Raw genomic sequence first — 72,089 nt, forward strand, 5'->3', positions numbered from 1 at the left:
GATGGTCGCCCAGCTGTGGTTTTGTGAATCCCAGTGGGGGCTTCATTTTGGAATTGAGGCACCTAAAGTGGCAGCTAAGGTAAGTTTCTAAGACCTTTTGTGAAGCTAGCCCTATAAGCCTATACAGACATCTGAGATTAAATTGCAAAATTATGCCTGTTTGGCAAATCACTTAAGCATGTACTTAAAGTTAAGCACCTGCTTAAGTATGTTGCTGAATAGGAATGAGAGTGCGCATATCCTTTAAGTTAAACACATACCCAAAGTTTAAGCACTTAAAGCATAACTCATATTTAGTTGTGAACATAATTAAAGTTGCAGTGTGACTTTTGCTTTCTTATTCTTAGATATACATGACTGTATTAACTGAAATAGCATGTACAAGTGGACGTGATGTCTAAAATTAGTGAAAAACAGCTCAGGATTTGCTGTATAGCTGTATAATTACAGCTTTTATTTGGGAAAAGGATTCAGCACCTTTAACTCACTGTTAACGTAGGCATTTGTGTGTTTTAGATAGTGGCAGATGAGCAACCACTATCTCCCAACCAGCCAATCTATGCCAACAGTTCCCAGTGGGAAGAGCGGCTGGATAATGACTCAGCCTCTCCAGCCAACAAAAGAAGCCAGAAAGCAGCCTTGACATCTCCCTCCCAAGAAAGCTGTTTTTATGTATTGCAGCCCCTATGTATATAAGGACTTGAGTGCATAACCCTTCCTCCTCCCCAAAATGGTAATAAACCAAACACTGACTTTCTCCAGTGACAATAGCAATAAAAAACACTGTCCTCTGGTAAAATTGTTCCTTTATGTGTGCATATTGTGCTGAGCATTTGTTTATGGCACTATAACACAATTTCAGGAACTATTTTTACCCTTGTTCAATAATTAATTATGATTGCCAGCTACATCAGTCATTATAGATATAGATGAACAAAAGAGTCACAAACATTTTACTGTAACAGTTCCAAATTATGGCCTCTTAAGCATGTGCCTTTTATGAGACAACTGTTTGACAAGCGAGCCAAAGAGACCAGCACTATTTTCACCCTTTTCTCCCCTCTCTGTTAATAAATGAGAGCACTGGTGTTAGACGAATGAGCCATTTAGTGATGTTTTAACTCAGCGCCCCAAGCTGAATGAGACAAATCTGGTGATCTGCATCTGAAAAAGGGGTTGCAGTTCGAGCTCTTCAAACCACGAGAGGGCGCTTACAGACACAGGTCTAAAGAATACTTTGTTGCTTACAGTTCATTAAGAGAAGGAGCAGCAGGCAGGATGAACAGTACAGCAGTCTGCAGTGGTTGCCTAGCTAGTTACAGCCTGGAAGGCAGTTTCTGGCATTTCGTGGTGCCCTGTGACACCTACATTATCATAAGGTCAGAGAATTCATTGAACTCTCGCAGCACTTTAGCTTCATTTGTGGCTAGTCAGACCAAGCCATTTTTTAAAAACCAACTTCTGCTATAGGTAAAATGATGGTACAAAGACCACTGTTTTAATAAGATGCTGTGCTACTGTGCCAGGATCAGAGAGGCGCTTGTAACAAACAAGCAGTTTGCCGTGCCAGCTAAAGAACAGCTCTGAGACGCTAACAGAAGCCAAGCTGCAAGCTGTTGTCTACTGGAACATTTTCCTGATGACTTCCCACTGTTGCTCTAGCACAGGCGCAGCTATGCCAGTGGTAGCAATGATGGGAACATTATTCAGCAGCCACCTGCATAGGAAACGTTCAGCACAGAACTAGATGACATGGTTGTGGCAACCCCACTGGAGCCTTGTCTACACTAGTCCTGCCACTGCTGGTGCAACCGCGGGATGTCAGTAGAAAAATGGTAGCATAGACGAGACCGAGGAGATTTAAATAAGCTGCTGCTGGAAGGTCATGAGGTAGCCTGGATGTTTTTACAGGACCCCTTGGTGGCTGGCAGACAGAACGTCTCAATTCCACTCCTGGGAGAGGCCCAAGATTCCAGTCTGACCATTGCTACTGCAGGGCAGAAGAGGAGAGGCCCTGTAAAGGGAACACAGGGTAGAGGCAGAGATCACTTTCCTCTGAGTCAAGGGCCAACAGCTGTCAGCACATACGTGGAGATAGGAGATGAAAAACTGGATTCAGCCGCTTCCCAGAGCAGTAGCAGCTGAGTCAAAACAAGCACAACCCACCCTTTTAAAAAAAACCACCACCACACACCCCATAATTCATGCTACATCAAAGCAGTGATTACCACAGCTTCCTGGCTGTCTAGTTCTGTTTATTTATGGTGCATTACACATCTTAATGCTATTCTCATGCAGTGGTTCAGCTGCCACTGTTCTGTATTTGGGTGGCAAATAAGTACATGGCTGCGACGTACAGTATGCTGTTCCCTGAGAACAAAAGGACAAATGAATGCACATCACCTTTCAGAAAGCAGCAGTTTCGGGCTGTTTATAGCACCTCCCAAAACTGCTCCTTTTCCCTTGACTTGAGCTGGGGGAGAGGGGACATAGCTGCCCCCAAGCTGGCTTTTTAAGCCTGGCTGGATTCATAAGACTCGTCACCTCATCGTTCTGCACTGTAATTGTTTCACACTGTGGTGAGCTGTAAGGTGGTTTTTGGCATCACTCTCTGAAGAGCACTAAACTTACTTGCATGTGTCTTGCTTTAAACTGACTTTGAACTCCTTCCATCAGCTCAGAGGTACATGCTGCCCACTACAAAATTACCCACTGTACCACATGGGCCCATTCGCCTTCTCTAAAGCAAGCGCAACAATGATTTTTGAAGGAAAATGCAGTAGCGAGAAGATTTATTTCTCCTTGCTATAAAACTTACCATCACTCCCCTCTAAGCTTGACTGCTCATTACCATTACTCTCCCTGCGAAATGCAAGGCATTTTGTTTATGCCATGGGAAAAATATATAATCTCTTTAAGTGCGTAGACAGTATCAACAGAAAACAAATAATATGGAACAAGGAAAGTGAAACAGAACAGGCAGAGGGAACAGAAACTATTGTACTTGCAGCCCTGCTGTGAGTGACATAGATGCTGCAACTGAACACCTCCTGCCGTACCCTGGTGAGTAGGAGTGACGCTTTTCAAAGGTTCTTTTTTAGGTACCTTAATATTCTACCCATCCTTCTGACAGGGCTGATTGCATCATTAGCAAGTCAGCGCTTCTGTTATAAGCCCTCTTTCTACCGTCAAGTTCCATGTTTGTGAATGGTGCCAGGTTGATAGAGGTGTAGCCTGGCCCCTCAACCCACAGCGAAGGTATAGCAGGGGCAGAGGACGTGCACGTTTACCCTACTCTTGCCTGCTAACAGATCTTGCCGCTGAACTGGAGTGATCAGCTTGAGGGGAGAAAGGGTCATTCGGTTTTATTCAATCCTTAGCCTTTCTGCTGAGCCACCTAGTAAGATCGTCAGTTAATGCCAAACAGGGACGGTGGTTTTTGAGCTCTGGACATCTGCCCACTGGGGACAAGACCAGGACCAACTCATTTCACGTAAGAGAACAAGCTGTCACCAGATGGCAGCAGCGTTCATTCACTGCCATGCAGGGTCACATGCAAACCAATGACCTATAGAGGAAAGATCCCATATCTCATGCTAAAGCCCTTAAGTCATCCAGTGCCTCATGACACCCTATTTTCAGAAGCTGTCTCAACCATAAAAATGTGGCATGGAAGACATGCACCTGGAATCACTTTTTGTCTTCAGATTACTCTGGTGATGTTTGTGCTTTTCATAGCGGTAGAAGGAAATGCAGGCATTTCAGTTATTTGCTACACACCATTACATTAAAAGAAAAAAAGACTTCAGACCAAATTTTGATCTCACACTTCTAGAAATCCAGCCTAACTTCACTGAAGTCAGTGAACTTACCCTGGATTTATACTGGCATACATGAAAGACAGTGTGTCTGGAGGGTATTATCTGCACCGAGGGTTTCCAACACAAAGATTCCCCCACCCCACCCAGGCATCTCTGCAAACTTTCCCTTACTGCCACAGACCGCACAGCATTCCAGCTGTGGAATCAGAGCACCACAACTGAGGGGAAAGAGCAGGAAGGGTGAGGCCAGGGAGTGGGGGTGGGGAGTGTGCATTGACTGCCTCCAACAAAGCCACTTGGAAAAGATGGCAGGGAATTAACGCAGTCTGGGACTGCAGTCTGCAGACCCTCCATGCTGGGGAAAGCCCTGCTCTAAAGGAGGCTGTGGGGGTCGTGACAACATAGCCGCGTGGCCCTAACAGAACTAAAAAAAATCAGTGAGTAGAAGGGAAGCTCCAGGAGCAGCTTTGTGAAACAGGGCCCTCGCCTCTTGCAGGGTCTGAAAGATTCATGCTGCTTGGAGACAAAACTGTTGCCCGTTCCTTTTAGGGAGTAATACTACCCTCAAGGAACTAGCCTATGGAAGCCTTTGCTGAGGTTTCCACCCTCCAGCCAAGTGCACTCTCAGGCTGAGGGCAGAATCTGAACCATAGTTTTCAAACTGACCCATGCAGGTCCTTATTTCATGGTGTGCATATAGAATTCGGGCTGCGGGTGAGGGAAGCAACAAAACGCACACAGCGTGATTTCATATGGAAGAAGCAATACTCCAGTTCTGTAATAACATTTGTAGAACAATGTGGTTTTCACATATGGGCTTAATGTATATGGGCAGCAGCCACAGCACTGACAGTTACATAGTAAGAGCTCCAAGGGAGCTGTTACAGGCTGCCAGGTCAATAATTGAGGGTTTTAAAGAAAGGTCTTAAATATGCATTTAGGCTAGAGACTGTAATGGTTCCAAAAGAGCTGTTAGTGTCTATTGGCTCAATAATCTAGTCACAACTGGCCGGTTTAAGGGCTGATCATCAGCCTGAACTTTGAATTTCCTGCCGTTTGTTCTTGGGTTTCAGCTTCAACGTTAGTGAAGTGCAGGGTCTTTGGTTTTGCAGCTGTCCCAACGTGATTGGGTTTAACAAACAAAGAAAATAAATAGCTTTTTTGTTCTTTTTTTTAAATTCAAGGTTGTACTGTATCTGAAGTTGAATGAAAAGGCTTTTTCTGCATCAGCCCTTCATGAACCCTAGTTAGACCTTAAGACAACAGGAAAACAGAATATAAACTTTAAAAAAAAATTACAATAGCAACCTACTTTGGCCAGCTGAGTTGTGCTCTCTCTTGTCCCATGAGTGAATCCCCACCACTCCTCAAGAGCAAGAAATAGCGCCTGAGTGTCCTTGATGGACAGCATCCATTTATAGAGCAAGCAGAATCAGGGGAGGCCCAGGAAAAAGCTACATGATGGTGATTAGAGAAAAGAACCACATTGCTTTACAGTGCAATATTTACATGTGTAGGAAAGTGCTGGATCCAGAAATATCATATCCTTTTTATCCTCTATGACAGATTACACACAGGCTTGGGAAGCTAGAAATAACTGTGCAGGCAATTCTCTCCATAGGTAAGGTATTTTCCTTTTTATTAGAGATTTATTTGTTTCATCAAGACCCCATTGTGTGATATTAATAATATCTCAAATCCAGACTTGCTACTTCACCTTTAAAATTGAGGAGACCTTGACTTGACTATGTATATATATATATCTTTCCCTATCTATCTTCATAAGTAGACAGATATAGATATGTGCTGAAGGAAGATGTTATTGTCCACAGTAAAAAAAATAGATACACGACTATTATATTCTAATCAACTCAGTGACTCACAGTAAGGGAAATCCAGAATTAGAGATACTATTTGGCTTTCTACTATCAGGCCCTGTTTTCCCCCACACACAATGTGATTAAGTCAATGGAAGTTAATCATATCCTGCAGGATGAGAATTAGACCCATACTTTGCTTTTATACATGATGGAATAACATAATCACCTTTCCAATTCATTTCTGACTACATTTGTTATAGTCCTGTGGCCAAATTCTCCTCCTAGTTGCTCCAATATGAATCCAAAGTCACTCCACTGAGAACTTTTTGCTTCTCAGGAAGCACGTGAAGCACTGGTAGATGGTGATTGTTACAGGCTAATTGAGGAAATTGTCGGTGTCTATTTTTAGAATTCTGACAGGTTCTCTCTGATTTGTGCCGTTGGGCGGTATCTGGGTTTTTGTGCTGTAATTTCAAAAACTTACTCATTTAAAGCAGAACAAAACCAAAATATTTCAAAATTTCCCACAAAATGAAACTCAGATGTTGGGGGGGTGAGGCCGGGAGTTTTGGATAGACTGAAAAATTTCATTTCAATTTTGTCTTTTTAAAATGCTTATACTATAAAAATTTTAAAAATTGAAAACTTGTTTTGAAACAGAAATTTTATTTGAATGCTTTGTTTTGGGGTTTATTCTCTTTCTGAAACCTTGTGTCATTGAAATGTTTCCACTAAACTGTTTGCTTCTGATGAATCAACATTTTCCAATGGACAAACATTCTGTGGGCAAATTTTCAACCAGCTATCCTGATTTGTCTTGACGGACAAAAAAGCAACCATTTCTATGCTGCAGTGCAGCGGCTTTGAGCTTCACTACTGGTGAAAAGTGGCCTTAATGACAATGTAGATAACCCCAGGAAGATCACCCTAGTATAGGGGAACCTTCTAGAGTCCTAGAGCCAGACTGTGTCTTCTATACTGCCATCATTTATATAGGGTCAGCGCTGGGGAAAAGGGGTATGGCTGGGGTGTCCTTATTTCCTACTAATGCCCATCTGGCATACTGGCTCATAGGGGGCTATTGATGGCCATTGCACATTGAAACAGCCTTCAGGCAATCTTGAGTTATGCACGATGCCCAATTGCCCAGGATCAAAGGAGCATGCTGCTGTCCAGTGGCTTAAGCACTGCAGTTTATGCACCTAGCATAAAAGGGCCCCAAACTTGATTGGGCCCTGGAGGCAGGCCTGGCCCTAGACCAAATGGTGCCCCAGGCAAGCAATGTCTTCAGCGCCCCCCTCCATTTGTTAAACTTTTGAATACTTTATTTTTTATTGCATTTGTAACCCATTTCATGACTTTGATGTACAATTTGCATGCATGATTTATCCCTGTCATATAAGACAATAAATTTGCATGCTAGAATCTGTAAATTTGCATGTATTCATGCCCTGAATAAGCAAATAAAAAAAATTCAACTGACTGGCCATGCTCCACCTTTGATACACCCACAAGGAATGACAACGATCTAGGAGGTTTGAGGAAAATGTAGTTCTCGAACAGTCTGAAAGATTCCATGAGATTCTACAGAGGTCTAGAACATTCTAGGTGGTTAGTGAAAAATGAATCCACATACAGAATACCTGAAACATTTGACTTCAAACATTCTAATTTTCCCTTTTTTCACTAACAACAAAAACAGCATCCCGAACCTAGTGCCCCCCTGCCCCCAACCCTGGCACCCCAGGTGGTTGCCTGGATCGCCTGCCCCTAAATCCGACTCTGCATTTGGGTGCTACTGTAATACCTTAAATAAATAATAGCCATCCATGAAGCAAACCTGATTTTTCAATGATTCATTATGTTAGTCAAAATCCATTTATACAACTAAGAACAGGCAGCAAATTAACCAACTCACCAGCTTATTGTTTTGATGCCCTGGGTTGTCTGTAAAGGTCTCTTGCCACCTGTAAAAGCAGTAAATATGTGCTCCTCTTTCACCCAAAGCCACTTGTAGAAGCTAACTATGCTGTTTTGTGTGAACTCTGAGTCCCCCCTTCATGCCCAGCCCTCAGCCAGCCTTACACAAACAAGAATTTCTTGGGTTTTATTTCCTTCCTCCGAAATTCTTTCCACTGATGGATAAGATGTGAAATAAGTGCATGGCACATGGATGGCTCATGTGAGAGCTGAGCTCTGGCAGTAGGCTCTAAACTGAGCTGGGAGACACCAAGGTGCCATTCCCACTCCTCCCAACTGTATAATTAAAGAGGACAGTGATTTTGCTGCAGGATTCACTGACCTCTTAGTTAAGCAGTGCCATTCCCTGCTGCACTGGAGCAATGATTTCTTTAGTCCCCGAACCCTGAACCATCCCTGCAGCCATGGCCTGAATCATGGACCTCTTCTCCACCAGATTAATTAATTACTTTGTGCAATTACCTTGCTGTGCAGTAAAGTCATTGGGCAGTTACTGAAAAAGATCAATCTGACTTTACAGGCTGTTCACTGCCACATGTGGTTTCTAAGGGATGAATTCCACTGCTGTTGAGAGCTTTGCATTGACTTCAGTTGGAGCAGGAACACAGCCTAAGTGACACACATGTTTAATGTTATATATTTGCACCTAAACAACCGCCCAGCTGAAATTATGTCTTTGTGCTACAAGGCTGGGCAACTTCTCTGAGATGCTTTGCTTCAGCTCAGCGCATTTCAGAAATTAAAAGAATATAAGAACATAAAATAATTTTCAAAAGATCCCAAGACCAAATCTGAACCTCAGTGCAAAATTTGAAAGCACTGGGTAAGCTTTGTTGGGATTCGGGAGGTAGATGTAAATCAGAAATGAAATCTTATTTTTGAAAAAATTAATAACTTTTTTATTAAATATTAAAGAACAAAGCTGGCGTACATTTCCTCCTGTATGAACACTAGGCGAAATCAAATATGTTTCGCTTCTCCCTTCAAGTCGGTTGTGAAAAAAATACCATTTTTAACATTAATTTCTTGTAATTAGAAACCAGGATTTCAAAATATTTATATAGAATAATCACAGCTGGCGTCTCATCTTGGGAACAAACTCGTCAAATAAATTAGCCATTGAAAGCTTTTTTCCCTTTGATGGGGAGGGAATTATGAACATAATCAGGAGAGAAAGTGTTGCCTAATGGTTATAAGGCACAAGGAGTTAGGACTCCTGTGTTGTATTCTCAGCTCTGCTCCTGATGTACTGGGTGATCTTGAGCAAATCACTTAATTCTCTACGCATCAGTGTGCCCATCTGTAAAACAAGCATAATAATACACCTCCGAGCGGAGCCTCCTTCTCACAAATATGCATGACACATGAGGTGTATGTGAGGGTGGATGGCACATGAGATGTGTCATGAGGGGCCAACGAGGGCAATCCATGGATCCATACAGGGAGGATGGGGTGCAGACTAGGTGGCTGGAGGGCGACAGTGGGCACACTGAGAGCAAGGGCCAGTAAGGACACACTTCAGCTCCCCTTCACACTCCATGGAGGTGCCACAGGAACAACAATAAAGCCTGAGGTCATATTAGCTTTCCCATGAAACTCCCCCTCCCCACTCTGGGAGTGGAGAGCACTGGCGTGATCAAGAGAAGGCAGAAGCACAGGGCCTCTGGAGGGTTGGATTACCAAGTTTGGTGGGGGAAGGGCCCTGGATGCTCATTGTCAAGGGGGCATCCTCACCCTGACAGAACCTGGCCAAGAACTCCCCAAGGCCAGGGGCAAGCTTGAACAGATTTCCTCCCCCAGAGGCTCCTCTCACAGTTTGTTCCATGGGATGGGGGTGCTCTGGCCTAGGTTACTATGAAGCTCCATTTGCAAAGCCCGTTGAGCTCCTCAGCTAGAAGGTACTGTGGAAAGACAACACATTATTTCATTTTAAAACAGGTTAAAAATCCAGGGTGCATACAGCACTAACGCTGTAATTGCTGGTTTGCCTTTATCAGCCTTGGTTCTTTTCGTAACCCTGCCATTTAAAGTTATTGTTCACACTGTTGCTAAGTTCCTTTGATAAGTTTCATAGCAAATACTGCTTCCTGAATACTCGTTATTCCAAGCCTATGGATGTTGGCTTCTTGCATAAAGGAAGGTCAGTTAAAAAATGAGAGTAACTCAACGGCTGCCACAAGCTCTGACAGGCATTCCTGAGCTGTGTTCTTTTGGCTGGCAAAGTGGAAAAACACTGGCAGCCTAACGGTAAAAAAAACACCCAAAACATATGGATGGTGCATGACAGCTACCATTTGGCTTGACCTGATCCTGCGATTAAGCAAAACGGAAATATAATTTGGAGAACAAGAAAAGAATCATTAAAATATTCAGGGCCTGGGAGGGAGAAATCTGTTTTTATTTTCCCTGGCATTTTGCCTGTCAAATTATGAGCTTATTAGTGGCTCTAAATGAGTTGCTTGTCTCTCAGAAAATATAGAAAGTGCTGGCTTCTTCTCCATTGCATAGACCGTAGGAGAGAGAAGTTGTTAACGAACCTGAAGGTTAAGGGATTGACAGCTCACAGAAACTAAACACCTTTATTTATTCACAGAGCAGAAGCTGGGTAAGCCAGAGAAATTCCAGCTTCCTTATATTACTGCTTACCTTCTGCAAATGTGCGAGGAGGAGGAGGAGGTGTGGAGGGGGATGCAGACTGTGCATGGTATTTCAGTTAAGGAAATCAGCCCAGACCAAAACTCCAGATCTTACCACTCGCGAACTATGGGGCAGTTTGGCTCCAGAACCAAACTTCGAGGGTGGGCTCTATTTTATTAATAGGCCAAACCAAAACCCCAATTCTGAACATGCTACCTGTAGCCAGGAGGTGTGGCCTCCCTCAGAGATTGACAATGAGGGAGAGCCAAACACTACCGGAAGCAGGTAGGCGGGGCTAGGAGTTTAAAACCCAGGCCTGCCCGCTCAGTCACCTCCTAGGGGCCGAGGGAGAAGAACACCTCTCCCTTAGTGCCTGAGCGTAGGGCTGCACCCGACTGCTACCCAGAGGAGAGGCTGCTGGATCTACCCACAACATGGGGCCCTGAGGACCTGGAGGAGCTGCCTGAGCCAGAGGAGTCCCCTGGATCTTGTAACCCAGAGGAGAAGCTGCCGGAGCTGCCCCCTGCCTGGGGCCCTGGAGGAGCTACCCGAGCTGCCAACACCTGGTGAGCCAGTGGGGACACACGGACCCTGGGACATAGAGGAACTGCCCTCCGCAGATGACCCCGAACAGTTGCCGGACCGGCCGTCAAGCAATGAGGAACCGGGGTACGGCTCAGAAGCCCAGGTACTCTAAGGAGACGGTGGGAGGAAGTATCCCAGGGAAAATGACTATGGTCCGGCTTAGCTTGTACTCGTTCTATGTCTGTGCATTTCGGTCGGAGCCCCGCTGACCCAGTGACGGGACACCCTGTCACTGACCGGGCCCTGGGGTGGGACACAGTGGAGATGGGTAGGCCTGCATCCCCCTCCCCCCTTCCTACCCCGACCTAGGGGTGAACGCCCGTTGAAGGCCAGAGCCTGTTCCTTGCTGCCTGCCATGCCCTGCCGAAGGGCTGGGTGCGGACTAGCTACTCGCCCTGCTGAGGGCTAGAGACTGCTTCCCCTCTGCCTGCTCTGCCCTGCCTAAGGGCTGGGCTTTGGACTCTTTCCTCTGCCCCCTGGGGTTAGAGACTGTTTTCCCCACTGCCAGCCTGCCCTGTTGTTTCCCGCTGCCTGCCCATCCTGGCTGAGGTCCGGGCCATAGAGTGTTTGCTCGCCTGGAAAGGGCTGGAGACTGAACCCTCATGGCAACGCCCGCCCTATCTAAGGGTTAGGGCTTCAGCACTGCCCACTCGCCCTACGCAGGGCTCGAGACGTCCCCTTTGCTGGCCTGCCTCACCTAAAGGTCGGGGTCCTGAACTGCATGCTTGCCCTATTAAAGGGCTAGAGACCATTACCCCTCAGGAGTGACCTGAACCCAAGGCTCTCCCTACTAAGGGCCAGAGGCAGCCCCTTTAATTTGGACTCCCTGAAGGGCGTAGGCCCCGGGAGGTATGGCCTCCCTCAGAGATTGCCAATGAGGGAGAGCCACCGGTGCCGCCCACTACAGGGGATCTCCTACACTACCCTAAGCTTTGAGGAAATTCAGATCTTGCACCTCAGGTGAGGGTCCAGTGACTCATACTGTGTTGTGTCCCAGGTCACTGAGTGCCTCTAATCTAGAGGCTAGATCGTGGCAGGGAGGCATGCAGCTGCATGGCTCCAGGAGCAGCAAAGAGACTGTCTCAGCCAGGCACAGTCTCTCCTGGAACTGCTCAGAGCACACAGTGGGTGTGCAATCTGCTCCATCCCTGGGGATAGGAACTGGGAACAGATTGCTCTCCCTGGTGTATCAGCTCTGCTGTGAGCAGGTGCAGAGGGTGGGTGGGGTCCTAGCCCTGCCCACTCCATTTCCAACATTTTGCTCCCTATGGAGCTAAGGGTTTGCTTATAGGAAGCCTATGTGCACAGTCGCTCATTGAAGCACATGGCAATGAGAACTGCTGAAGAGAAGAAGAGGTGCCGTTGCTGCTGTTTTAGCTCTGTGGTGTGGCTCACAGGGGCTGGTGTCCCAGGGCAATAGCTTCTGAGAAAAAAAAACCATTTCCTTCATGAAACCAGTGAAGAGCTGCACTGTAATCAAGCCACCAGCAGTCTCCCCTCCTCCCAAGACTGAGGGCCAGGTTGCCCCCTCCTATACAGTGAAGAGGGGAAGAAAATGGCACAAAATGAATCTCCTAGATTTTTCACCACATCATTCCATTGACAGGGGAGGGGATAGCATTTGCCTCTCCAAGAAACAAAGACTGGATTCAGTCCCCCAGGCACCTGCATAGCTCATTCCTCCCTGGCTTTGGCACTCTATTGAAGCAGCATCCCCCAGCATGGAGACACTCCTCTTAAATGTTAATATAGCTTCAGGTTCTATTAATTTTAACATGGATTCCCCCTGACTGTAACACAACAGTGCCCCCCATCCTTTCACCCAGCCTCTGTGCTTGACCAGCTGCTTCCCCATGAGCGGCTCCCCGGCCCTGCAGAGGTCCTTCTGAGGAATGTGAGTACATGGCAATGATACTGTTTAGGTGATACACCCTGTCCCTTATATGTGGAAAGGGGAAGAGCCATGCCTTGGAGCAGAACGGATCAGTTCTCTTATCCCTACAGCTGTTCAGGGAATGTCAGGTGAGAGGTGTGTGCATTAGAGTAGAAAAGCCCATCATCCTCTGAAAGCAGCAAGTGATGTCCGTGCTGCATTGCATGTGGTATATTTTCCTCCAGAGCAGTGGCTACAAGGAACCAAACCGACACTAAACAGATTCAACTGTAGGACACATTGAACGTGACCTGAGATTGCACCTGAAAGCACCTTATGCAGCAAGCTATCTAGCCCAATTTGAAATTGCTCTCTCTCTCTCTCTCTCTCACTCACACACACTCTACCCAACTCGACATTTTCTCTTTTTCCTTGAGTATATATCCTCTCAAGCTCACCTCCAAGAAAGCAGATGATGCTGCAAGAAAAACAAGAATAAAAATGGTATTAAGCATTTAAAACCTGCACCTGATCCCTGAAACCATATGTGACCTTTTACTGTTTATTCTAAAATACTCATCCCTGAAATGAAAGAAAAGAGCAGCTTATTTCTTTTAAAAAGAAAGAGCAAACATGAAAGATAAAAGAATAAAACTGAGTGAAAATTCACTGTTTTTCTGTATGGTTATTCAGGACCCAATCAGTGAAATCAATGGGAGATTTGACAAAGTAATAAATGTGTTTATTCTATAACCATTAATATTTTGTGGCGGTGCACAGAGGCCCCAAACGAGATCAGGCCCTATTGCGGTAAGCACTGTCCAAATACATGAGAAGAGATGGACCCTGCCCTGCTGACCCTACAATCTAAATAGAAAAGCCAGGCAAATGAAATACTGTGAGCCACATTCGATTTGTGCTGAAACTACAGCACATAGAGATTAAGACTGGGATTTTCAAAAGCCCGCTGCTGAATAGTTTTGGAAAGCCCATCTGGCAGGACTTGCCCCAAGTCATACAGCTAGTTTGTGGCAGAGGTGAGCTTTGCCTGAATCACAAGCCAGCGCTTTAGTTAGAATCCTATCCTTGCTGTCACATTGGGGTGCCTAGACTTTTGATTACACTGCTGGTACTGCATAAATAATAAAATAAACTGGGCTAAAAAAATTGACATAAACCACCAAGCTGCAATTTTTTTTCTATCTGACTCATGAAAAGAGAATGTTTGAAAAGGAGCAAGGGCAGAGCTGGAAATGGAGGGATATACATATTATTAAGCTTTTTTTTCTCCTTCACTTTCTTAGTTAGCTGCAGCATTTTTGCCAGTTTGGCATTTCTTTTGACAAGCTCTGTTAATAAAAAGCAGTGGCACAGCCAGTATCACCATAAGCAATGGGGTGAGCATGAAACCAGTGAGAAAGCTTCACTCTGTAAAAACCTCCCTGCAGAAATCTACCTTTCCTCGGCATTTATCAGCTCGTGTGCCTTATTGTCCAGTTAAAATGAAATCAAAAGGAGTTCTTTGTAGAAGCAGTAGGAAAAAGAAAAAGTAAAAAATATGTCATAGAGAGATTGAGTCCCAGTGTAGTTGCTGAGATTTTTATTTCTCACAAAACAAGATAAAATATCTGATCTTTTAAAAAAAATCTTGATTTCCTCAACATTTTTCCAGAAAATTCCCCATGTTTTCAGTGCAGGATGATTTTGTTCCACAAAATATTTATTATTTACTATGAAAGAGTCACAACATTTAAAGTCAATTGCTTTAAATGCGTACCATGGTTTGGGAAATAGGAATTGATTGAAAGGATATTATGGCCACATTCTATATGTAATAAACATATACATTAAGTGCCACATTTTCATGTTCAGCACCCATAACTGGATCACAGTTTTCAGAAGAGCTCAGCTCCCATTTAGGCACCTAAATAAACAGCCACATTTTCAAAGGATTCAAAATGCTGAGGTCTTTTGAAAATCTGGCCTGAAAGATTTTTATCCAGGGGGTGGAGAGCAGCATTGAGGTAAATCGGGGATGCTCAGCATTTTACAGGATCAAGTCCTTACAGAGAAATGCGTGGCCTACTGAGTCCGAAACTGCTGGGTTTTAATCCATACTAAGACACTATCTGTCTCTGTAGGCTCAGTCAGGTCACTTTAACCTCTCACCCTCAGTTTTCGTTTCTGTAAATAAGGTCTAGTGCTAGGTCCCTTCTTCACAGGGGAAGTCATGAGGAACAATTCATTTTTTGCAATGTGCTTTGAAAAGCACTAAATAAAATTATATATTAATATGCATTTCCAACAATGATATACTAAACCTAATCTCAAGAGTTAAGTGAAGTGATCATCTGAGGATAGTAATGCCCCCTCGTGATTTCTAAAGGCTTTTGCAATGTAGAGGGATGAATACCTTTTCATTCGTCATATGCACATTAGCCATTCTATTTTTACCACTGGGAATTATTAGCTAGTTAATTCCTTTTATTCAGGTGGGATTTAATATATTCAGCTTCAGTTCACCTCTTTCAGCTCACATGCAGTGACAGTCCACTCTGCGAGAGCGCCGAGAGCTGTCCTGTTAGATGATCGGTGTTTTCATTTACGGCCATTGGAGTAGATTCAAGGACTTTGAAGTTATTTCATGATTAACAAACATCTTGCATAAAATGACTCTCCCCCAAACCTTCTGTCTGTCTTCTGTGGTTTATATGATTGTGGTGCCTGAATGCTTCTCTCACAGGATTTGTCTTGACTAAGATAAAAAGTGGGTTTGGGGTTTTTTTAAACATCAGCTAGCACGTTCCAAACACCAGCTTTTTATCCTAGTCAAGACAGACACACAGTGAAGATCAGAAAGCACAGCTGTGAGGGAGGAAAAAGACCAGTGTGACTCTTCAGTCCATCCTCCTGCAAAGGCAGGGTATTCTCCCCTGATAGAGGTCACATTGATACCAGATATTAAAGTGATGCTACACTTGATCTTATCCAAAAGGCCAAGTAACTTATTTTACAATGCATTGGCTTATAGTGACCTGATCCACAACACATGCAGCTGCCTTGGGCATCAGCTGGAGTCCTTTGTACAGCTCAAGGACACAATATTGCCTTAAATAGGGGGTATACAGGGCACGTGTTGTTTTATTTCACAATATTGTATGTATCCTTCAATCAATTTTTTAAATTAATAATGTATTAAGTGGAGGTTAAAGAATTGTGTTTTATTTTCATCCAAGCATTCCTAAAGCTATTTATCAAGGCACAGTGGGGAAGAAGCATTAGCCAAAGGCACGGCAAAGCTGTTTGAATACTGCTGTCTTTTATACCCAACAAGAAAATTGAAAGAGGGGCACTGAAACAAAGTGCAGTCTCCCTGACATTTAACTGAGAAGTGGGAAATAAGCAAATAATTTTAATCACCAAATGTTAAGAGGCCTAGATAGTTATCGGAGGTTGTTTCCACATTGAATTTGGTTTTATTAATTCTTAGGGAGGTGACTAGTTTGGAATATAAAGGAGAAAATTGATGTTCCCTATCCCCTTTCAAAAACATACCATGGTTATTGGCTTTGCAGTGCTGCTGCATGAATCACAGTTGTGTGTCATCACATATATTCAGCTGTGCTGTCATTGTGCAGGATTTTGCTGAACCTTGGCATCAATATCCAAATCCGGATGAAAAGGGAAACCCAAACAAATTCATCTACATTCCTCATGACTCACTCTGCTCCTTATCACCAATCATCCCCCTTGTGCAGGAACACAGAAAAAAACAACCACCCCAAATTCTAAAAGCTGAGGCTATTTTACAAATCTGAAGCAATCAGAAGGTCTTTGACTCGGAAATGTATAATGCAATTGGTTAAATTTAAGTTCTTCTGCTTCCCCCAAATGAGTTTAGAATTCTAGCTTTAAACAGCAAGTCTGTCTGGCTTACATAAAAGCTGTTTTCTTGCTTTACTTTTTTATTTTTTTCTGTCAATCGACAGTACTTGCCTCCGGTGCCTCAACAGTAGCTATGACTGTGTCTTAATGAAAAAAGATGTATAAAATATTACCATAACCTCAGAGGCATGAGTGAAGCCCTTATTAGAATTCGGGACCTACAGCTGGAAGTTTCAGCTTGGGGTGGGAGATAAAGTTAACTATTGTTAGCTCACAAGTAGCTCAGACTTCCTGGCAACTGAAGTGAATTACTCAGCCCTTTATGCAGGGCTTCAGAAACAGTCCACTGTTTCACAACAAAAAAGGCATTCAGGCAGGGAAAGATGGTCTCCCCAGGCTCTAGAAAGCTAGCTTTAAGACAGTGAATCAACACTGGAGCCTCGCAAGTGAATAACCACTGTGGGAAAGGGTGGTGATGTCAGCCTGGAATGCATTTCCAATGTTTTTGTCCCACTTTTCATTGCTTTTGCTTGCTCTCTCTCTCTCTCTCTCTCTCTCTCTCTCTGTCCCCTTCCTGTTCTTTTGAGCCCATTATTTTAAAAGTTTAGCACGCCCATCAACTCCAACTGTTGCCATGGCAATGTTTTTCTACACTTTCCTTTGCTTAAAAAAAATTAGGGGGAAAACTAAAAGAGGAGAAAGTGAGAAGAGTAAAAGAAACAGCAGTGCCAGTTTGGGTCAGCTTGGATTTAGAGCCTGGGGTGGGGAGGGGAGAGAGGAGTGCTGGGGTGGGGGGGAGAGGGGACTGGTGATGCCAGCAGGTATTTGGGAGTCTTTTGAAAAACAAATTTGTAATCCTTCACACTCTACACTTTTGAAAGGATCTGCACTTCTGAAGGCCTACAGAAGAATCAGAGTAATGTTCTTAGCTAAGCTTTCAGAAAGAACACAGCCATGCTTTCGAAAATGTACCCAATTACATAGTTCATAAAAAGTTTTCAAAGGCTTTTCTGTGCTTGCCGGCCATGCCCCCCTATTCCCCTCCCCACCCAAAAAATGTGTGCAAAGGAGGAGGAAGCTTCTGAATGCTTTTGACCATGATAGCAAGTGACCATTAAGCAAGCTGACATACTTGACTGGATAGCCCACATTCTCAGGTTTACTGTGCAGTCAAAGTGCAGGCTTCAGTACTAAGTGCTGAGATGTGTCTGTATAAAACTGGCTGGACATAGTCAATGACAAGGGGGAAGAGGTATTCATTACCCATGTTCCTCCTATATGTGATACAGTGCTGCCTGCATCCCAGTCACTAGCTTGCTCTCCCTCCAAAAAGAAATGTCATGTTTTCTTCCTGCATTCTGGCAAATGCACAAAGCCTTTGCTAAGCCTGTCCCTAGGCAAAATTACAGTACGGCAGAGTTATATTTACAGTGAGCACTCAGCTAGTAGAGTGATTTAGCACACATGTCCATGCTGTATTGGGATTTTGGATACCAGCATAGGTTAAAGACTACAAATATACATGCTGCTTACACAAGTTTCCATATTCATCCTTTCTATCCTCTGCCCTAATTCGGACACCCTTTCTCCAACTGAGGCTACGTCTTCGCTAAATTTAAAAAAGTGCAATTTTCATAGAAATGTAGGACTGGAAGGGACCTCGAGAAGCCATGAAGTCCAGCCCCCTTCACTGCGACTGGACCATGTGAACCTAGACCAGCCTGACACATTTTTCTAACCTGTTTTTAAAAATCTTCGGAGATGGGAATGCCACAACCTCCTTTGGAAGCCTATTCCAGAGACTATCCTTATAGTTCAAAAGTTTTTCCTAATATTTAACCTAAATCTCCCTTGCTGCAGATTAATCCTATTATTTTACTATGTGCATTAGCTATCCTGCTGTTAGTACCCAGAGGAGACACAGCACTGTAGTTTCACAGCGAGGTACACTCAGCAAGGTCAATTGGAGGCAGGGGGTATAGTGCTGACCTTGCCCTGATACCTTGTGGTAGACACTACAAGTGCCATGTCACCACTTAGGATTTTACAGTGCGATTGCTATCGCTGCTTAGTTAGCTCGGGTTAAAAAAAAAAAAAAAAAAGACCCAAACACCTGTGTGTCAGTGAAGACAAAGCCAGAGAGGGTGAAAGAAAACACTGCCGCCTCCAGTATCATTGCCACTCACAGCACCAGCTGACAGGTCTTGCTTTCAGGTTGAAATTCACCCCTGAGCAAACTGTACACTCAAGGCCCTTTGACCACTCTGTGACAGACTAACAATATCCTTTAATACCCTGGACACACCGCATGGAATTAAGAGAGACTTGATTGAATTAAGCTAAACCTTATTGAATTAGGGTTAATACCTCTGGGGTACATTGTATTAAACATGCAATGTTGTAGGTGTTGTTGTGGCTTTGTGCGTACCATCTCCTGTAGGGAGGAGGGGATGCTAATGACCTTCCTCTGTTATCAACCCTTTAAAGTCATCCCCTGGAGGGATACACACATACTAGTTTTAAACAGATTCTCCAGAGATCAACAGACACAGAAAGGACTTTTGGATAAACAGCTTGAGCTTAAACTGACTCAAGGCCATGTGTGGCAGGTGTAAGAGACTAGGGGAGGCTAAGCCTTCCCAAACAGGATGTGGTGTGCTGGCCTGCTGCCTTTGGAGTGCGGGCCGTGGCCCTGCCCATACTCCACCTCTAGGCCCTACTTCCGCTCATCCTCTTCCCCATGGCCCTGCCCCTCTTCCCGCCCCCACTCTGCCTCCTTCCCCTGAGGTCCCATCCTTGCTGTACCTCTTCCCACCTGTTGCTCGCACCTATCCACCCTTTCTCCCGAGGCCCCCACTGCCCACCACTTGCTCCTCTCTACCCCCTCCTTCGAGGCACCCCTACCCACCGCTCACTCCTTTCCGCCCCCACTGGCATTCACCACTCGCACCTTTCCGAAAGGAGAGGGCGGAGAGGAGCGAGCGGCGGGCAGGGGAACAGCAGAGAGGGGATGAGCTGGGGTGGGCCTTGGGGCAGAGCAGGGATGGTGCCACAGTCCAGGTGCCGGTGCCTCCCCACACTTCTAGGGAGCTTTCAGCACTCACGCCCAACCTCCCCAAATGCAGGAGTCACGTGCTGTCCATACTCAAGGCCTTCTTCCTGATCCAGCAAATAAACAGGACCCCTGGTCCACAGAGGGTTCCAATCCTTTGGGTAGGGTTGGAAGGACTGGGCCTTCCAGAATCCATGTTATGATGAACTCTGGTAAGCTTATTAGCATGTGGATGGGTTCTTTTATTGCTTTTAAAATATTTTCTCTGTAATTGTTTTTACTTTCAGAGTAAAGGGGGCTTCCATAGAAAGAGTTGTGAGGTAACAGCAGCAATCCCTCAGTTATCAGTCTCTGAAGAGAAAGCAAGCCGGTCTGTTCAGGCAGACTCTCTTTGCTCAGAAATATACAGTGAACTGTGCAGCCTGGAAATAACTTAGTCAGAAGGGAGTGAGACATAGGTCTTCACCTAAGAGGCAACATCAGGGGAGCCAGAAGCCTAACAGTGAACCTTTTTGGACCACTGGGAAGAAATACAGGTGCAGGCTCTGAAGCAGAGTTTTTCATTCAATGGTAATTGTGCTCCTAAGCCCCTTAGGCCCTTTTCAATACCCCCCCCCTCCCCGTTAAAGGTGACCCACAAATGGGTTTTGTTTTAATTGGACTTGTACAATTTTCATTTCGTTATGGTGTATAAAGAAGGCCTGAAAACTCTGTTTGTTTGATGGACTTTTTTTTCCTCCTGGATTTTTGCTATAGAAGTATCAGGAACATCTGGTCTTTCCTGGGTTTGCTGGAGGATCTCCTGTGGATCTCAGGGCTCGTCTACACAACAGATGGAACCAACAACGGAGCAGTGCACACTAAGGAAGTATGAATAGCAGACACAGCAAAGTGCTGCTCTGGAACTCCTCTGTGTGGACACTGCAGGCGCAAACTAAAAGGTTTGTACTTCACATTTATGTAGTCCAGCAAGGGAGCATGGCTCCTAGCGAGGAATCAGAGCATTAAGCATCTGAACTACAAGCTTCATGAGACATCATGCCAACTCAGGAAGACCCAGCAATTAATGTTAAAGCTGAAACCAAACCATTTTGACATTTCTGAATTAATTTTTTTCCAAAAAATTTCTGTATTTTGACTTTTTGTCCCTATTCAGGACAAAGATAAATGCTGAAACATCAACATTTCCTGCAGGATGGCCATTCTGATTTTTGGTCAACTCTACTTAAACATAGTATCTGAACATCGGTCTTCCTCAGGGTGACATGTTTGTAACCGACTTCTACTGCATCCTCTAGCACTGCACTGTTCTCTTCCCAGTTAAGTGTCTCTACCATAACCTCTTTTTCCCTTAGCTAGGAACTGCTTTATCATATAAGGGCTCATATCATTAAGAAGTTCCTTTTACTTTAGATTCTATGTTTGGGAAGAAGTGATGCATCAGCTAAATTTGAACCAACTCAATGACCTTACCCAAAATGTTTCAATTGGATAAACCTTAGGAAATAAGCAGTGATGAAGGCAGAATGCCAAAACTAGATTTGCAAGGCTGCTGAATTGTGTCCGGAAAAGATCAGAGGAAATGAAAATGACTCTCTAAGGGCTGGTTTCTAACAGGTATATTTTAGAATAGTCTCTTCTAAAATCTCCTTGTCTTCACTTCTATCATGCACAGTTTGGCTGTGAATATTATTAATTACATTCTGGCAAAATAATGTTTGGGAAGGTAGTTATTTATACTAGGAGAAGAGATCTCAAATTACGGACAGGCTTCCTTCTGAGCATAGGGTAGAATTAAAATCTATAAATAATGATAGGTAGCGGATAGCTCACACTTCTGAAAAAGTAGAACTCGATACATTGGATATAGCAGCACTTACTGTGACCACATCTGTGGTGATGTGGAGATCATTCTGGCTCCAAGCATCGGGGTTACCCAGGCAGGTCCAAATCACAATCACCGACCTTCCCTTTAAGGGCTATGAACTTTTTAATTCAAAGACTGATGAGATCCAGCAGAAAATTCTTTACCTCTTCCTTAGCTGTAGCATATTCAGCATATTTCTCCCGGCAACAAATATGACAGTGCTGTCAAGAGCCCAGCAGAATCTCCCAAGGAGCTTTTTCCATCTGTCCCCACCTTTTGACAACCTTCTCTCTTTTTTTCAGGAATCCTGCAATGTGACCACCCAGACCAGTGAGCCTTGGAGATGTCAGCACGGAATATTGCATTGAATTCCAGTCATTTCCTACCACTCTCCCTCTTTTCCCATCCCTTTTCAAGGACCCTTCTGATGAGATACTGTTTTGAAACAAGAAGTGTCATGCTGCCTGGAATGGCTCACAACCGTGAATGCATACCTCAGAGAAGACCATCAAAAACAGGGCAGACACACCAAACTGGTGGTGTTTTCTATAATTAGATTTCACCAACCCAGTAACAAATGTGAAATACTGGATTACTATAAGTTTTGCCATGAGGTAGTTCCCTTAGACTCTCCAGTTTATCTTGCCACCCAAATAAACTGGACTTAATGATAACGGTCATTTACACCAAAAATCATGCCACATATAGATTGTTTCCACTCCCAAGAGATCAGTCACTTATCCCCAGATCAGTTGGAACTCTAGATTGATCATATACCAAAGATAACGCCTGAAGCCAATTCTGCAATAAACTATCTAAAGGTTTATTGAGTAGAAAAAAGGAATAAGAGTTATTTACAGGTTAAAACAAACAAACATTATACACAAATGAGTTACCATCTAAATCCGAAGCGTGACAGAGTTGCAGTATTGCCAACCCCAAATGTTCAAAAATCATGAGACAGGCTCACCCAAAATCATGAGATTGACTTTAAAATCATGAGATTATGTAAAAATAGATTTGGTGCTCTTTTTATTTGCCTTCTGCTTTTTGAGCCTTTAGGGTACACTGAGGTCACATTTTGAAGTTTTCTCCACAGCCCCCAGGGCTAGGAACTTACTTTTTCTTTGAGAATGAAGGTTGAAATCATCACATATCCACTTGACTTCAGGAGCTGAGGCTTTAAGAAAAACAGTAATTATTATGAGACTCATGACAGAATCATGAGAGTTGGCAACACTTGTAGTGATCTGTCTATTTAAAATGTCTTTCAGGGCAGACTCAATGGATCTCTGGCTTCAGGTGAGAGTCTCTGGCCCTTCAGAGTTAAAGGAGCCAAAAGATGCAGTTTTTTCTTCTCAGTAATTTTTATCTCCTTCCCCCAGAGTTCAAGATGATGGGATGAGTTCACATGCATGTCTCCTCTTCATGGATGAGGGGGGCAATCAACAAAGTCTTTTGTCCTCTGATGTTCCACAATGGTTTGTCTGGTGCCTATGGGCCTTCTTTTGTTGGGCAGAAGATAACACCTTCTATAGCAAACTAGTATTTCTGTGACCAAGTTGGTAATGTTTTTTCTCCTGACTGGAGGAGTTTACAGTTCCAGAGCAAACACTTTTACAGTTACAGAGCAAACACTTAAATATTATCTTATAACAAGGGATATAGATATTATAGGTGAGATTAATGCATGCAGCAACATACAAGCATTTCATAGAGTCTAAACACTACATACATTCTTATAAGATTAATGCCTACTTTGAGCAAAATTAACATACAGGTGATCTGGTTTGGTCCTCAGCTATGAAGTTATCAGTACTTGGCTAATGCCTGCAGCCTGGGCAAGAGCTAGCATTTATTCTGCCAGCGTCACACCCCCCTCCAATGAGATACTGTTGAAGTGGACTCCCTTGTACTACTCAGAGCAGAGGAGGAGGTGTCCCTGCAGTTCCTGGAACGGGGAGTGGAGGAGGGGTGCTATTCCCATTATTTTCTTATTACAAAGAAGAAAGGGGCTTGGTGTCCTATTCTGGATCTTCAACATCTCAAAAATCCATCAGTCATTTTTCAAGTTCATAATGATGACTGGCCTCCATAGTCCCTTTGTTAGATGCCTAAGACTAGATCCATCTCAACCTTCAGGATGCCTATTTTCATCTATCCTTATTTCTGAATCCCTGCAAGTACCTGACATTTCTAGTAGGTCCTTCTGCCCTTTGGTCATTCCACTTCACCAAGGGTGTTCATCAGGTGCTTGGCTATTGTGGCAGCTCATTTAAGGAGACTGTGGATCCAGATGCATCCATATCTTGACAACTGTCTGAACCAAGGAGATCACCTAGCAGGTAACTGAGTGGATTCAAATGACCTTAAAACTCTTTGCCACACTGGACATCAAAGTAAGTTAACAAAGAAAAATCCATACTGACTCTGATTCAAAACAGAGTTCATAGGAGTCATGTTAGATTCCCCGAGAGAGTGAGCTTACATTTCACAAGAAAGATTCCACTGTATAGTGAACCTCATCAACTAACTTCAAGATCACCCAAAGAAACCAATAAGAGCATGCCTTAGACTTTTGGCACACATGGCCTCATGCACCTACATGACACAATTAGCCAGACTTCACTTGCACTCCATGCAAGGGTGGTTCAAATCAGTCAGTATATCTACCCAGGAAACACTGCATGGACATTCTGGCCATGGTCCTCCAAGAAGTCCTCTCCCTCTTAGTTGAGGAGAAAGATCCACTTCAAGTGTGTCAAGGAGTACCCTTCTCTGTTCCTCTTCCTACCAAGATTTTGGTCATAGATGCCTCCATTCAAAGACGGGCAGGGGTCATTTGGATAACCATCAGACTCAGAGCCTGTGGTTCTGTCAGGAAGTTCACAGGCATATATGCATCCAGGAACCATCCACCTAGCACACAAAGCTTTTCTATCTCTACAACAGGGATCCACCGCCAGTGCTGACAGACACCAAAGCTATGCATTATGTCAACTGACAAGGAGGAGCCAGGACATCTCCGCTCTGTCAACAGATCATTTATCTTTGGACTTGGTGTATTTGCCATCAGAACACTCCACTGGTTCTGCATCTCCCAAGCACTCAGAACTAGCTAGCAGTCATTTCGACAGACAGTTCTCAGACAACCAAAAGTGGTTGATCAAGGACCAAGTTTTGCAGAGGATCTGTCACAAGTGGGATACCCATCAATGGATCTATTTGCCACAGACCAGAACAACAAATGCCAACTATTCTGCTCCTGAGGGGGCTCCAGTCAGGGTGCCTTGTCAGATGCCTTGCTCATCTCCTGGATAGTAGGACTAATGTGTATCTTTCCCCATGATACCAATCGTCTTGAAACTGAATCCAGGTGCTGGACTGATGGACATGATAGCCTGAGGACGGGCCAGATAGCTCTGGAATTTGGATGTGGGGAACCTCTCCACACAACCTCCCCCGGCCCCAACATCTCACCTGCTCTAACTCATATAGTCTCACAGAACAACTATCAGATCCTACACTGACCTGGACCAAGATTCATTGCGTCTGATGGTCTGCTGGTAGCATGACATCCACTATAATATGGATAGTGAACTGGATAGAGCATAGGGCTCAACGAGTAGTGATCAATGGCTCCATGTCTAGCTGGCAACCGGTCACAAGCGGAGTTCCCCAGGGGTCGGTCCTGGGGCCGGTTTTGTTCAACATCTTTATTAATGATCTGGAGGATGGGGTAGATTGCACCCTCAGCAAGTTTGCGGACGACACTAAGCTGGGGGGAGTGGTAGATACCCTGCAAGGTAGGGATAGGATACAGAGTGACCTAAACAAACTGGAGGATTGGGCCAAAAGAAATCTAATGAGGTTCAACAAAGAAAAGTGCAGAGTCCTCCACTTAGGAAGAAAGAATCCCATGCACAGCTATAGACTGGGGACCGACGAGCTGGGCAGCAGCTCTGCAGAAAAGGACCTGGGGGTAACAGTGGATAAAAAGCTGGATATGAGTCAGCAGTGTGCCCTGGTTGTCAAGAAGGCCAATGGCATATTGGGCTGCATTAGGAGGGGCATTGCTAGCAGGTCACGGGAAGTGATTATTCCCCTCTATTCGGCATTGGTGAGGCCGCATTTAGAATATTGTGTCCAGTTTTGGGCCCCCCAATACAAAAAGGATGTGGACAAGTTGGAGAGAGTCCAGCGGAGGGCAACAAAAATGATTAGGGGGCTGGAGCACAGGACTTATGAGGAGAGGCTGAGGGAACTGGGCTTGTTTAGTCTGCAAAAGAGAAGAATGAGGGGGGATTTGATAGCGGCCTTTAACTACCTGAAAGGGGGTTCTAGGGAGGATGGGGCTAGGCTGTTCTCGGTGGTGGCAGATGACAGAACAAGGAGCAATGGTCTCAAGTTGCAGGCGGGGGAGGTCTAGGTTGGACATTAGGAAAAAGTTTTTTACTAGGAGGGTGGTGAAGCACTGGAATGGGTTACCTAGGGAGGTGGTGGAATCTCCATCCTTAGAGGTTTTTAAGCTGCGGCTTGACAAAGCCCTGGTTGGGATGATATAGCAGAGGTTAGTCCTGCTTTGAGCAGGGGGTTGGACTAGATGACCTCCTGAGGTCCCTTCCAACTCTAATATTCTATGATTCTATGAAAGAAAATGTTCTGAACTTCAGTCGAGCAGCATTTTCCAAATCAGGAATATCTCACCTAGGCTGACTTATAAACCTAAGTGGAAGAGATTTTTTATTTTGGGATCTCAACCCCAGCTGTCTTCCTTGACAGCACCCATTACAGCAATATTATACCATTTATGAGCCCTGAAAAAAAATCTGGACTTTCTTTTAGTTCCATAAAGATTCATATATCAGCAATATCTGTTCACCCTCTTCCTATCTAGGATCATATAGTATTTTCACATCCTTCAATGGCAAGATTCTCTAGGGGTCTAACCCACGTTTTTCCCCCAGTTCAGGAGCCCTCTCCCTCTTGGGACCACAATATAGTATTAACAGGACTGATGGATCCCCACAGTGAGATCATATCAAACTTGTTCCCTATACCACATATTGATCAAAGGGTAAGAAAGATTCAGAACAAAGGGTAAGATCAAAGAGTAAGATTCAGATCAAAGGGTAAGAGAGATTCAGGCCTTCATCCTAAATTCCTGAGCAAAGTTGTATCAGAGTTCCATGTGAATGAATCCACTGACCTGCCAGTGTTCTTCCCCAAGTCTCACTCAACCTCAGAGGATGCTAAACTTCATACACGTGATGTAGTAAGGGGATTATCATAATACTTTAACAGAATAAAAGCCTTTCAGGAACACACCAAGACTGTTCATGGTTTTTGCTGACAGGGTTAAGGGCCAGGCCATATCCTCACAGAGATTATCAAAAAAGGTCTCCAACTGTATAGGAACAAGTTAAATCCCCCTTGCCACTTTAGAACTAATTCCACTACAGCTCAGGCAGGCTAAGCTGCATATTTGAAGAATGTCCCTATTTATGAATTTTGTAGGGCAGCTACATGGAGCTCAGGCCACACTTTCACATTATTCTTTAGTGGAGGCTCATTTTGATAGGGCTGTCCTACAATCCTTGGTTAAGTAAGCAGGACTGGTAGCACTCACCTCTAAGCAAACAGAAAACTGCTGATTAGTCCCCAAAAGTGGCATATGTGGACAAATACTTGAAGATTCACCCTCCTTCCTTGCTACTGTGGAGTCCTACTCTTCTGAGAGACTGTCTTGGCAAAGGAACTGAGGGACAGCTCCACCTTTTATGTCCTTGGTGGGAGGGTTGGAGGAGATGGAGGGCATAGGTGCAACCAACACAGACACAGCTGGCCGAAAGAATTCAATCTTGCATTCTTTGGGCATGTGCATACCAAGAGCATAATCCATGTGGGTGACACATCTCGAAGAACCACAGTTACTGGAAGGAAGTAGCTGTTCTTTTTGTGTGGTTGGTTTTTGTTTTGTTTGTTTCATTTGTTTTTGTTCCAGTTTACATCTGGAGAGATCTTTCAAAACAATTCTTGCTGACTATAGATATCTGGCCTCTATTATACATGGTTAATTTTGACAGAATTTCAACAGGGTTACAGGAATAATAATTTTACATGAAAATAGAAACAGAGTCATCCAGTGTGTTAGTATACTATTTGTGGTGTTTTTTACACGCGTATTACCACAATTAGAATTTTATATTTGTATTATTTTCTCTCTTTTTTTTTTCTTTCCTTTGTTTTTATTTCTGCTTGTTATGTTGTGAGGCTTTTTCCAGAGTTTTATTATATAACATATGCATTTTATACATCAGTTTTTACAAACATTCAATTTTATATATTTGTTACATCTTTCTTTCTTTTGGGGGAGTGTTTGTTTTTATGAAAATAATAAAATATTTGAACATAAAAGAATTTCAATAGAGAGGCTATGTCTACACTACCATTTTTGTTGGTATAACTTATGTCACTCAGGGATGTGAAAAAAACACACCCTGAGCAACGTAAGTTACACAACAGAAGCCCAATATGGACAGTGTTATGTCAGTAGGTTTGCTGCTCCCGTTGACATAGCTACAACCCCTCATTGGGGGTAGTTTAATTATTTCGATGAGAAAGCACTCTCCCGTCAGCATAGAGTGGCTGCTACACGAGAAATCTTACAACGGCACAGCTGCATCGGTAGAGCTGTGCCACTGTAAGCGCTCTAGTGTAGACATGGCCCTATTCTCCATGTTTCAGTGAAGACAGATGATATAGGAATGGCATAAACTAGGAAGCATCTCTCTGTCTGTCTCTCTTTCCAATTTTCAAGTCAATAAAGTTCTCAGCCATTTGAGGAAGCTTCACGAGGAACATGGAAACATCAGGGCCAAAATTTCAATCTTGTGAGCTTTAAATTAGGCACTTCAATCCATGCTTAGGCCCCTAAACAAAATGGGCTGGTTCTCAGAAGTGCTCAGCCCACAATTCCTACTGAAGTCATTAAGAGCTTTTGATGATCAGCATCTCAAAAAAAATCAGACCACTTTCAGGCCTGGAGGCTCAGACTTGATCTCAGAAAGAAAGATAACTTAGAGCCAACATTCAAATCTGCTTATTCCTGTGACAGCTTCAACATCCACCCTCTAGACTGCTTCAGAGACCAAGTCTCTCTTAGATACCCAGTCTAAATATGCCTCTTTTCATACTGGGAAAGAAAGGAGAACTGTCTCTTCCCTGAGAAATACCATCTCTGTTCCATTTCTCCAATTTCTCTCAATAGTGCAAGTATCTGAATGTTATTTTCCCACTAGAGGAGCAAAGAACTGCAAGAAGGAGAAAACATATAGGAATGACAACCCCTGACAGAAGTAACCAAGGGGGTATATCTAACAGAAAACTCAGAAACATTTTCATGAGCCAAGACCATAAAATGTCAGAGTTGGGGACTTTTTCAGGTGCCCAGATGGTGACAAGAACCATCTAGATGGATGGAAGGATCTTGAATTGAAGAATTAAATATAAATTCGGATAACGGATTACTGCTTCTGTAAGTAATAACTAACTTTAGAATTTACAATTTCCAACACAGTCTGCTTGACATGGTGGACTCTTTTCTCTCTGTTCTTTTTAAATGTTCCATTTAGTTATTCCTGCAGGAATATAGAAAAAATTTCCATTTAGAGAATGCTCAATGCACTGAGCAATGTGTATAACCTGAAGCAATAAAATACACCCACCCTCTAAGCTAACATAATTAGCACTGCCTATTAACTAGGCCAATAAGGCAAGCAAGCAAAATAGGAGACGGAATATCATATGAAACAAGTAATAACTTGGGGAACATGGTCATAGGTGAGAGAGAAAAAAAAGAAAAGAAAAACAGTGGAAATAATTTTATATTCCCAAAAATCAAATCTTAGAGAGTCGGTATTATCATTTTTGGCTAATTGTGTTAAAAGCCTAGAGAAGAATACTGCCAGCAAGATGGGATTTGGACCTTAAGAAGTCAAGCTTGGGGCTTGCCAATACATTTCCTGGAGGTCCTGCAGGCTAGTCCAAGAATGAGGAATGTATGCAGTGGGGGACAGGTAGGGAAAGAAAGAGAGATGGGGTAATTTGGGGAGGGTCTATTAACATGGGTAGGGAGCAGGACAGAGATGCAGAAGAGGTTTGAAAGTAGCAGGAGCGTAATGCTAAATTCCTCAAAGTCCATGAAGCAGGAAAACACCCCACATGACAGCAGAGCAGCGGCAATGCAAGGAAAATCAAATACCCATTCATCATTATGGCAGGGAAGTAGCTAGTTAATTGAATAAAGAGTTTGAAAACCCCCTGTGAAACACCCTGAGCTCAGCTGGTAATTATTTTCAAGCACCTGACCTACTACAGCCACTATTAACTTCTAACTGAGCCGTAGTCATACAATCAAACATTCAGAATGTTACTCCTGTTTAAACAGCTTCCAGTGAAGATGACACAGCCCTATTAAAGCCATTTGCATATTCCCCACAGAACTGAGAGGACTCGTTCAAGTCTTTATCCTCAATCGTGGCTGCCAACTTCCTCTTTACAGTTCTCATCCCTTCTTTTCCCTGGGAACCTGATAAATGAAACATTAGCCCCGCAGATTTATTCTTTCCTGTTAGAAGAAACTCATTTTGGCAGAGATGGTAAATAGCTGGTGTATATGCAGCCTCTTTCATAAACAGCTTTTATTTATTTATTTATTTATAATCCTGACCATGCGTTATTGCCTCAGTTTGGGAGAGAAAAGAAGTCTTTGTTCTCCCATTAGCTGTCCCTTTTCAGACAGCACAGGCAGATTTTAATACTTTCAACTGCAGAAATCAGCAAAAGGAATTGAAATTGGACCTCCAACATCGGCAACTAGGGGAGTCCTCCATGTTGGTAGCAGCCCTCAGTTCCCAAGGTCTTAGCCTCCCCTTTTTTAAAGGCCCCACATTACACTCCCTTTCCTTCAGAGCTCACTGATGTTATTCCATGTGTTATTGGGGTTGGGGGATGCTCAGGCATCTATTACACTTCCCTTCTTCCTGCACCTCAGTTTAACTCTTTGCTGAAACACATGCCAGAATTCTATCTTTTCAGAAAGCATTACACAGAGTTAAACCTCAGGTCTATGAACATAAAACCCTGATAAATAGATGTTAATAGTTTCTAGTCAACTTAAAAGAGAAAGTTTGCAGAGTTTACATTTGCATAATAAAACAAACATTTAGTGCACACAAAAGACATTGCAAATAGTATAAAATTGTAAATAGCATTTGGAATACTATAAAAAAAAATTAACAAAAGCTATTAGGCAGTAAATATACTGGTGTTTCTTATATAGACTTCCCCACTTTTGTTTCTGTTACCTATAGTCAAATATAAGGTTTCAACATTAGAGAGAGAAGGTCGGTATCACGGTCAAGCTAATATCTTTTATTGGACAACTTCCGTTGGTGAGAGAGACAAACTTTCAAGCCACACAGAGCTCTGCTTCAGGTCCAGGAAAGGTAATGTACTCCAAGCATCACAGCTAAATGTAAGGTGGAACAGATAATTTAGCCTAAGTAGTTAGCACATATTCTAAGGGATCACTCAAGGTAGAGTAGTCAGTTAAAACCTCTGCAATCATAGGAAAAAAACAGGCCTATCATCTGTGGGTGAACACTTTTCACAGAACGATCACTCTTTATTTGACAGTGGCATACTGTGGGTCTCCAGCACCCAGGGGCCAAGCCTGCATTTGGGTCCCGCCCACAGGCATCAGATGCCTCCCACCTCCCGGGCAGGGCAGGAGGGGTCCCTGGCTCCCACAACATGGCGCCACCCCCCAGCTGCCCTGGGTGGGGGGGGGTCTGTACCTGCGGTGAGGGGGGAAGCACGCCACTTACCTCCTCCTGCACAGAGCAGGGGAGCCCGTGCTGACCAGGCTTTGCCCCCTCATCCCCCTGCACTTATCTGCCACATAGCGCCCACCTCTCCCACTACAGCCCCGCAGCCTGACGCCGGCTCAGACAGGGCAGCCTGACCCTCCCAACCTGGGAGGGTGGGGGGGGGGTGGGGAGGGTGCTGGGCTGGCTCTTCATGATGCACAGGGGGCCAGGGACGCAGGAGGCGCTAAGAGATGGATGGCGGTCCTAAGAGCTTCCTGCGCCTGCCCCTCAGCACATCCTGCACCCCCTGCCTACACTGCATGTTATGAAGGGCCGGCCCAGTGCCCTCTGTATGCTGGCATCCGGGGCCTGGCCTAACCCACCCTCCCTCAGTACTCCACTGTTATTTGACCTCAGTCCTCGTCCTCAAAGGAAACCTGCACAACACTTTCAAAAGACAAGTCTGGGAGCTTAAATTCATAAGTCTGCGAGACTCTAAAAATCAAAGGCTGATCAGAGAGACACTGGATTTATGGTTTATTACAACAATCTGTAACCCACTAACATCCCCTCACACACATTATTTGTGCTGTGACTATAGAGGTGTTAATGGGCCTTGAATGGTTCCTTAGAAGGTGCCCTAAGTACTTAGGCTAAACAATCTGTTCCATTTTGCATTTAGGTGTGATGCTCTGAGTACCTTTCCCAGACCTAAAGGAGAGTGCTGTGTGGCTTGAAAGCTTGTCTCTCACCAACAGAAGTTGGTCCAATAAAAGATATTACCTCACCCACCTTGTCTCTCTAATATCCTGGGACTTACACGGCTACAACTACACTGCGTACAGGTTTCAACATAACATTTTCTATACTTCAGCACACACATCAAGACACATTCCCCTCTGATCTCTCAGAGGTGATTTCTCAGTCTTTACAATGTGACCATGGTATACACTGTGTGTGAGGCAGCGTCTCAGTCCTTTCAAACATGTCAGAATTCTGTCAGCAAAGAAACAGGCTGGGGATCATATTAGCTAGCAGCAGTCCAGGTCTTAAGTTAACAGCCAACTGGTCCTCTCAGTTGCTGGTGAAACAGAAGTCTGCGGCCTGTATCCAAATTGGTACAGGGCTTTGGATCAGCACACACACTAGCTGTTCCTGGATCTCTTTAAGGGTCTCTTCTCCCCAGAAGCCCATCTCAGTCAGGCAAGAATTCACAAACCCTCACTTCATTATGTGCTGCCTCATTTTCACTCTTTAATGGAGATGCTTGTATGCTGCCATATAAAGCATGCAAACTACACATTCATCTACCAAAGTGGGTCACTGAATAATGGCATGGTCCCTCACTGTACAGGAACTAAGAGCTCTAGGCTATTGCCTCTCACTCAGGTTTTATACCCGTGTAACTCTATTGATTTAAATGGCAGTCATCATCATTTGCACCACTGTGAAGCAGAATCAGGCTCTCCACAGCACTCCCCAGCTCCTGCCATCCCAGGGGCCAGACTATTCAAACTGGAATTCCTCCCCTCCGACCCCCCATAGTAATGTAATGCACTGCCACTAGACTACCCAGGCACTGGGGCCAGGAATCCAGTACATTTCTAAATGTACCTGGAACCCACTATAGGACCACAAAGACTAATACTGCACCAGGGAATTAGATCTAGCTGTAGAGCAGGACTATCCAGTACTATACTTTATCATGCTACTCTCTGATTGACATCTTTAGATGCTACAGTGGTAAACAGTGCAGTTATGCTGGAGCTGAGTGATGGAAGGTCATTAATAAATATTTGCAGTGAGTTTTGTTACACTTTGCTGATTTAGAGCATGTCCAGCCGGGCACTGTAAGACAACTAGAAGGTGATATTCCATGAATGTTTTATGAGAGACATAGGTGCTAATATTATAGGGAAGGGCCACACCACAATGTAATCTGTGGTGAAGGCTGACAAGGACCAGTTGATATTTTCCAGTCAACATAGGGACAAACAGACCATTTACCTTCTCATTTATAAGAAGATTTGTAACTACTGAAATGCACCATCAATAAACTGAACAAGGAAAATTTTCATTGGCTGACAAGAGAAAATAGGCCTGCCTCAGAAATCTTAGGGCTGATTTACCACTGCGTCACTCCAGAGTAATACTGGTGTAATTTAACTGAAATCAGTGGAATTACCCTGGTATAAAATTGGAGTAAAACACAGTAGTAAATCAGTCTTTCATAAAATACAAGAATAGATAGATAAGAGATTCTTAACACCTAACATAATTGGAATATCACAATGTAAAGGACAAGAATAAACAAATTTCTGGTCTCTCCTGGGAGATATCAAAGCAAAGATCATCATCTGAAAAACTGATAAACTAGTTAATGCTTATGTATTCTGTAATAAAATGGAGTTTCCTACATGAAATCCTCACTGCATGCTTAGAGTTCCTGGGAGTATTTTAAACAGATCTGCTCACAAAGGTTTCCTGAAATCAGAATCCTTGTGTGTGCTTCAAACAAGTTTGGGTCCCTTAAGACTATTTCGCTACTCCTTCCTCTATGCCATGTCATTGCCTGTATTAACACTGTAATTCTTTATGAAGCATCAGGCTTTCCTGCTGGGGAAAGGAGTAATTCAAACAACGCAGCTCACAAAGGCTAATGAAATTAGAGCCTTTATAAGTGTTTCAAAAAAGGCCAAGGTTACCATATAATGTCAACATAAAGTTTCACTTGTAGATGTCTTCTGACATGAGCATTCCGAGGTGGAGACAGCTGTGGACCCTCATTTTTTTCGGTGGTTGTGCATGACACACAAAATACATTGATATATCCAGGCCACCACCACCTTCTTTGTGACAATCTGGCTTAGCTCTGGCCTAGCTGACATGTAGGCCATTTGGCCCCTCACAGGAGTGAAGCTAACACTTGGAATGAACAATTGTGACTGTGAGCTTCTGGAATCATCAGCACCAGCAGGTGGGGTCTGGTTAAGAAGCCACATATACCCTAATACAAAGAAAAACAAAATTTGGGAAGGTTACCACATATGAAGTCCTCTTTTAAATGACCACATGTATAGAAGATCCACACTCTGTGAGATTCTGGAGTCCACCAACTTGTCTGTTCCATTGTTGGCTAGGCTGTGATCTGACTATTGCCAGACCAATTGCTAACTCTGGGCTGTATGGTCCATTTTCCACCCTGTGTGAGAATATTTTCAGCAGCTGCCTTTTGTATAAGAAGAGTGGTGAACATGGATGGATAAAGAACCAGGAGGGAATTATAGCTATTGTTCCACATGGGCTTTTGACATTTAGATGCTTAACCAAAATACCAAAGGCTCCCTTCTCCTCAATGACCCTGTTATTGTCTTTGCCTGCCCCTCCCTCTTTACAACCCTTAATTCCTCCAGGTCCGTGTCCCTATCACTCTCCTATAGACCTCTATTTCTCTTCCCATCATTTTGCAATACTTAAGTGGTACACACTAGGGCTCTCCAATGGACTACGCACCCCATAATGTGTGATATTTGAAGTCAGTGCCATCCAGGCTGGAGGCTGCCAGAGTTTCTGGAAATTGCAGCACAGAAGGAAAAGTGGTTCCTGAAGGTTATGGGCTGGGAAGGAGCCAGAGCCCATAGGAGTTTCTGGGGAAGGAAGCTGGTGTAGCCTAGCTGAAGAGGACCAGGGAGGCAGGAAGATGCTGAACTATCAAGAGGAAGGCGAGATGAGGTGAGGGTCCTTCTCCATATTTAACCTGAAATAAGGTTGGATTCCATCTGATGGCTGGGAGAAGGTAACGGCCAGTTTTGCCTCCTGAATGGGCTTCCCCATCCTTAGTTACAATCCTATAATAAGCCACTATGAATTCCAGTAAAATAAGCACCTGCAGGTTTCAATTTTATCACCCTAAATAACTGCATCATCTTTATTCCAATTTAGAGAACGCATTCCGGCTGTGTGTACTAACCCAGATTCAGTAAAAAATGGAACAGTTACTTAATTTAACAGAAAGGTTTTTCTACATCAGTGTATTTTAGGTATCATCCTTACAATGGTTTTTGTTAACTAGAGCATTGGATGGAACAAATCAATAAATAACCTTGCATCCTGCTGTAGCCTGAAAGTTGTCATCCTCTCCTAAAAACATGTACACAATCAAAAAGGTCCCCCAGTATAGAACCTAAGATAGGAACTGAAGTGCTGGCCTGTCTCCAAATCTATTTTGGAATAGACTTGATATATAGGGGAATTAGGCCCCAAGTCACTGAGGTGCTTAAGCAAAGTCTAATGTTAAGCACATGAGTAGTCCCATTGAAGCCACTAGAACTATTCACATGCTTAAAGTTGGGCAAGTGTTGAACTGAGGCCTTACACAGTGAACTTCCAATAAGACTAATGTAAGGGTACGTCTACACGGACGGTGGCAAAGTCGCCGCCGTCAGATCAATCTATCTGGATCGATTGAGCAGTCAGTGAATACCCGCTCAATCGATCCAGACGTTGACGCTGTTAATCCACCCCCTCAAGTGGCGTAGCAGTGAAGTGCAGTGAAGACGGCGCGCAGAAGGGAAGCGCAGCAGTCAACGGGAGTTACGCAAGCTACTCTGCATAGCTTGAGTAACTCCTGTCACCTGCCGCCGAATCACCAGGTAAGTGTAAACCAAGCCTTAGTACACATTCTCCCCATGTACTGAGTGTAGCACACAACAGCTGGGAAAGGGAGACCTTCTACCTCTACCGAACATTTTTTCCTTGCTCTTTTTCCATAAATGGGAAATGGAAAAATCACACACATCAGGTTAAACATGGAGGGGAAAAGAGGTACAGTCTGTCTCCCCATGGAAAAGCATAGCTTCTGAATCACAGGGAGATGGATGGCGTAAAGGATTTGAAATATGGTGTGATGGGTCTCTTGTCCAAAAATGAGCCAGGTCCATAACAGATAATACTCATTGTCTTGTTATGAGGTGTTCTATGAAGGATGGGTTGGTGATCTCTGTGCTTAGGAAATAGGGATCTCTTTTAATTTATATATGAGGTCAGACTCAATGATCTAACATTCTCTTCTGGACATAAACTCTATGTCACGAAAACCGCCATCAAAACTCGATCCACTTTGGCAGAATAAGCAGACTGAAGCAATCTGCTTCCTCATACGGTCAGTCATCCACATCCTCAACTTTAGGAATAACTCCCATTGGACGGGGTCTTTCTGGACAGTTTCTTCTAGATGTGGACAGCCCTTTTGTCCTGCCCATGCTATATATGTGGGCACTAGGAGGACAAGGCTTTTAATGATCATTGTCCTGTTGTCAGCCCTTTCTTTTCGCCTGTACTCTAGGGCATGACCCTCAATTCTTTTAAAGTGCACAATTTTCAACGTCATCTCTTCAGCAGTCAGGAGAGTGGATTTTTTTTAGGATCATAGGACTGGAAGGGACTCCTGGCTCATCAAGTCCAGTTATTACAGACAACCCCTTCATATAAACCTAGTCATAAACTTATCAAGCTCCATCTTAAAACTAGTTTAGTTGTTTGCCCCTTGCTATTCCTACTGGGAGGCCGCTCTGATGGTTAGAAACTTTCTTCTTATTTCTAGTCCAAATTTATTTGTGTGCAGTTTATAACCATTTGTTCTTGTGCCAACGTTGTCCTTCAGCTTAAATAACTCTTCTCCCTCCCTAGTATTTACCCCATGCTGAATTTATAGAGTGTAGTCGTATTCCCTCTCAGTCTTCCTTTTGCTAGGTTAAACAAGCCAAGCTTTTTTAGTCTGCTCTGCTAAGATAGGCCCTCCATTTCTAACTGATGAGGAAGTTTGAGAGGTTTTGGCAACAGGGAGCTGGTGTCAGGACAGGACACTTGTCACTGAGAGAAGAGAAAGAGTTAAGCAGCTGACAGGGTATTTACGGGGGATGCAGTTTTTATTGTGAGGCTAAGGAAGATTTAGCAGCTAGAAAAGGGTTGAAAGGGATGTCTTAGGCCACAGGTCTAAGTGTTTTTTTTGGCAGAACTATTCAAAATGATTGGTAGGAGAAGTGATGGCATGTATGGCAGCGTCTAATATATATATTAAAATTCATATTAAAAATATAATTGTGTTAGGGATGGCCAAGGAACCACAGGAGGACCCATAAATCCATATTATTCAGGGTATAAAAAGGGCAAACCATGTTATTTGAGTGCGATCATCAGCTACTACTTCTTTGAGCTTCTTCTTCTTTGGGACTTCTTTTGGTGTTTGTTAGGATCTTTTGTTCTTAGTTCATACTTAGTATTATTTGTAGTTTTAATCTTAGTCTTATAGCTCTTAGCTCTAGCACTGCCCAGCTCTCCACCCCTCCACTCAAGAGGTGAGGAACCGGACATCTCTCTCAACCAGGTCGTCAGGAAAGGGTGTGAGTATATTAATCCAAAGCATACAGTATAGAGATATATATTATATGTGCCTTAAAACATGACTGTAATTCTAATCATTATCCATTTGATTATTCATTTCCTTTTGATTAGTCATTTGTCTATCATACTATGCTATCTCAATAAAAGCCTGTAAAATAATACATATTCGCTTAGCAGGGTGAGAATTCCTGTCCCCTCCCAAAAAGCAGTGGCCCCCTTCCCTGCAGCTCTTATCTTCTGCTCCTCCGGGGCATAGCTCACAGCTCAAGGGCGCCAGCAGCTGGCATGCAGGGAGGGGGCCCAGCCGCATCATGTAACCAAGTGGGACCAGCAAACTCTGGCAGAAATTTGGGGGGGGTCATATGACCCCCTCCTCACACATCACCTCTGGCTGAAGTATCAAGCACATCAGCATCCTAACCATTCTCAAGGTGTTTTTTGTAGGCACCTTGGCAAAGGAGAGCTTACAGTTTAAAGAGCAGTTTTTTAATATTTGTTCTCTCCTTGTTATTCAATGTATGACCCCATGCCTTCTTCATTGCACACTATTCAACTCCTGCTCTGAAGACAGAATTATTATTTTTCTTATTCTCATTCTCAGAAACAGCTGAATCCTTTTTGGGTGACATTTTCCAGAAATTCAGCCAGAGGCCGACAACCAGAATGGAAAATTTCAGCCCAAACAGTTAAAATTTAGCAAAGTTGAAGCAACCTTGATAGGAGGCAGAGCTACCAGCCCTGCCTCTATTAACTTTTCTTCCTTTTTTGTGAATGTGAATTTAGTGCTCATTAATAATGATGAACTAATGCAAGGCTGAATTCTCCCATGTCTCCTCAGAGCAAAAACAGCATGGGCAACGAGAATCCCAGGCTCCTCAATGCACCTTAACCTTGGAGGAACACCCACACCCCACTAGAGGGAAGATGGCTGTTGGATCTCCATTCACATGCTAAATCTGACACTAAAGGTGCCATTTGTGATGTAGACACTTGTTCACTGGAAACTGGACTGAAACTTCCAGTCCATGTAGGCCATGAATATCTGTGAGATGGTAACAGCTTTCAGTTGCTATTCTGGATTTGAATCCAGATTTAACTAATCCATGTATCGTTCAACTGTAGCCTTCACGAAGCTGATGTTTTCATACTGCTCCTATTCAACATGAAAGTGGTGCACTCAAAGTAAGGTATTAATTGTTCTTTAATAAGATATAATCATAAAACATGCAATTTAGTCCAATTTTCATATAGGAATCAAACTGTGTTAAACTAAAGCTTTAATCCTCTCGGCCCTTCCGGTAACAAGTGCTACAGCCTATGAAGGATAACCGACCCATAACAAATAAATTAATAAGCTTCAGTAATTATATTTGGGTCATTTTATTTTAAACCATGAAATCAAAAGCTCTGTTCACATTAGTGCAGGAATTGCTGTAACTGGCCATCGGGGCTCCCTTAATAGACCATCTGTGAATGTAACAAACTGGCACATGTTGGAAATAAAGAGACCGTGCACATTTTAAGAGTGCAGCATTTTTTTCATTATCATAAGACCCTGTCTCTAGTCACACCCCTCTCAAAGCCTAATTCTTCCTTCTGCCATGAACTTGCTCCACTGCAGCCAGAAATCACTGAGAATGCCTCAGATCAGAGTTTTTAATCTATCCTGACAACTCAAGTAGATTTTATGGGAATGGTCCACAAATTGATCAAGTTTGCTAACCTATGTGCTGGCTCTACTAGTAATACGTGGAGCCCCCTGACCCCCATGAAGGCAGCTGCTAGTGGTATTTGGAAGAATCTGTGGGAATAAGTTTTGGTTCTTTTATGCTGCTAGGAACCTCCTGCATATTTCTCAATATGTGCATCACATTTGTGTGACAACAAGGTGCCTTTATAGTCCATCTACACTGCAGCTGGGAGCACATCTCCCAGCCCACATAGACAGAAGGGTGCTAGATCCGCTTGAGCTAGCATGCCAAAAAAAGCAGAGTGGTCATAGGCCAGCCACCTGCGTATGGACCTAAAGGGTCGGGCAGGCTTGTTACTTTTCAGAGTAGAAGATCACCTTAACCCTCAAGTCGCAATTCTGCCCTCAGTTATGAGGATGGAATTCCCCCTTATTTCAATACAAGTTGCACTTAACTGAGGAGCAGATTGGGCCCTCAGAACCTTGCAGACTTTAAAGCATTTGTTTGCATAAAATTAATCTGAATTTATATTTTCTTACCCTCCAAGCATTTTCGCCGTAGTTGTTTTATAACTTCAATGTTCTGATACGATTTTTAGCACAAGTGATTGTTTTGCCTTTATAAAGTTAACTGTATCTTAATAAAGATTTTGGCTGGGAATAATGTTCAATTACAAAGAAAGCCACTGAGAGGAAATCCAAACTAGAAATGCAAGCAGCTACCATCTACTAATCTTTATCACTGCACAGAAACCTGAAGTTTAACTTTACTGTCAGTCATTCTCCTTATCATATTAAACAAACCATACAGGCAAGGAAACAAATCAAAACAAACACTTCATGCTGAACTGAAAGAAGCACTCACTACCGGTATGTTATTCGCTGGTAACTCTCCTTAAGCATCTTTTTCCTGTCTGTTCATTCCTTCCCGTACATTATTTAATTCAATGACTTCAAGTCCATTGAAGATTTGGTAGCTCACCCAGGAGGGGTCAGTCTAAGGATGAGAATTAACATTCTGACTTTGGTGCTCCTTCATTTGACAACCTGGAAAGGCAGCAAGCAGTCACCACTGTGAGACAGCACTAATTGGTCACTAAACAGGTTCATTAGCCATGCACCCGTCTTCTCTGGCTCGTCTTTGACATGGGAAGATGTCAGACCTTTGTAGGACAAAAGGACATACAGAGGAATGCAAAGGACTAAAATATCATCCCGTACTCTGGAGCTCTTCCAGGACATCAAGGACGTGTGGTCACCTTAACCTCAAGTCCTTTTTTGGTCCTGCTGCACTTTAAGAACCCTGTTCTGACTCAAAGAGGATATCAAGTTTATCTAAAGGAGCCTTGAGGATTTACATTTGAAAGCCATCCAACCCAAGTTCAACCAATCTAGCCCCTCCCTGACTTAAAAAAAAAAAAGGAGGTGTTCGCCTACAATACACTGTCTATGCTGCTTCTCATATTAGTCCTCGGGGTGGTATCCTGCCATAAGCAGCCAAGACAATGCTTTCTGAAGGTATGTACCCTGAATTTTGGACAGTGCACTCAGCATATCTAGCAGACACCCCCAAAGGGTACATGCAGACTATTTTAAAAGACTATGTTTGCGCTCTATGACTGTAGTTACCCAAGTACACCTCAGAGTGTTTCACAATACTGTTCTGGGAGAGTGCTACCATTCATGTAAGACCAATTTAAACAATGCAGCTAGGCACTGTGAGAGGGTGGGTCAATGGACCCGGGGAAGATGAGAGTACCATGGCAGAGTGTTCTCAGTCCAAAAATTAGAAGCCTAACAAGTGGAGTCCTCATAGGATTCTACATTTTGGGGAGACTCCAGAGCTGAGTTTGGGTAGCTCTCACCATCACTCAAACATGGAATCGAGGCATTTTATACTTTAGGATAACTAAATAATCATTTTCCTCACCCCCATGAAACAAGGACAGCAGCGGAGAAGTGAATGCAGCCATGTGGAAGCACTAGAATCTAACCTATCCAAAACATGGCTGCTAACTCATCTTACTCTCACATTGTTCCTTCCATGTCATCACCCTCTTCAGTTCTCTTCACTGACTTCCTGTCATTTACCAAAAATTCCACACCTCCACTGCTGAGGCGCTACAAAATGTTATCCCCACGAACGTCTCGTTCTTCTTTCCTTTCCTCTCCCTCTCACTGCCTTGTGCTCGCTCCCTTTATCCCTGGCTCCTGCCTCAACTTTGCAGCTTTGCACTCTCTTTGATACCAATTCTCTGTATTCAAACGAGGGGTGAGGGAGCCCAAGGCTGAATGTCTGCACTGCGATTTTATAACTCTGCAACCAGCTGTGGGTGTTTGGCTGCACCGTAGATGTTACTCACAGAGAATGCCATAAACACTAGCAGTAATAACCTCCAGAGTCTTCAGTTAAAAAACAGTTGGAAGCACACAGAAGGTAGCGTACATTGTTTACCACTCAGACTGCCCCATGAAGAGATGTCAGCTTCTTAGGAGTCTACTTTATGGGAAAGTCCTGCTGGCTGGCTGAAAATAATTCATTCAGCCAACGAAAGGAAAGCATTCTAGTTCTCTGTGCTCCCTAAAGGCCGTGTTTCACCCGCGCTTGTGATCCTTTTATACATCTCAGATTTTTATGCAATTAGAAAGAGAGAGTCACAGGTGACTCTTCTGGCATTTATTAGCAATGTAAACATCACTCCTCTAGGCCTACCAAAAAGTGTGAACCCCTGGGACATTTTCAGCCCCACAGGAGTGAAATACACAGTCCACAAAACAAGCAGATGTGTAAGGAATTAGGACCCAGTCCAGTGCCCATTTAATTCAATGGGTGTTTTTCCCTGTACTTCAGTGGGTGCTGGATTGGAGCCCATGTCAGCAAAAAGAGCAAGAAGGAAAAAAAAGTAAGTATATTTGCAAAGCACCATGTGAATTAAAGCTAAGCCTGATCAGCTTTAACTTGTATCCTGAGACTGGGGCCCGCTAAAACCCTTCCACTCACATAATCTGCCTATCTCCAGGATTTGGATATGCACAATTAGATAATCCTGGTAATCAAGAGTGTAGATATCAGCGTTATTATTTTATTGTCATAAATATTTAGAAAGATACATTTTCCGCTTTGGCACAATTTTAGTGGTCAAATTCCCATATTCATTTTAAAAACTGTCAGCACATTACATACACAAAATATGACCAAAGAACAGGGAAATGGAGAAGTCTAAAAATTGCTCAGAAAATAAGCCCACAAAGAAAAATACAATGAGAATTTACTGTGTACATGACTTCAATTCTTAGCATGAAACAGAAAAATCACAGACGAACCACCAGGAAGTTACTCATTTTATAAAGAGACAAAAATGAGGATAATGTATTTACTGAAAGCTTAATCCAAGCTCACATGAGGCATCATGCACCAGAAACCTTTGCACTAGAAGCAGCAAAAGATGTGCAAAGGATTCAGGGGCATATCTGAGATAGAGAGGCTCCAGCTGTACTTGCCTGAGCAGAAACAAGGACAACCCTTTTGCACAGAAAGGAATGACTGAGCAATAACTCTGCAGCTAGACAAGGGCAGCCGAGGACCAGCATGCTAGTGAGTGATCACAGCAGTTGCTGTACTATTCTGGTGCCACCTTAGAAATGTGGTATCTGTCTGAGCCCTACTTAGTCTATTATGTCACTACTAAAGCCAAAGAAAACTGTTGACAACTCACACACACGACTGAGGAACATGGTGGTACCTATTTAGTTGGCTTGATATAGCAGAGGGCTTCATCTCGTTATTTTATAATAATACCAAAGCAACAACAGTTATTGTAATCTGTGCAAGTTATTTCACAAAGAGCAAGAGAAAATACTTGAGTTTTGTTTACATCAGGAGGACACAATCACATCACCAGCTGTTCCTGCCACAAGAATCACGATATTGTAAACAAGATGGCTGCTGCTAGCAACCATTCCTCCACAAAATTCTTGCCCATCCTTTTGCTGACAGCATTATTGGGGCTTTGGGGAGGAGGGGAGAGTATAAAAATCACACACATCCCTGCATAACTGTTGGTGCCAAACGAATTTGACCCCTCATCTTTGGTGACAAGACGTGGTGATCCACCTCCGAGGCTGAATAAGCCACTGCAGAAGGAATTGTTGTGAAAACAAGTGGTCATGCTATCAAAAAGCCATTGAGGTTCAGGGACAGCAGCTATTGACAGACGTCTGTCGAGTCAGAGCCACAATAACCTTCTCATCAGTCAAGGGAGTTTCAAAACATCGTCTCCATTTCCACTTGACATCTCTATTTATTTATCAGTTGAATTACTCTGAGGCTATTATTTAAAGATAATATTTTATGGTTTAAGAGGAAGGTGTAACTGTTTACCTACTAGTTACTAGATAGCGACCTCTGTCACGTCACAAGGTTAATAAACTTTTGTAACCCTTGCCCTCTTCAAAAACTGGGGCCTGGAACTATAGTTAAATCTCTTACCAGCACTCCTGTCAATTGCACTTTTATTACAATTATAAATAGTATTAAAAATATAATGAACTTGTAAGTTTCAGTATTCACACTGGAAACTGGTTTCTAAGAGTTCCTTCTGTCAGGATACAGGAAAATAGCACATGATGAAACATGCCATCACAGCTTGAAACTGGAGTTACAGCTTTTGAATACTCACAATGAATTGCTCATGAACAATCTACAGAGCAAGAATTATTCACAAATAACAACAAGTAACAAAATCAGGAAACCCGTAAGTTTCTGATGGATAATTTGTGGGAAAATAAAAAAGTGGGGGGGCAGATTCACCAAGCACATCATTTGCTACAAATTATACTCAGCTCTTATTACTGGTAGAGCCTACAAAGCTCCTCTCATTTTGTATTTTTTCCGGAGAATGGCTCAAGCCACAAAATATGAATCTGGATCCAGATTTCAATCACCACAAAATTTAGGGTTTTTTAAATTAGGGTTGTTTGAATTGGTTTGGCCCATATGAAGACAGGGACCATTTGCAAAATTGGGATCCAGGTTTGCTTTTCAGATTCCCGCAGTGTTTTATAGGGGCTTGCCCATGCACTACTGAAGTCAATAGGACCATTGTCAGTGACTTCAAAGGGTACAGGATCAGGGTGTTATTATCCACTATCATATCTCTGTAGCATATGATTCTGGCCACTGGCTAAAACAGGATACATGACTAGAGAGACTGCAGGTCTGATTCTGTATGGCAATTCCTATGGCTGGGTTTTCGTTTGTGCCCAGCTATAATTTTTCCAAGAGGATTTATTTCTGGAATCCTGATGCCAGAAGATATACATTTTGTCTCCAAAGTATACCCTCAGTCTTGCTGTGATTGAGACCTCTGTTTCTTTTTTGACAGAAGTGTGTTTCAGGGAGCAAACTCTTTCCTCCCTGTCTAGGTCATAGCAGAAAACTCGCACCCAAAGAGAATATTTTATTGTCTTTGTAGGCTTCTTCAGTGGCTCATTTTTCCATGTCAAGAATTTTTACTCTGCACCCCATTTGACAGGATCATACTAATGATGCTTCTGTAATTCTCTCACTTCCACAGGGGGTCTTGTAACACCCTCCCAGATAAAGCAAGGTTCCTTTTAATATTTAATTTTAGGAGTTAGGAGATCAAGGTCCTTCATAAATGTCAGGATATGCACTGGGTTTTTGTTCTTTAAGACAAAAAATGTTTACATTCCTGGCTCTCACCTACTTTTCCGGGATTATCAAGGTTTCTGTCAGACGGAAAATCACATTGAACCAAAATCTTACTCTGCTCCTCTATGCTCCCCACAGAATTATCTAAAGTTTGTGGTGTTTTCTCACAGGAGCCTGCTTGTGATTTCACTTACAGAGGTTTTATTCCATCGATTCTAATGGAGTTACTTCTGACTTACTCCAGGGTGAGATAAGAACCATGTCTATGGCCTCCACAAATGCTAGAGTGGCCTACAACTTGTCAGTTGTGCTGTGCAGTGTTGTTATCATTCCTCTGAAAGTATGTTTACATTGTGATTAAAAACCTGCAGGTGGCCTGTGGGAGCCGACTCTGGGGTTAATTGTGGTGTAGACATTCGGGTTCGGGCTGGAGCTGGAACTCTAGACCCTGCAAGGGGGGAGGGTCTCAGAGCTCAGGCTGCAGCCTGAGCCTGAGCCTGAACGTCTACACTGCAATTCAACATTCCCCTTAGCCTGAGCCTCACCAGTCTGAGTCAGTTGGCACGGGCCAGCCTCAGGTGTCTAATTGCAATGTAGACACACCCTGAGAAAGTCCTCACTTCAACTGGGAGTCCCAGAGCAAGATGGTAGCGTTGTGCTGTAAAGCAGTCGTGGCACAAAAAATTCACTGGTATCATTTAAAGTGTTTTTAGCTGGCATCTGAAAATAAAGACAAAGCCACAAGGAGTCCCTCTGCACCTACATCAGAGGGAACGAAGTATGGAGTGGAACACTAGCTCAAGAATGGAATTTTTAAAAGCAGTTTGATATGCACTAAGTTGCTTCATGTCCATGTCTCTTGGTGCCTTCCGCTACCCCATATTTTGTGGTTCTTGTCCACTCAGTCTTAGGGGAATGCAGCATGGGCTGTTATTATTGGTATGTTTTTCTACTGGATATGGTTTCCTCAGGCTTTAAGAATAAAAACTAATAATTCTGGTTTTGGCTCAAACCTCTTCCTACTGTAGGGTAGGCTGGATTGGAGATTTCCAACTTGGCCTTCCCAACATGGCTCCCATTCAGATGTTTTACTGACATAAACCTCACATAAGCAATTGGTTTCTTTATGATGAAGAAAACAGTTCCAGAGCCAGAAGCTAAAGCGGTAGAACCAGAGACAGATGAGATGCTTGGAACAGCTTCTACTGTATGCATCAATCTTATGGATCTAATTACAATGAATCATGCCACAATAAGCTTGACTCATTTCATGAACACACTGGCTAAAAGTTCACTTTTGCAGCCTACAGCAGTGTATTTCCAGAAACCAAAACATTACAAGAAGCTAGAGAACGTGAAACATACTATACGGGGAGGAGAGTATATGTATATTGTATACAAATTAGAAAAGTTGCAAATAATTGCATTTTTCAGGCAAACTGTTGCCTTAAGTTAAAATAAATGCTGTGGTTAAATATTAAAAATTAAACAGGAACATGCTATTATTAAAATCTGTATGCTTAATATTTGAGCCTACTACTGTGGTTTCTTTTCACTGTTGATTTACAAGATATATGGTTAATTTTACAATGCAGGAATGGTCTCTAAAACAATGCAAGAATTTTACTAGTAATATAATATGTTCCTAATATTAGTATAATAAAATATTTTACTTGCAAATCAGTTTATAAATGTTTTCCTAAAGCAAGCAAGTATAATGTAACTGCAAATTGTATTACAACTTGAGATAGAATATCTCCTAATAATCACTCCTCATGGCATCCACTAACTAAACAACTATTACATTTCACCAGATTATCTGGCAAAATAACAATCACAGTTGTTCCAAAGAGAAATAATCTAGCCAATAAAATTCATTTAGATAAAATATATCAAATGTATCTTTAAAGATGTGTTCAAACCAAGGGACTGATGCAAAGCCCATGGAAGTTATCTGGAGTTTTACCACTGATTTCAGTTTGGCTTTGAATCCATCCCGGATACTAACTATCAGGAGCGTTGGGAAGTTTGAATCCCAACTTTGCAGGTCAGGCCTCTCTCTGCTTAACTTGTAATGGTGAAATCTATACGTGTGCAAAGGAAAGGGCAGGCACCCATAGTCTCTCATGACATGATCCGCACAAGAAAATGGTTAGTTATATTTATTAATTATTTGTATTATCATAGCATCTAGGAGCCCCAGTCATAGAAAAGGACTCCTCTGTGCTAGGCACTATATAATCAGAAGAAAAAGACAGTCTTTGTCCCCAAAGAGCTTACAATCTAAATATAAGACAAGAGACAACAGATGGATACAGACAGACAAGCAAGTGCAAGGAAACAACGAGACAACATTGGTCAGCATGCAAGAGAAAACAGGGTAAGTTCCCCTATAACCTGGTTTTGCTTTATGGAAGACAGAAGGGCATCTGTATGGTATTTCTACCCAGCACCTATGTTGATTCACAGAACCCCTCCAAAATCACCCTCCAGACCTCCACCTAACTCAGATAATTACCCTCCTTGAGGGCAGCCAGAATTTAGTTAACATTGATAGAAATTCGGTGGCCCTTTTACCATTGCACTAAACACAATATAAAACCTCGCAAGCAGTTTAGTCTAGGGATCACTACCACCCATTATTGACTTTGTATCAAACTAATGGCTTTGTACATTATTAGCATTACTTGTATTAACATAGCTAATGGATATTAATACAATATGAAAAAGTGCTCATTAAAACATTGTACAATGCATTTGGTTAGTGATTTGCAGTTTTAAAAGCATAACTTCTTAACTAATGTGTTTCATGCACATATTGTATTTATAATTGCAAAATTACATGTACTCATTTTAATAAATTATGCTTTCAAAAGAAATGTGTTCAAGATTATCAGAGCAAACATATATTCGCACATTTTCAGGAACTGTGTTTCCTTTGGCTTTGTTTGGTTTCTTGTATTTATATTTTTGTAGGGCAACGAAAATTTAATGTTATCCAATGATAGGGCAGTAGATAAGGACCAGGGAATCTTGGTATCTATTCCCTCCTTTGCCACTGGTTTCTTGCATCATCTTGGGGAAATCAATGTCCCTCATCTGTAAAATGACCACACAAAAAAATATCACTTAAGTATTCATAGATTCACAGATTCCAAGGCCAAAATGGACCATTTTGATCATCTAGTCTGATCTCCGGGATAAACACAGGCCATAGAACTTCCCCAAAACAATTCCTAAAAATAATCCTGATTTTAAAATTGTCAGTGATGGAGAATCCACCATGACCTTTGTAAATTGTCCCAATGGTTAATTACCCTTAGCGTTAACAACGGATGCCTTATTTCCAGTCTGAAGCTTGACAGTTGCAAAGCTTGATCCATGTTTGCAAAGTGCTTTGAGAATCTCAGATGAAAGGTGCAGCAGAAATAAAAAGTTTATTATTTTTTGTAATGATTTTTGGCATGGGGAGAAAGTTAAGTTTTTCTTTTTCTCTTACATTTCTGAATTTTTAACAGTCATTTTAACTCTCTTTCCTCCCCTTTCATTTCACACCATTCTACTGTATGTGCAAAGAAAAATAACACACTTTGGACAGAATAATTTGACCTGGGAAAGCTGGCTGTTTAGAAACCAGAGATTCTGAAATGTTATTCAAAGAACTGGCTCCTTGCACAGAATAAGTCTGACAACATGACCAATATGGACTCCAGTCTCTCAACTGCACCTACCATGGTCCTTATTTCCTACAGAGTCAGCTAAGCTAACCGCTGCTGCATCTAGTAGTTCTGATCCCTGTGAATTGTCTTTGAGCTTAAAAAAAAAAAAAAAGAACATGCAAATAAATGGTACTGCAAATGCACACATCAACAGTGGGACAAGACAGAACCAGTCAAGTAAACATCTAAGAGAGACATCCTACCTCTCTTTTGGCCAGGAATAAACTCACCCAAGTCTCACTGAATTTATTAGGCCCTCTCTAACTCCCTTAATAATAGCTGAAGCAGTTTCCAGTGAGCTCTGCCCTGCCATAGCCATTGCATGGATGATAGATTTTTTCACATATCTAGCCTCCGAAGCAGCCCTTCAAAGAAAGAACCAATATATTTCCCATGTGTGAAATTCACCCTTATGCAGAAGGCTAATACAAGGCCTATCAACCACATAAGTCCTACATTAGCCCTATTTTGAGGACTTGGAACATATATAATTCATAGGCCTTGCACTAGCCTTCTCCATAGTAGTAAATTGCACCAAACCGGCAGAGCAGCAGGGGATCAAGGTGATGATGTAATAACCAGAGGTGATGCAGTGGACTATTGGACTTGCCTCTCCCCTCTGAAGGCTCAATTTAGATCACTGGTGCTTTGATTCTGGTGGCCTCAATCTAGTTCCCTCTCACCATTCACCAGACAATCGCAAACCTTGTTGTCATGTTTGTCAATTGCTGGTCTACTGGAACAGTAGAAAAAAGGTGTGTTTGGCAGCTATCTGATTAGGCAGCAAAGGAAACAAAGGGAATGGACAACACTGAGGATTCTTAGCACTTTGTCTGGACTGCCCTTACTCACATCAGGTAGATGCGTGCACATTGAAAAGAAAACCAAAGAGGGCTAGATCTTGCATTACACTTGGCTCCCTTTCTACTGCACAAAAAACGCAAAGGAAATGGATTCTTACTGTAACTCACCAATGCAGAATTCCCCTGTTGGAAAGCAAAGAGACATAGCTCCTGCAGGAGGAAGCAGGGGAGAGGGGGAGGAAGAGCTCTGCTGTTGATCCTCCATGGGCATATGATCTCTGTGGTTTCCAATGACATAGCTTAGAGCAGCCCTTGACACTGTTTTAACTCACACTGAGGCTCTGAGCCATAACCAGCTTCCTGACAGCAGTCCCTCCATCCCTGCACTGAGCACAGTTCAGACACAGATTTATGATAATAACAAATCTGATTCCCGAATACAGCTGGGGGTGAAGATCCACGTCTCAGAATAGGAGAATCTACTAGAAACTATGTGACTTTTAACGTGCTGTCCAGAGAAGCCCATCTGAGATAACCAAGACCACCCAAAGCAAAGAAGTGTCCAAAGACAGTTGCAGAGGCCAGTTCAGCAAGGGTTTGGATTTGAAAACACTCGCTTAACCTTGCTTCTTTAACAGTCTTCTGACATTTCTCTTTTTTTGTTTACTTCTGAACCCATGCCCAAGCTGTGCATTTGTTTCTCTGTGTTTTAAACCAACAAGATCACCTGGGACTACTAGCTTTTGCCCAACAGCAATCCTTCTTTAGTCCATTTCCAGCAAAATCCCTGCGGCTCCATTTCAGGTTTCTTTCAGAGTTACTGAACCCTTTCTTAAGGGACATCTGTCCAAAAAATGTAAAGTCTTGTGGCTGTGGCCCTTTGACCAAACATCTTCATAAGTGCAGGACTCAGGAGAAACCCCTGGCTCTTCTTTTAATCCTCCATCTCTTAAAAGACTGGGAGCTTTTCTTTAAAATGCCTCAGTTTGCAGTTTAGAATGAAACTTGCTGAGAAGGTCATGAATAGAACACGCTCCTGAATTGTCTAGTGGCAGACGAGGGACGTTTACCGCTATATATCATTAGCACAGGGACCCCTGAGAAGGAGGCTTCCCTTGCTTTCACATCCTGTAAGCAACTTTTCAGGTTCCTATGGAAAAAAAAAATCTCCATGGTGCCTTATTGAGTTCACTTGAAATTCCAAAATTAATGAGGCTTTTGTCTCCCTCTTAACCTCAAAGAACTACTGTTACCTCTAAAAGAGAGAGAGAATCTGATAAAAGTTCTGTGCTCTGACAGCCTTTTTGTACTTTTACAGAGGAGATGATTGACACAGCTGGACCCTTATTCTTCACATTGTAAAGTGCTGAGACACAGAGTCAGTTGAACTCTCGTTCTCCGTCAGCCACCTCACAGAAACACTTCCATGTGCTGCCCACCATTTACACTATCACTGGGAAAGAACCAACCTGACTTAGGAGGAGTTTTAATGCCAGGAAGGTGCTGAATATCTAACAAACTATAATCATCATCAGAGGGTGTAGAACACCATCTTCTTAAAAAGGGAACCCTGTAATTCTTCTAACAGGGAGCAAGCAGGCAGTGCTCAGTCTAGAAGAGAGGGTCTGAATTTAAAAGGACTGTAAATAAGCAGCATCTAGAAATGGTGAAACTGCAGCCCAAGTACCTGTTGTGTCTTATATTGGGGTATCATCCAAAGGCTCATCCACTCCTCACAATGGAAGCCTGAATAGGTCTTTTCAACCACTAAACAGCAATACAAAACATCATTTTCATTCCTGTTAGGCAAAATGCATAATAAAAGGCTTTCCTCATCCAGCACTAAGCAAAGTAAAAGATCCCCAAGACTATCTGTATGTCAAGGAAATGGCCTTTCTTCAAGTGGAGCCAACAGGACAAGGTAGAGGTGTTTTACAAAAGTTTCCAATAGACAGCACAAGAAAAATTCCTTGGGTGAAATCCAAATTCCAGCTTTCACTGACTTCCAACTTCCCTAGGTAATAAAACCTCTTGGCCTGAGGAGGGTCCTGCTTAATCCGTGATGCTCCAGTTCTTCCACTACCCCCTGGTTAGAGAAAAGATTGAAAGCAACCAGGTTAGCAGGTGACTGTAATACTCTTCCTAGTAATATTGGCATCTTCGGCAGGCTCATTTGGCTATTTAAGGAGGGGTTTTAATAACATACTTTTTAGCATATCTCATGTGGAGGGTTCATTCACCCCCTAAATTAAAAAGGATTGGATTAAAAGCCGTTCTAAAACCTCACATTTTTGCCACTTCAGTCAAATGGCCTCCCATGGGAACAGTTAACTTTCTTTTTTTTTTACAGCTGTCCTAGGTCCAATCTCTGTAGGACATTTTTGTTGGGTTTTTTTTTTCCCCATCAGAGAGATAACCCCTACCCTTCTTTCTGCTACCAGCTACTTCCATGTACATCTAGCCATAGATAAACCATCTCATTCTTTGGTCCTGCATCCTTTCAAGGGACAGAATGTGTTCTCCACAAATTGTGTAGATGGAGGGGCAGATTTCTCCAACTATTTCACCAACAAACAAGCTGGAATGGCAATGCATAGGATCTCCCTCCCCCAGACAAATATTTTTCTGTGGGTTTTAGGAAATGTGCTTTTCCCAACTAAAAGATCCATCCTTATGGGACTAAGGAAGGCACTAAGTTAGAATTTCCCTCACCTTTCCAAAGTACAATTTCCCCCCCATCCAATTAGGGTATCTAGGGTTTGGCTAAGCTTCTAATGTGTCATTACAGAGTTTTCTATCATATTTCAATGCTGCTTTAGTCCTAAACCCCACAAAGAACTTTAACTCTACAGAGCAAATCTATGAGGACCACATGAAAGACATCAAGCTCATGACCTGATCCTGAGATAACCTAGCAAAAATTTATCGGAGTAAAGGTTACATTTCAGTGTTCCTGTCTGCTCCCAGCCTCAGATTCACAACAGGGCAAACCTTTTTGGCAGAAATCAAGTTGATTTACTGTCTGCATTTGCTTTCATTCTAAAGCCAGCGGTCACCTTCATGTAAGCCCTGTTTACGATTAACTCACAGCTGTTCCATCCTGGGATGTAATCTTGTCAAATTTCACAAGCTAAACAGGACTGGGAATGGCCAGTGTTTCGATAGGAGACCGTCACAGGAAACCCAAGTTGCTGCAGGGTGTGGTGTTGATGCTTCAGTAGATGGCACTCTTTCCCCTCAGTCAGTACAGAGCCAGTGCTTAAGTTTTTCTTCAGATGCACTGTAATGCTGGAGGTCTTTCCAAGGAGACGTAAAAATCAAGGTCCTGACTATTTATTCATGGTCATTATAGATTGCATAGCACTTTCACAAGAGTAAGGTCTTATCTGCAGTGTCCTGGTCAAATTCCAGTTTTGATGGTTACATTCTGTCCATTTATATTTCCCCACAGTTTCAAATGAACCCAGTATTCTTTTTCATTTTCTTTCTTTAACTCTTGTCACGTAGTGTTGCCAGACAACTGCTGTGGTCCATTCCAGAGGTGGCTACATGTCAGCAGTGGTGATGTGCTATCCTGTATATAAAATAGGCCATCTGTAAAGCACTTTGGGATCCTTTAGGTTGCAACATATAAAGTCAATATATTATTATTTCTAGGACACTATTCTGTCAGCAGAATTGTAATAGAGACTAAAATTCGTTGCTACAGCTTCAGCTCACTTTCATTACACCCTGGATTTTGTAATTGAAATAGAAAAGGTAATCCTGACATGCTTTAGGTCTTTGTCTTTGATTGATTAACAGGTGATGATTCTGGAAACTGCTTCCATCGCTTAGATGGGGAACATATCTCAGAAGTGCCTACTAGTTCTCTCCCAAATCAAGTGCTCTCTTCTTCACAGATAAATCTTCCAAATCCCTTGATTTCCTTGGTCATTCCTATAGACTTCTCTACATTACAGTGAGATTGAAGGAGGCAAGCAGAGGATCTGCAGCCTCCTCACTTCTTGGTTATCTAAGATGGATTTCTCCCGAGACCCCATTAGAAGGCACATATTCTTAAAGGGCAGATTTCCATTCTTCAACGGTGTGGTTACTAACCCTTGCATAGATTTGCCAGGTAATTTGGATGCTGTCCTACATGGAATGACACTAGTCCTATAGTCTCATCTTTTACAGCACTCCTGGGGTTTCTAGAAGTCTCTGTTTGCCTTCAAGTCTTCTTTAGGCCAATTTGCAGGCTGACATCAGAAGACTGCTGTTCTTTCTCTTGCTCTCTTCATCTAATAATTTTTAAAGCCATCTATTTCACTTTGCATTTGACATGAAGGCAAGCAAGTACATTTTAAAAATCACCTGTTGAGTAAGAAATAAAAGCTTTGAGCCATTAAATTCATACACATTTTCCTTAGACTTTGCCAAGTAATGTCTAGGCTTGGAAGGATTAAATTTATAGAAGCAAAATGTCCATTTCACAGCACACATACAAACTGACAAACAATATTTCCAGAGATGATCATAGAAATTTATGGATAGGCAAAGTAAGAAAAATTCTGGTTGAGAACTTATTAGAGTTTGATTTTGAAGGATGGGTTTTTTTTGTAAGGATGTTTACATTATATATTTTTACATGTGATGTTGACCCCTTCCTCCCGTTATTTCACACAATGAAAATTTAAATTGATAAAAATAAAAAAGTTTACAAATAAACATCAATATTATCCATCCAAATTATAAAAAAAAAAAAAAAATCAAATTCTGCCAAGCCTAGTTATGTGCAATCTGACTGTCCTTGACCATACCTGATTGTTGACTATCAGAGCAGTGTAAGATATCCCTCAGACAGAGTCTGATTACATTATACAGAGAGATTACATTAAATGCTTCCTGCATTTTTGGCTGGGACAGCTGTTATCCGTGAAGATATAATCAAAGGTTCCACTGAGGTATCTGCCTTCCCCATTCTATTTATGAGTAAGATCATATGCAAATTCTTTATAAGATCTCCTGGCACCTCACATTTACAGTTTTCTGTTGCCATTATTTGCATGCCATGTAAGCCTGTGAGCGTACTCCACAGTGACCTACATTCCAAAACAAAATCTATTTAAACACAAGGCCACTGACAGTATCAGTCATAATGATTTTATATGGGACTTTAAAAAGATAGGCTTATTTAGTGCAGAAAAATTAATTAGTCAGAATAGTGTATTTATATAATATATTACTGGAAAATCCCATGTGTGTGCATGCACACACAAACACATTCACACACGTCTTGATTTTTATTTTTAGATGCTTTTATAAAACAAGCCATCCCAGCTGTGAAACAAGTCCTCTCATTTGGTGTTCACTGCTTAAACATTTGCAGTTAATTAACTGATATTACTATATCACTGACTAGCAAAATAAAATGGCAAAGCTCCCACTCGCATTCTTGGGGGCAAGGGGAAGATAAGATTGTTCTTAAAAGGACCGGTCTTACATATATTTCTGTTCCATGTAAAATGACCCAATTCACAGAAAAGACACATAAGTACATTCTTATTTCAGAACTTGCAAAGACTCTATAATTTGTTAGAGACACAAGGTGGATGAGGTAGTATCTTTTAGAGCTCTGTGTAAGCTTGAAAGCTTGTCTCTCTCACCAACAGAAATTGGTCCAATAAAAGATATTACCTCACCCACATTCTCTCTCTAATGTCCTTGGATGAACACAGATACAACAACACTTCATAGATGAGTTGTTGTTACTGTTATTGTTTTACACTGATGAATGTCAGTGCACCTTCTTCCTTAAGTGGAACCTTAAATAATTATCATCCACAATCAGCATGTGACTAATAACAATAGTGCTTAGGACTTTTACAAAGGCTGAGACAAATTCACCCTAGGGTTTTATGAAGGTATATACTAGTGGAGGGCCAAAAAATTAGAAAGTCTGACAAGAGGGAATTTATAGCTGCAGAAAGGGCCACTGCCTCACTTCCACTGTAGTGGAGAGATATAGGGACCAGCACACTCCAAATCAGTGGTTTCCAACCCATGGCCCAGGGATCTTTCAAAGTGGCCCATCACTCCCCTGCCACCGGCTACAGAAGGGAGCCGTTGCCTAAGAAGCCAGGCGGAGTGCGGTGCTGTGAAACAAGACAAGAGGATGGGAGATCAGCACTCCCCTCCCCCTGGCTGTAGCAGGGAGCACGGCAAAGTGCTCTGCCTGGGTCCCTAGGTGCCGGGGTCCCTGCTGGAGTCAGAGGAAGGTGAGCACTGATCTTCTGTCCCCCTGGCTGCAGAATGGAGCCACTGCCTAGGGACCCAGGTGGAGTGCACAGGGCTACAGGACACGTGTGGTTTCCCTGTTGCAGCCAAGCGGACGGGACATCAGCGACGAGGCAGCATCCTTGCTGCACTCCTTCTGTCTGGCTGCAGTGGGGGTGGGGGAGAGGGCTGGCAGAGACTGGTGGCCCTTCAGGGTTATAAAAATGATATCTGTGGCCCTCGAGCCAAAAAGGTTGGGAACCGCTGGTCCAAACAGTGGGCGGGGCTTGCGGAAAAAGGACTGTGGCCTGAGGAGCAGGTGTGTGTTGATTCAGTCCATTCCTTCAGCAGCCTCCACTTGTAGGGCTCTAAAGCTGCAGTAGCCAGCGAGAACCCTGAGGGAAGACAGTGATGGTGAAACCACCCCCATCCCCGCACAGTGAAACTTCCCTGTAGCAAAAGGGGCTTGGTTCTGCAAGGAAGTATAATGCACAACTCTCTGCATTGAGGGTCTGATTCCACCTGAAGTCATTGAGAGTTTTTCCATTGATTTCAGCGGGAGCAGGTCCTATCTTTGGTGAACCTGGTCCACTTTAAGTAAATCTCATAATGCTCCTGTGAGGTACGCATGCTTATTTCCACTTTATAAGCAGAGAAATGGAGGAAGAGAAGTTAAATGACTTGCCCGAGATCACAGAAAGAGTCATGGGCAGAGCTGGAACGTGTGAGTTCTTGGCTCTGAGTTGAGTGCTAACACCACTAGTTCTTGCCTCTTTCTCATCAGCTGGTCTCATGTAGGCCTGAATTAAAAACATGCAGCAGAGCATCTCTCTTCTTTATCGTACTGATGGAACAACAGCACTCACCTGAGCAACGGGCACACTACTAATCTAGCCGCTAAATAAATATTTTAGGGCCAAATCAATGGAGAATTTAGCCATTAGCAATGAATGAGTCTCTGAAATTAAATGAATTCAGCCTTGTAAATTAAAAAAAAAATCTAGCAGATCTTAAAAACAAAGCAGTTATTTGCCTGTATGTAGATCACCAATCCCACATCCTGTCAAAGTCAATTCAGAGAATTAACAGCAAATATGGGGAGCAGTTATCTGCCCAATGAGCTATACCACCACTTTGAATTCTTGATTGTCTCACAGGAGCTGCAGTCTGACTGTTCACACATTCCTACCACTCATAATATATATAGGATGATAGTTCATGCAATAGGAGTGGGGTTTACATAGCTAATGTTAAAAAGAAGTGTCAGACACAAAACTGAAAGGGCATACAACTCATAAAATAAAAATCTGTTGATTAAGTAGCAGCCATCTCCTCATGTATATGCTCTATTTTAACATGCACATTTTAAATGAGATTGTACCAGTTTGTGCACATTTTTTGTCTCAAAGATTCATTATTACCATAATTTGTTCCACAGTAAAATCAAATATTCTCTAATGTTTTTCATGTCAAAATGACAGGGGGTGAAATACTATTTTAGCACCACAGCAATTTCCATTAAATGCCAGAAGAGTTTAAAGTCTTCTTGTGCATCTCAAACTCCCATTTTTAATTAGATCACTGGTATCCTTATTTTCTAGTGGGTATGGGAATGTTTTAGAGCCAAACCAGTCTGGCATAAGCTCACAGACCATGGCTGTATTAGATTAGTATCAAACTGTTGCATGTAGTTGTGGATGAAATAAAGCATCTGGAATGCTGTTTTCCATTCCCCAACTATGTTTTAGTCTATTGCAATTTGAAAAATGGTACTTTCCCTTTCCTATCCTAAATTGTTGTGCAGCACCATAGGTACTGCTAAATACTTGCTTTGTTCCACCCCAGAGGGGGCTGCTTTTCAGTCACAGGCCCAGTGATTCAAATTTTTAAAGTGCTTTGAGATCTGTAAGGATGACAAATATCTTTTCCACTGAAGAATGGGTTGCACAGTACTGAGTTGCCATAAGCACCAGTCAGACCTGCTAGGAGAGGAATGATCCATGAACAGTATGGAGAAGATGGTGACAATGGGAAGAATTCACTTACAGTGCTTTACACTTTATGTATTGGGCCTGACTGCAATCTCATTTATGCTCTTAGCATAATGAAGTTATCCAAGTAAAATCAGATTCAGAACCTATATTGCTAAATTAGCCAAATCCGTTTTTATTTGCAAATGTATAGTCCTCGCAGAGGATTCACAGGTTTAAGGCCAGAAGGGACCATTAGAGCATCTAGCCTGACCTCCTGTATAAGCACAGGCTGAGGGTTCTCAAACTTTTTTTTGCTGGGACCCCCCTTTGAAAATATTTCAGGCTGTGACGACCTCCTCCCCCCAAAATGATGACCTCCCCTTTACCAGCATGCATGGGGGCTAACAGTTCGCAACCCCCTCTCCGCGCCCCGTCCCCCCCCATAATAACCTCACAACCTCTTGAGGGATCACAACACCCAGTTTGAGAACCCCTGGCACAGGCTATAGAATTTCACCCAGTTATGCCTGCACGGAGCCCAATAACTTGTGTTTGGCTAAAGCATATCTTCAGAAAGGCTTCCACTCTTGATATGAAGACATCAAGGGATGGATCATTTGCCCACTTTCTCATTTGTCTGGCTTCAGCTTACAGTCAATAGTCTTGTACATAAATTGATCTTCAGTAGCAAATGCTGGCCTGCACACTCAAATTAATAACAAAAGTTTCTCCACACCCAGCCTTTGACAAAATTCTCATTCCTACTCTTAAGCACAGCACAGATGTTTCTCTCCCTCCAGCTCATCTCCTGTTCCTCTCATAAAGGTTTTGCTCACAGCCCCCAGCTGTATGTTTGAAACCCCATTACAAACACTTTAAATGCTAAAAAGCCAAACATTGAGAGTTAGACAGGGCAATTCCTCCCTAGCTAAATAAATTGGTCTTGAGCGAGCTTGATCACTAGAATTGCCTCGCCACTAGGCAGAAGCCTAAACCAAAACTCAGGATCCAAATACAATAGCTCCCAATAAAGATTATCAGCTAGGCTAAAATTCAGTCAGCAAGTTTCTGGCTCTCTCTACTAGCTTACTTCCTGTAAATTACTCAGCTCTAGCAGTAAGACTTATCCCTTTGGTGCTGTATGTCCAAACTGTCTCATGTCTACTTCCAATTGCTAGTTCATATAATGGATAAGAACACACTTTTACTAATGGAGTTACTGGATGCTTGTCTTGTTGGTGATAAAGGCCCTGAGTTCTAGTTCCTCTGATTACCTGCCGGGGTCCTTATACAAACACCCCCAGATTTTAGAGATGGGTAGGCTAGAATTGGAACCTGAATTTCCTGGCTGCACCATATCGCTCTTACAGCTAATCAAAAAAAAGGGGATGGAGGGGAGAGGCAATTTAAAAAAAAAAAAAAAAGAAGAATTTTGAAAAAATCTTGAAATTATGAAAATTCAAAATAAAAAAAACCTGGGCTAACTTCAGTGGGCGTGGTGGGCAGAAGCAGAGTTGTGATTGATGAATTCATGAGTATGGGGATCCACTGGCCAAGCAGCAGGGATGGGCACAGCTGTTGTGGAGGCTATTGAAGTCCTGAAGCTGCGATAGAGACCCTGGAGCTGCCTGGGTCTATGTGCACAGGCTATAGTTAGAGGTTAATACTGATAACCTATTCGATTTTTAAAAAAAAATATTATCTCTACCCAAAGACTGGAGTGCTGTATGGGCTAAACCTGTGAGCCATGCATATAGCTAACTGCGTGCAGTTGTTTGCACTTAAACCGAAGACCTAATGCCCTCAATCTGCCTTATGTGAACATCAGTGACTATAAATCAACTCTCAGTTCAACCGTTCCAAATTGCAATTTCTTTTACATTATCGGGGAGCATGCTGAGGATCACCTGGAAAGGATAATAATTACCTCAGAGTAAACAGTGCAGGTGGAGCCTTCCACCTTGTGCTTATTTTCCTCTTATTCAATATGTATCTTTTTGATTTAAAATCATTTCCAGACACACAATAATTGCCTTTGCTTTCATTTTATTTAAACTGTCACATAATACCGCACATGGAGAGATTATTTTTATTGAGTCCCGATCACCCAGGGTGAAAAGGGAAGTGTGAATGAAGTCTCTGCTACGGAGCAGTACTCGTGCTGCGTACCAGTCTGTAGGTCCCTATATGCCATTAAAGGAAAATGGACCTGCCCTTTACGAGCTTGGCCGTGCTGGTGGATGGGGTGAGCAAAGGCTGACACTTGACTCAGCCTCTCTAAAAACAAAAGGCTTGCTAAACGCATTGCCATCGACAAAAGGATGCAGATAAAGGGGGGGGGAATGATTGCAGAGAGGGTAAAGAGGGAACAGACATGTAGATTTGTAAAATGCCATCCTACCAAGGAGAGAGCCAGAGTTATAAGATCACTCACCGAAATGCTTCCCAGGATGTCGTCTCTGATTAAGGATTTGTGAGAGTTATTGAGTTTTGAATTAGATGCACTTTAATAAAACAGTAGAATGTTCTTATCGGATTGCACCTGTATTGATTGTGTTAAAGAGGTCTATCCTCAGATCAAGGTCAGCGATTTTACATAAACTCACTGGGTGCAGAGAATCACTAAGTGTAGTTAGGATTCCTATAGTATATTCTCTTTGTTAAATTTTAATAGTTATCTGTTGCACTTAGGAGCAAATATACAATTCTCCTTCCCTCCCTACCTCCCCCCATTTATTCTAATTACAAGATATGTCAGCTTTTTTTTTTTTTTTTTGCTTTTAACAGTGCTGCAATAGAAGTTTAGGACTCAGTATCCTGCAAACAATTATTATTAAGTGCATTGCTACCACAGCTGGTCTTATTAACTTCAACAGGACTACTCATGGTAGTTACCTCTATGTTTGAGAGCAAGCACTTGCAAGAGAGAGACCTTATTTTGCCTAGCAGAGATGCATTCTAAAATGATCTACAGACTTAAAGACACACTGATGGCTCAAAAATGGTATACTTCATATAAACAAGATTCTTTAGTTAAGTAAAATTCACTTGTTCTTAAAACTTTCATAATGTAATCCACAGCCCGGACCCTCAGCTGGTATCATTCAGTATTGTTCCATTGACTTCAATAGAGCTATGCCAGTTTATTAATGCACTCTTAAAATTCGGGAGGTGTCTGGGCAGTAAAATCATAATTTTCCTAAGGGGTGTGTGTGTGTGTGTCTATACAAAGACTGACAGATACACTTTTTTGTTTCTTTACCTGCTGTCCAATTTGGTTCTGCTATCAGGCTGCAGACACATGACACTGGGGCCAGATCCCATGAGACTAGGGAGCAAAGGTTGACAGTTCCAAAGAGCGTTATCCACCGCAGATGATGGCACAGCCCAGCCACCTTCTGTCTCACCCAAGAGTGGGATCCAGGCCCTTCGCACCACTGCCAGACTAGAGAGCTAGCAAGAAGTTGAGGGGTCCTGGGGCTATTCTTATAGCCGACAGGCTTCTTCTTTGTGTGGAGGCCCCACTTCACAATCAGCAGCATGAAAGGGCCAGTCCAAAGGCACCCAGAGCTCTATTTGTCCTGGGATCTAGTTAGAAATCCCACCCTGCTTCCTGCTGCTAGCTCTCCTCCCATTGGAGGATGGGGGTACCATTCAAGCAGGGACACAGCAGACTAAAAATCTGAGTTCTGGGAGGGGGAGGGCAGGCAACCTAGCTGCCTGGCACGCAGGAACCAGTCAGAGCCCAAAGGTAAGGAGGCACCTGAGCTTTGACTAAGGGACTGATGTTGCAGGGCACTTGCACTGTTTGTTTGCTGATAAAAGTGCCTGTTGATTACCGACAGTGGGTGTTTTCCAGGTGGCATTCCTGCCTCCCCGATGGCAGTAGGAGGTTTCTTCACCCACAAGGCAAGGGTGGGTGTTCAGAACTAACTACCAGCAAGGGGAGCCCCCACCATGTTTGTTTGAAGGGGGGAAAGGGGAAGGAGGACTGGGTGGGGGTCTCCTAACCTGGGCCATCGGAGCAGAAGCTGCGGACAGGAATCAGGAACTGAGTGGAGCAAGGCAGCTACAAGGCAGGTAAGAGCTGGAGAGCGGGGCTGGGATGCTGCAGAGCTCCAGCTGTTGAACTGGTTGGTGGAACCAGCAGCTGGGAAAGCCGGAGACCAGAGAGACAGAAGTTTCTTGAGCTGTAGTTCTAAATGTCATGATAGACGAGATAGCGAGGGGAGGGGTCCTCGATAATCAAAGACAAATTTTATCCCAGGCCACTCTGACCCCCTCCAAATGCTACCTGCAAAGAAAGAAAGAAGCTACAGCAGCTCAACCCGGAGCACACTCACACGCCTTAAAGACAGAGCTAGAAAGACGGTAGGTTTGGTTTGGTTTAAAGAGCTGCCACTCTTTTTTACCCAACGCCTGAGCCATAACCATGGAAACCACAGATGGGGAAACGGAGTGAGGAAGGCAAAGGAAAACTTGACAGAGACATTTGAAGCTTTCCTCTGGAAATCCTCAGAACCTCAACAAGTTTCAGTCTTCAAAGATCATCCGTAGTAGATTCCAAGCCCAGCAACCTGCCATCTTGAGGAGGGAACAAAACTAGAGAATTCTTGCTTGCCATCATTGAACCACCAATGCTAAATAAAGGCATATTTCTTTGGGGAAAGACACCAGTAAGCGTCCTGTCCTTTCCTCAGATCGCTGCAGCTCAGCATGCCATCATTGAACCACCAATGCTAAATAAAGGCATATTTCTTTGGGGAAAGACACCAGTAAGCGTCCTGTCCTTGCCTCAGATCGCTGCAGCTCAGCATATTGCCACAAAGCATGGCGCTTCATATGGATCTCTACAGCAGCTTCCATCTGCCTATTTTCCGCTCTTGGTGCTTGCAAGTGCAGAACAAAGAGTGAGCAGGGAACAATGCGCCTGTTTGGGTTTTTCCTATTCCTGATGTGTTGGTGAGGGATACAGACAGAAGAGGATGGAAGGGGAATGGGCAGGTCAGGAAAAATCCCAAGGAGCCAGTCTAAACCTCAGACAGGAATGAACTTTCCTGTCTGAGAGCTGGTGGCCAGGCAAGTTTCTCTAGCACAGCATTTACATTTGCCTCACATGAATGCTCCTCAGTCCATAATCAGGCAGAGATACCATGGCTTTTGTTTCAACTTCAAGAAAGAGAAAAAATCATTTTTTAACAATTGGCAAATAGATTTTCCTCCTCTACCCCCCAGCCATTAAGATGTATGATCCCCATTCCTGTTCTTTCGCCAGCTTAGCTGCCTTGTTTCTTTTTCCTCAGTTAATCTACTACAACAAAGGAGCCCCACCTGCTCAGTTTCTCTAGAGTAGCAATTACTATGCCTAATACGTGAAAGATTCCTTGGGCAAAACCAGGCAGAAACACTGTCTTTTACTGCTGCTCATCAAGGCTTTTGATTTTATCACATATAGAGGTCAAGGAACGAAAAAGAGGCCTCCTTCAGATGGGTGAGGTAGTCAATTTACAGAGGCCTTTGACTTAATATCAACCCTGAAAACAAGAGAAGGTGAGGCAGAAACATTACAGGTGTGCCTTGACAACAACCCATTGAACAAAAGGTGATGAGCAAGTGACCTCTCAGAGGTTTGCGCTTTGACACCAGCAGCCTTTTCAGGCTGGAGTCTTTCTCCCACTCTCATTTTCTTTTCTAACAAAAAGCAGGAGCTGCAGGAATGGTGTGTAAAAATAAATCAACCAAGCAAAACAGGGAAAAGCCCGACCTTCACTACGTCCTCTGGGCAGAATGACTACATCTCTGGTGCCTTAAAGAGAACCAAATCACAGGAGCTGCCAAAGTACTTTGGGTGGGAGAACATTAGGCTGAAGATATAAGGTTATGTCGGCACTGCAATAAAAGACTTGCAGCACAGCCATGGCTGGCCCAGATCAGTTGACTTGGGCTTGCAGGGCTCAGGCTGCGGGGCTATAAAATTGCAGTCCACAAGGGGGGGGAGGTCTTAGAAACATGACTCCAGCCCGTGCCTGTATGTCTACACTGCTATTTTATAGCTCCAGAACCTGAACCCTATGGGCTCGGGTCAGCTGACCCGGACTCTGCGACTCGGCGCTGCAGGTTTTTTATCATAGTATACACATACCCTGAAGGTCCCTAGTTAACTGCTTGGTTTTGGCAAATCTCTCTTCGTCCCCTCAATTTATTTTCATTAAGAGTGGATCTTTTTTCAGTGATGGCTGTTTCTCACTTTCATCAGTAGCCCCTTTAGTTATCAGAACAACTGTATTGAGTGACAGCCTGCCTGTCCTGGGAGCAACGTCTGGGCCACTGGAGGGGAAATCAGGAATCCTTGCTGTCACACCACATCGACAAGCTGAAACATTGCTTTCATCTGAGTCTTCATCCTAGCTGGGCATTGTCTTCTGCTTGTGGGGATGGTGTGAGCAAATGGCAGTACCTCTTTTCCTCCCTGATTTCTAAGGAAGACCCTTCTGGAGTTTTATCTGCAATTAGTTCAAACACAGCTTGCTGTAAAAGGATGGGAACACCACTATTGAAAAGAAGCAATTTTTCTGCGTTCCAAAGCTGCAAACCTTTCAAAACACACAAAATTCCATTTCCCCTATTGCTAGGGGCCCCCAAAGCAAACCATGCCAAACAAGCTAAAACATGCTTAGTTGATGCTGAGCTGGCTGGACAAAAATGAGGTTTTTTTTTTTTTTTTAAATTGGCAAAGTTCTGAGTTCAACTGTGCTGTCTTCCATGATTGATTTCACTTGAACAATTTCACACCAATTTAACACAAAAACCAAAGACAACCTCCTTTTCACAACCCTACCAGAAGTCCATAGGTCTCTTGGCTATCCGTTTCCTGAGTCCCAAAGAGGAGCTGTGCGTAACAATGGAGGAAACAGTGTGAATCAAGCCCGATTTTTAGAAATCACAATGACAAGCTTCTAATTTACATTGCATAGTCAAGGCTATCTTCACATTTCTAGAAGTTACAATGGCAAACTTCCAAGTTACACTATATATTCAAAGCTGGCTTTACAAGGAAGAGGGCTAAAGACACACTTAAAAAAAAAAAAAAAAAAAAAAAAAAGACAAGACAACATTGTCCCTTCATAATGCCTAAGTCCCCAAAATCCGAAAGGGATGGATACAACCGTGGACTTTGTGGATGTCAAAGTCCAAATCTGGGAGTAACAGTATAAAGGGTGGGCCTGGGTTCCGTTACCTGTCACTGAGAAGTGGCACAGGAGCATTGAAGATGCCAACCAGATAGTTGATTTGGGTAAACTTTGTTATCCCAGAAGGGGAGAGCTATATAGTGACCCGGCCAGAGGGCTGAGTCACGAAGGGGAAGCACCATCCCCGAGCTATAGAGAAAGCGGGGTCACAGCTTGATTAACTGATGGAAGAGGGCGACATCTCAGGTCAGAGCTGATCCCCAGAGCAGCCGCAGGGAGGTACCACCTGCCGTGAGTGAATCCCTTCACGCACCCCAAGTGCAACAAACTGAATACATTTTATTTTGACTACTTTACATTTTGTCATCCTAAAAATCAAACTTTAGATGCCTTGTTTTGACTTTGTAAATTGGTGAAGCTTACCTAATGGTTATAAACCTCGAAACTTGGCTCTGGTCTACACAAATTGTGTATTGATGTAACTGTTTCTGCTAGGGGTGCAATTTTAAAAATAGATATAAACTCTATAATAGACACAGTTATATGGGTGTAGCTTATTCCCCTATATTTCTACCTTTATGCTAGTATAACTGCATTCATATTAAGGGGTTGGACTACTTTAACTATACAAGTTTCAAACTAATAATTAAAGCAGTACAAAACTTGTCTGTCTCAGGGAAATGTTTTTGCTCTTCAAACATTCTAATCAAAGGATCAGTACTGACCCCATTGAAATGAGTGGGAGTTTTACCCCAAGTTGTTTTCTAAAGTTCTCCCAGCTACAGGAGTAAGTCAACAACCACTCATGGTGCAAACAGCCTCTTCAAGCAAAGAAAATGGCAATAACACCATTGATTAAAGCCAAACATCTATAATCGCCATTCCTACAAACACAATAACACCTCATTAACACTACCACATGCCTACAAAAGAAATCGAGTTTGGGAACAGCTCAGGCACAAAGTAAACAAATCATAAACAGAATTCCTTCTTTTTTCTTTTGTCTGACAGGCTCAGAAATAGTCGCTCCCTGGTTACACAGGTTATGTTCCTATGATCTAGAAAAGCAGAAATGAATGAGATTTCATATTCCCACAATGCAGTGAAGAAATGTTTCTTATGCATTGAGCATCATAACTCAGAATAAGGATAGGATGATAAAAAACAACAAGTGGAAAACAGGGAAGGATTTGTTAATATAATAAATTGAAAAGGGTTGTAAAGAAAATTATTTTAATCAGAAAATAGGCAATGATTTTAAGAATTCAAAACAAATTAAAATTAAAAATGCACAAGTTAGAGAAAAATTAAAATTAGTAACTTTACCAGGTTTAAAGGCAAACAAAATAGTCAGGGGTTCTCAAACTTTTTTTTGCAGGGACCGCCTTTGAAAATATTTCAGGCTGTGATGACTCCCCTTCCAGGCTATGTCACACTTACCGGCATGTGCCAGGGCTAACAGCTCGCAACCACCTCCCCCCAATAATAACCTTGTGCCCCAGTTTGAGAACCTCTGATAGATTGTGCCTCAGTCCTGAGTGTGGAGCAACACTAGGAAGTAGTTGTGGCTCAGAGTCATCTCAGAATCTCTGTTCTTCTGGAGCTTTCATTTTCCACTGCAGGGATCTTGCATCAGCCATTTACAAGACACAGAGTATTTGCCCTTTGCATCCAGCCACCTCTGCTGGGGGGCAGTATGGGCATGAGTGGAGGAAGGAGGAGGAGGCAGAGCAATGGCTCTGACTACTATAATGTCCTCTGAGTCACCTCCCAGCAAAGTCCCTACTTGTCCCTCTCTCCCTGGATCCAAGATTCAGGCAGGTCTACTGCAAGCCTACGGTGGATGAGGAAAGATGGTCCAGTAGTTACCGCACAAAGCTAGGACTTGAGAGACCTGAGTTCATTTCCTTGCTCTACCCCAGACTTCATGTATGACCTAGTCATACATGAAGTGCGGTGTAGTTCCCCCTCTGTAAAACGTGGCTGACAGCACTTCCCTACTTCACAGGGGTGTTGCAGAATAAATACATTAATGATTGTGAAGGGCTTCAAGATCTACTAATGAAAGAGTCCTATATAAGAGGCAAGTTGTTATTCACAGTCAATATAAGATCAGGTCACAATCTGTTTGTGAACAGGCAAGAGGGGTTTAAAAAAAATTAAACCTAACAAGTTGAGAACCTAATATCACCATGTTTTGTTTGTTTGTTGATTGCCCCATGTTGTATTGTTTGGTGACTGTCCAGCATTGCATTGTCTTGTCTTTTTGAGTTTCAGTCCTGCAATGAATAGTGAGACTACTCCCAGGAGTAAAGTTACACAAACCTAGGCCTTGTCTACTTGCAGAAGTTATACTAATTTAACTTAAAATCTTTTTTAACCCAGTTTAGATCTACTGGTGTAAACTCCTGGGTGGACATGCTTATTTCAGTTTAAGAACGGCTTATTTTGATCTGGCTTAAACTGCAACATAATCAATTTAAGTCAAAGCAAAAGAAACCTGGTTAAAGAGTATCCATTCTAGTTTAACTAAATCAGTTCAAAACTCACACCTTAAATTAAACTGGTGCAACTTACTGGTGTACATAAGCGCTTAGACTCTAAGCTCTTCAAGGCAGGGACTGTTTCTTCCTCTGTGCTCATAGGGTGCTTAGAATAATGGGGACCTCACCCTGATTAGAACATTTGATGCTATACAAACAATAAATAACAGTGATGGAGTGTGGCCCATTAGACAAGGAACTCGACTGGTGATTTAGGAAATCTAGGTTCTATTCCTGGCTCTCCAACTAGCCTACTTTATGACCCTGGGCAAGTCACTTCCCCTCTTGCTATGTGTTTTCCTTATCTAGTTAGATTGCAAGTTCTCTAGGACAGGGCCGTTTTAAGACCTTCGTAGGCTGTAGGCACACTTGCCTCCATAGGCCCCCCGACCAAAATAACTAATTTGATTTTAAGCTATTAATAAATAGTTTTTAAAATAAAAATAAAAAATTATATATACAATTTTTTTCGTAGGCCCTGAAAGTTTTGTAGGCCCTAGACACTGTGTCTATTGTGCCTAATGGATAATACAGCTCTGCTCTAGGATAGGAACTGTTTCTTACCACGTGTTTGTAAGCAGCCTTGCATAGTGAGGTTTCTATCTCCTTTGGGCTCTCTGAGTTCTACCAGAAAACAAACAATAATAATAAAAATAAGTAATCACCAGAGTACATCATGTTTTCTTAACAAAGAAATGTATCTTGTGTATGTGCATGGCAGAGAGAGAAAAGAAGCTGAAAGTTACATGCCTTTCTTTTCCGGCTTGTGTCACGCTCTAAAATCACATCCAGATGGCAACAAAAAAATCACAGCCGCAAACCAGCTGATGAAAGGCAATTGCACTATCTGGCGGGAATCTTGGTGCCAACTATACATTTGGGAACCAATGTGGGAAGAGCCTGCAGTACGGCAGAGATTTTGCACCAGTTTACAGTTTGCAGATGGGGGTTCTGGGAGGCATTATAGTGCATGACTACTTTCTTGATTTCTACAGTATCAGCTGTAGGGACCCACGCCAAGCTGGAATCCGCACCAGGACCAGAGAACTCTCCGAATGTTTAAAGACAGTTGTAATTTGTTCCTACGTTACTTTAAACATATGTAAATGTCTAGGGGGGAAATAAGAGGAAATCCTGGTTATGTAAAATACTGAGCATCTGAGAAGTTTTGAACATTTGCCATAGGTGTCATACTTGCTACCTCAAGCAGCAATAGAAGTGCAGGTTGTTTAACATACGATCTATGTGGAGCTGCAGCTTAGTGGCTAATAAATTTGGTTAAAGAAATCATCTCCTTCAGTCTATGATATACATCTCTTGTTTGCCACCCAATAAGGATTTGAAAAAACAAAACTGCTCTTCCACTTATTTGAAACAGATGAGCCCAAGTTGAAACAATTTATGCAAAAATCTCTGAGCTGTGGAACTTCAGATAACATAGGATCCAGATGCAAACCACCAAAAACGTCCAAAAGTTGGATGATGACATTTTGCAAAAACACCAACATTTTTCCATCTCTAGTCTGTCCTTCACCTCTGTTACTTTCCTTTGTCATCCAAGCCACAGCAGCCCACACACTATCCTTCTCCTCCTGCCATTCACAGCTTCCCACTTCCAAAATTTAAATTACTTGCATGACATAAAGCACATAATAAAGGTTCCATTTTTATTATGCACTTTCTATATGTCACACTCTCTTTTTGACATCTTACAGAACAAAAATAAAGATATACATGGGCAATTTAAAAATATTCTCTTTAATTAGAGCTGATCTGGATGTCTACAAAAAGAGCTGGTTGAAAAAAAGGATACTTTTTTTGCAAAAATGTTTGCAGAAATGTCTTTTTTTCCATAAAAAATTTCAAACTTTGAATTTTTCAATCAGTCACAGAGCTGCTCAAAATACAGGAAAGTTTTGCAAAAAGTATTTTTTAATTGAAATTTTCAAAAAATGTTTGACCAGCTGTAGTCTGCAACAATGGGCTTCTTGGGAAAGGTGAGAGAGTCATTTTTCCTTACTTGTGAGTACAAGCTAGAAGCAAAGTATATATATCATATCTTTATTATGTAAAACGATATAGTTCAGAAATTGGGTTAAAACACAAAATTCAAATCTGGATCCAGACTGAAACTCCAGATTTCAGAGGCATTTGGGTCTGAGGTTTTGGTTAAACTCATATAAGAAAAGGGTCCAGCTGCAAAATTTGGACATGTGTGACCACCTGAAAATTCCAAGGTAAGGGCAAGCTGCAAAAGGAGAGCAGATTCTCCCAGCACTGGTGGGTGACACTGACGTCAGACTTCCCAACCAGCCACAAACAGTGCTTCTGATTCCCCACACTGGTTAACAAGAAGCTAAAACAAAAATATACACAGCCCCCTTTACTGCATTTCTGTCTCTGGCTCCCAATCAGGCACTAGGGCCAGTAAGGTGATAAGTTATTTAAAACTCTATGCTCTTTACCAAAAAGGTTCTCCTGACCCCAAAAGGTCAGCCACATTACCAGATCCATGTAAGTTTGGATCTTATTGAAAATACCACACTGCCAGCCAATCCTTTAGTAACTAAAACTAAAGGTTTATTGTAAAAGGAAAGAAACAAACTATAAGAGAAATGTTAAATGATTCAAGCAATCAGATCATACAAATGATTTGAAAGTCTATATATATCAGGTTTCTGGTAGAATTGTGGAGTTTGCGGGCTTGTATAGTCCCTCTGGTGCACATCCCATACTTGGATGGGTCTCAGTCCTTTGATTCACAGCTTCAATTGTAGATGAATTGATCCAGAGGAATGAAGACTAAATAGTCCATGTGCAGAGTTTGTTGTAATTCTCCCATGAGAAATAGCAGAGTGATTCCAGGCTGGTGCTGGGATCTCAATCTTGCAATCCAAACTTTCCCTGGCAAGCTTAGACAGATTTGAGATAAAAAGGATCATTCCCCTTGAGTTTTTTACAAATCCATGCAGGCTGACAGATATTTCTTTGACAGCAGGTATCTCCTTGAACAAATAATAGATGATTACTTGGGACTCAGAAGTACCATCTCCCATGTCCTGAGCACACCGGTAACTAGTTACATTTGCATAAGGTAATTGGCTATTTGCAACCATTCAGAGGTATTTACTACTAACTTCAAGGAGAAATACAAACAATAGTATTGTTACATTTAAAGTTCTAGCTAAATGTTCATATGTTCCTTTTGAACTCTTAATTAATAGAACAGTGGCAGACAGGAAAGCAGTTTATCTACCTTGCTAACCTCTAACAAGAGATACGTAAATAACATCAAACTACTACCAACAATACACTTGCATATCAAAACTCTATTTTTACTTATAAGGAATGACCCTCACTACCATTGTATTTTGCTATGTCTTGAAAGGTCAGAGTTGGGCCACTCAACTTACAAAGTTGCTTGGCTTTTTTCGGCCTAGCGTCACAGCAGGTTCAGATTTCAAATGCTCCTGATCATTTCTACAACAATACAGTATAACATCATATAAGTTTTCCTCAGAGAAGGTAACACTGGAGTTGTGAGATAGTGAGAATAGGTCACATGAAAAATGCAAAAATCGTTATATGTCTACCTAGGTGACAGCCAAACAAGAAATTGTTAAAATGGACAGCTAGATCCTCAGCTGGTGTAAAATGGCATAGTTCCACTGACTTCAAGATACACCAGTTGGTGAGCTGGCCCATATACAGTGAAAGAGACATTGACAATTTAAACGTCACACTTTTACCTACTACAATTACATAAGAAAGAATGCAAAGTTACTATGTTACGCTAGTAAGATTACTATAATTGAAAGAGATCTGACAAAAATACATTTTTTCTCTCCTTTTTCTGTTTTTTTTTCACATTTGACAACAGTTAATATCAATTTCATGGTTGCCCCTCTAGTGTCACTTACCCTGCTTGCATAGGTCTCTCACACAGCAGCAAAGGCGTGAGAAAACATTTCAAAAATATTAAAATTGTGATTATAAAACCACAAAAATTGGCAAGGAGGGGCTCAGCAGCAGAAGCCATACTTGTAGCTATTTTAAATTCATTTGTTTAAAAAATGACCACGTTGCAAGTTGACTTTGTCTTTAATATATGCCTGTGCATAGATTTCTTTGAGTTACAGCAGCTGGCGTTTTTAACGTAATAAATTATTGTGCATAGGTGTAGCTGTCTGCAAAAAGTAAAATAAATCCTCTTGGCTGCTGAGAAAATTATTAAGATACAGACCTAAGAGAGAAGAGACCTTAATCATAGCAAAAGTTTAATGACTAAATCCAGAGTACTGGCAAGCAAATATTCCGGTTTGGCCAAAAGTCCATAGATATATTGCACCACTATCAAAGCAAAATTTAATGCAATTATACAAGACTCAAAATATAATAGTCAACACACTTATCTAAAATTCTAGAAAAAATGGCATATTGGATGT

At 42.5% G+C, this 72,089-nt stretch overlaps 1 long non-coding RNA gene across 1 annotated transcript; it reads left to right on the forward strand.

Moving 5' to 3' along the window:
- The first annotated feature begins 10,734 nt into the window (after positions 1 to 10,734).
- On the forward strand, positions 10,735 to 22,968 carry LOC137161489 (uncharacterized). The gene is made up of 3 exons (XR_010922094.1): positions 10,735 to 10,946; positions 20,410 to 20,594; positions 21,823 to 22,968. It is a non-coding gene; the product is annotated as an uncharacterized lncRNA (long non-coding RNA).
- Positions 22,969 to 72,089: the final 49,121 nt, after the last annotated feature.

This window comes from Emydura macquarii, unplaced genomic scaffold (genome assembly GCF_026122565.2).
Source record: "Emydura macquarii macquarii isolate MOO-44397 ecotype Brisbane River unplaced genomic scaffold, CSIRO-AGI_Emac_v2 contig_2308, whole genome shotgun sequence".
NCBI classification, from domain to species: domain Eukaryota; kingdom Metazoa; phylum Chordata; order Testudines; family Chelidae; genus Emydura; species Emydura macquarii.